General features: G+C 45.0%; 2 protein-coding genes across 10 annotated transcripts; both read left to right on the top strand.

Annotated features, from left to right (window-relative positions):
• The first annotated feature begins 25,909 nt into the window (after nt 1–25,909).
• Nucleotides 25,910–28,769, top strand: LOC117015091 (pollen-specific leucine-rich repeat extensin-like protein 1). The gene is made up of 2 exons (XM_033093463.1): nt 25,910–26,944; nt 27,191–28,769. Exons 1-2 carry the CDS (start codon nt 25,923–25,925, stop codon nt 28,767–28,769), a joined length of 2,601 nt encoding a protein of 866 aa, XP_032949354.1. The 5' UTR covers nt 25,910–25,922.
• A 12,675-nt stretch (nt 28,770–41,444) lies between these two features.
• LOC117015142 (hornerin-like) lies at nt 41,445–49,155 on the top strand. Of its 9 annotated transcripts, none has more exons than XM_033093563.1 (4): nt 41,445–41,494; nt 42,345–42,503; nt 44,187–45,612; nt 45,730–49,155. In XM_033093563.1, the coding sequence occupies exons 2-4, from the start codon at nt 42,366–42,368 to the stop codon at nt 48,315–48,317; spliced, it is 4,152 nt and encodes a 1,383-aa protein (XP_032949454.1). In that variant the 5' UTR covers nt 41,445–41,494; nt 42,345–42,365; the 3' UTR covers nt 48,318–49,155. The 9 variants fall into 9 exon arrangements, with proteins under 9 accessions (XP_032949454.1, XP_032949455.1, XP_032949456.1 ...); XM_033093564.1 differs by having other exon boundaries at nt 44,187–45,627; nt 45,745–49,155; XM_033093565.1 differs by having other exon boundaries at nt 44,187–45,666; nt 45,823–49,155.
• Nucleotides 49,156–72,089: the final 22,934 nt, after the last annotated feature.

The following is a 72,089-nucleotide window of genomic DNA, read 5'->3' as shown; positions in this document are numbered from 1 at the left end:
ACATTCGATAATTTGCTTTCATCAAATTGAAGGCAATAGTTCTTCAAGTTACACCAACAGTATTCTAAAATAATTCAAAGAGAGTTACACATCCCTTTCCAAGAAAAAAGGAAAGATAACAGTGAGACAGCAGGTGTGGTCTACAAGGATAAAGGTTAGCAACTGGGGTACCCCCATGTGGAACCCCTGTGAACAGTTGGATTTCTTAGGTGCTAGTCTGCTGGGAGGAAGAAAGAGTCACAGGGTATGACAGTTAGCGAGTTCCCCTGGAACACCCGCTGCGTGCCAGCATCCCATCGATAAAGCATCTCTGTGCCAAAGAACACCAAGTGATGTCAAAGCGGTCCTCACAGCATGGTTGTCCTGTCAGAGAGGGGCCCATGGCTCTGAGCAGGAACTCTGAGTGGCCCAATCGGGAGAAACAAAGATAAAATTCTTCTTTCTCTGTACTTTCAAGATAACGATGACCTTTCAATAAGGGAAATTAAAGGCTAGTGTGTACTCAGCACCCTGCATGGGCTGGTTGCTTTGTTGGAGTGGAAGTCGTAGTCCCCTGTGCCCTAGAGTTTCTGATCACAGAAAGGACCGTCTAAGTTAAGGCCACATCCTGCGTACACCGTGGCGAGCACTCAAATGCAGTCAAAGGTGAGTACGAGGTCTGACAATTAAGTTCACGAACTTGTTGGAATGATGTTGCTAAACTTTTATGATCTCAAAGGGATTATGCATCATGAATTTGTACCAACTGGACAAACAGTTAACCAAGTTTATTATTTGGAAATGCTGAAAAGGCTGCATCAAAAATTTAGATGAAAACAATCTGAACTTTTCACCAACAATTCATGTCTCTTGCATCACAACAATGCACCAACTCATACGGCACTGTCTGTGAGGGAGTTTTTAGCCAGTCAATAAATAACTGCATTGGAACACCCTCCCTATTCACCTGATCTGGCCCCCAGTGACTTCTTTCTTTACCCGAAGATAAAGGGAATATTGAAAGGAAGACATTTTGATGACATTCAGGACATCAAGGGTAATATGACGACAGCTCTGATGGCCATTCCAGAAAAAGAGTTCCAAAATTGCTTTGAAGGATGGACTAGGCGCTGGTGTTGGTGAATAGCCTCCCAAGGGGAGTACTTTGAAGGTGACCATGGTGATATTCAGCAATGAGGTAGGTAGCACTTTTTCTAGGATGAGTTCACAAACTTACTTGTCAGACCTCGTATGTAAGCTGTGAGAGCATTGAGCAAGGGAGAGCAGAAAGACAGAAAAGGATGATGATGGATGGATTTGACGGGAAATGAATTAGGCTGGCAAAGAGAGCACCTTCCTCTTTAATAGTAAACTTCAACGCTACTAAAAGAGTCTGAACCCTATGTTAAGAAACACCTTATCTGATCTTTGGGAGCATAAGTGAAAGTGAGTGAAGGTCTGCTTCTCACAAGTACATACCCGTAGAGTCACCAGTAGACGTTTACAAGTACTCTCATTGCATGATGAAGCCATCTAGCACCAAGAAGTATGAAATTTGCAAGGGAAATGTGTCCATTTTCTAAAGATTATTTAAATATATTGAATTATCTTTTATATTGCTGTTTTTTTTTATTTCTCCATGATGTACATTGACAAAACCATTGTGCCCTCCTACTGCCTACAAATGAAGTACAGTAATTAGGAAAAGGATAAAATGGAGACTCTCCCTCTGATTCCAAATCACTTAGATGTGTTTTGGGCTTTGCCGACATTCTCTAGGATTAAAGCTTTAAGGGCTGACTTGCTATCAGTCCTTCCTTAGAACACAGCCGTGAAGGGTAGGAAGGCAGCTTCCCGTAGCAAGGCTGTTGGAGAAGAGGGACCACGGAGTGATTCTGAACTCTACAGACGGGTTGGGCTGTTTGGGCTAGAAAACCAAGATCTAAGCAGTTCAAGAACTCACACATCATGTAGGCGGCTTGCCCCCAGCTTAAAGCCATTTTTACTTCAAGATTCCTCCAGGGCTGGGAATCAAAACACTGAGTTCCAGTCTATTTCTATTACTTGACTTCATATGAAACATTCACTGTTTGTGTTATTTATTCCACTGTGGATTAAAGGAAGAAAGCTAAAATGTACCAACTGCCTACTTACTATGTTTCAGACACTTTTCCTACAACAACCTTACAAAACTGAGGGTCAGAGAAATTTAAAAAAAAAAAAAAAAAAAAACTTCCTCAAATCTACATAGTTGGGAGGCAGCAAAGTGACAATTCCAAGTCAGACCCAGTTCACTCAAAAGCCTAGGTGTCTTCTACTCCATCAGGCTGCCCATCACGGAACTCTACACCCAAAAAGCAGGATCCGGTGTTGGTTTCTCTTACTCTCTTTCCTCTAAAAAGCATTTTATGTCTCTTCTTTGAGATAGTTAGTAGGTAGGTAGGTAGGTAGATAGATAGACGGATAGATAGATGATAGATTATAGATAGACAGACAGATCGATGATAGATGACAGATCGATGATAGATGATAGATAGATAGATAATAGACAGATTTAAAATGTTTTAATGTTAAGAACTTTAAATTTTTTAACTTAAATTTTTTAAATGCTAAAAAATTCTCCATACCTCACTCAGCAGTATCTTTCCCTTTTGTCAAGAGAACTTTCAAAAGACAGTAAATTCAATGCTTCTTCCTCAAATTTTCAAGATGAATTCTGCCAGCTCTGATTGTGTTGAATTGCTCGGCTGGCTGGGTGTCTTAAAAACCAACCAATAAACAAACAAAATCACATCTCATTCAAACTCATTTGTTCCAAGTAGCACTAAAACAATGCAGTAGAGTCTGCAATTGTTTCCAATTAGCGCCATTTCAGGGGCTGGGCAAGGGTTATGTTGCCTCCCAAAACACATCACGTAAGCTCTAGATTTGAATATCTGGGGGTGTAGGGGACTGATAGCCTTTATTTTCCAGCAACATTACTATTTAGTTCCTACTGCTCTTTTCTTCAAGTTCTTGCCTCACTCTTCCGAGTGCCTTTCCTGGTCAGTTTTGTCCGAGTCAGCTAGCCAAGCCTATAATAACAGTGAGCTCCACCTATGTGTGACAAAATACTCCCGTTTCTACAGCTCTCCTCCAAGAAGGAATCCAAGAATGTGGTTTAGGCTGATCAGCAATCCCTCTTGAGTGGTTTCATAACAGAATCCAGATGGTCCAGATAACGCAGGTGTTGTCAGTGGAACATCAGGGTCATTCATTCACTGGAGAGAAGCTAATAACCACTCAAATGACAGACACCATACTTGGTACGGGAAGTTGCAAATATGAGAAAGACGCCGTTTAATCATTTACATGTTCAGCAGGGAGATCAACGTGAGAAGAGAGTAGCGATAAATACTCTGACAAGTGCTCTAATAGATACGATCAAGGGACTGTGTTTGCAGTCAAGTGATCAGCTAACTGACTAAACTCGAAGAAAGAGGCCTTAAGGAAATCTTTAGAAAAGAGGAGAATTTTGTGATGGGTGTCCAGAAATGGTCAGGAGTTATCCAGGTTTTCCTGGGGAGACTGACTACTCCAGGCATACATGCTTTTAGGTAATGTCTGTATGAAGTCTTGGAGGAAGAAAGGCCGTGGTGAGCTCAGGGTACCTGAAAAGAATTCAGCATAGCTAACGTAGCACCCATGTAGCAGTATGGCAAGGAATGACGAAGTCAGAACGAGACCCAGAGGCTGGACCACAGCGAACCTTATAAACCTTGCTAAGGGTTTATCACTATCTGTAACCAATTAAGAATTATCAAAGGGTTTTTTAAGGTACATGACCATATATTCATTTCAGAAAGATTTTTGTGTGTATGTGGCAGAGGGGCCATATCAGACGTGCAGAGACCAATTTGGAGACTACTACAATAATCCAGGTAAAAGATGACAGAGGGTACATGGAGGATAGAAGAAGGGTTAGATACACAACATGTTTCTGAAAAGGTTTGTGGTCAGAAGGGATTTGGTGGGTGAATGAGATGGAAGTGTCTAAGATGACCTGTTAGATTTGCAGCTTCCATCATCAAGTAGACAAAGTTTGTAGGAAGGAAGAAAATGACACCTGGAGGAGAAAGTGAACTTTGTTGGCATCTTCTTTACATTTGGTCAGGCCACTGGTCACACGTGGAAACCCAGAAGTTCAAAAGGGACTCACAGGCCATAGCTAGTCTACTGATGCGTTTCATCCGGTCAGCACGTTATTGGTTGACAAACTGAACGTTTACAAACTGTTGAAAAACTGAATTAATTAAAATGTTTAGAAATTGGGAGATGACACACCAAAAAAGTCCCTGCAGTTGTGTTTTCTCATAAGCCAACTATCTAGCAACACCTGAGCCAACACCTCTCAACAATCAGTCAGATCTGAATAGTTGTGATCTCATGTTGGACTGGACACGTGTGAGCCAGCTCATCAGAGTCCCCATCAATTTTTAATGTCTCCCCCACACTGAAGCTGGTTTCATTCACTTAGATCAGTGGACAGACGCGGATAGTCTGAAGGGAATCACTTTCCCAAATCCTCAACTTCCACATGTATTCTTTCCTAAAATTTTTCTAAGAACACGTGCCTCACTTACAGTAAGCTATTCTCCCACATAAATCAAAGAAAAGCATGCCAATTACCCATCCCAAATGTGCTAAACATTCAAATGAAGGCATGGGAAGAGAGCAAGAAGGAATCGAAGAATAAAGGCAGAAACCAATGAAATAAGGAACAAAAACAATGAGGATTAATAAAAAACAAAAACTGATTCTTTGAAATGATTAAGAAGATGGACAGACCTCTGCCAAGATTGATCCAAGAATAAAAATAATGAGCTACAATATAGCACATACATAACAAGAAAGTTAACGTGACCACTGAACATTAGCTAACACATTGAAAAACTTAGATTAAAAGGGTATATATTACTAGAAAAAATATAAATTGCCAAAACTGATGTAAGAAAAAAATAGATAAACTCAATAGGCCAATAAGTATTGAAACAATTTAAATAATAAAAGGTCTTCTCACCTTGGGGGAAAAAAAAGCAACACCAAGATCATTGGTGAGTTCTACTGGATTTTTAAGGAACAGTTAGTTCTTATTTTATACAAATTCTTCCAGAAAAGAGAAAGAGTGATAGCTACCCAACTAATTTTATGAAATAGTATAATCTTAATTCAAAAACTAGAAAAGAGCAATACAATAAAAGAAAATTATACTCACATATAATCCAAAGTATATTTTTAAAATATTAAATAAAATATTACCTAACTATATTCAACAGTAGTTTTAAAAATAATAATATATCACGATCAACCCAGGTTTATACCAGGAATGCAAAAATGATTTAAAATCAGATAACCTACCTTTGTAATTTGCCACATTAATATACTAAAAGAGGAAAATAATATGTTTCTTAGTTGAAAAGAGTGTATGTCATAAATCTCAAGTTTTTATCAAAGATAAAAACTCAAACTAGAAACAGATGGGAAGTTTAGAAACTTGATAAAGGTTATATATCAAAAGCTTCCATTATAACTCATAATTAATGAAGAAACTTTAGAGGTATTTCCTTCAGAAACAAAATCAGGGACAATATCACTGTTAGTACTTAACTAAATATAAATTATATTGCTGTAAAGAAAGAGAGAAATGCTATAAAGAAAGAAAAACAAATTAGCATACTGATTGGGAGGGGAAAAAAAGCTGTTTTTATTTGCAGATGATATGATCCTCTAGCTAGAAAAAAATAACACAATCAGAAAATTATTACAATTAATAATATAATTCAGCAAGTTTATCAGTAAAGCTAACTTACAAAAATTAAAAGCATTTTTCCTTACCAACAATAACCAATTACAACGTGTATTTAAAAAAAAAAAAAAACCTATCATTCGCAGTAGCAAAAAACATATGAAGTAATTAGAAATTAATGATGATACATAATAACTTTATGGAGAAAATTTTTAAATCTAATAAAGAACCTAGAAGGACAGCTGAATCAATGTAGAGACATTCTGTCTCTTATTTGGAATGACTTAATGTTATCAATATATCAGTTCATCCCAAATTAATCTACAGATTCAACACAATCACAAACACCTCAAAATATTTTTGTTGAATTTTGTGAGAAAGGTGATGACCTTAATCTAAAATTTTTTTGGAAGAATAAAAATACGTGAATAGGTAAGTCAACATTTCTGAAGAAGAGCCAAAAGAGGAATTTGCACTACTATGTATGTATTAAGACATACAACACAGTTATAATAAAACAGTGTAAAATTATTGCAACAACAAATAGATCAGTGAAACATAACAAAGAGCTTAGAAATATAACCATGTTTACAAGAGAATTTAATATAACACAAAGGAGCACCACATATCACTGGGAAAAGTTGCAAACCTAGCTCACACTATAGATTAAAATAAAACTGGATCTTTATCTAGAACCACATCAAAGGTAGACTCTCAATGAATAAAGATCTAAATGCGATACTTAAAACAATAAGTAGAAGATAACATAGGAAAATATCTATAGTCTTGGGATGGGAAAGAAACTGTCGACAGAACTTTACATGCACACAACATAAAACAAAAACAGTGATTACTTTTATTACATTATAATTAAAGATTTGTATTTGGTGAAAGTTGCCATAAATGACGTTAACAGACAGATAACAGATTGGGAGGAATTATTTGCTATATCTAAAACCAACAACGGACTAATACCTAGAACGTAAGGTGTTCCTTGGAGTCAAAATTAATTTTAAAAATGGGAAAAGTATTTCAACAGGCAATTTATGGACTAGGTAATCAAAATGGCTTAGAAATATACATAGAGATATGCAAACTTATTAATCAGGGAAATATAAATTGAAATAACAGAGAACTAGACTGAATAATGCAGGTGTTAGCAAGGATGGATGTGGGTCTAGGAAACTCAGGCACTTCTGGTAGAAAGTAAAGTGGTGCAGCTGTTCCAAAGAGCGATCTCAGTATTTAGTCAAGTCAAACACACATACCCTACCACGCAGCAATTCCACTTCTGTGTTTACAGCCCCCCAAGAAACACTTCTCAGAGGCCCACAATAGACACATGCAAGAGGATTTCGTCATGGCATTATTTAGTGTTGGGGAACCAGAAGCAAGATAAGTGTCCATCCCTGTGGAGTACAGAGCTGCACTGAGTAGATGTACTAGGTGTAGTTTTACAAGCAATGGACTAGATCAGATGCATACCGAGCAGATGGGCGCTCTGCGAAGAACGGTGAGAAATGGAACGAGATCTACCACATAACAGCACTCACCTATGAGAAAACTATCCACACACAAAAGTAACGATGCATATTTTAAAGACCCCATACAAATTAAGAGATACACAGTAGACTCATTAGAACAACTGATGGTGGAGAAACGGAGGAATGGGAGTACAGAATGGGAATAAAAGTTAATCAATCGATCATCCATTCCAAAAAAAGAATCCTCACCGACCAATAGTGATAATATATCATGACGTGAGTGAGGAAGATGAGTAACTCACATCTCTACAACTGGAATTGAAACAATAGACCTTGCTATTCTCGATGTTGATAGTCTCAAGTCAGCAAAAAGTCTATCGATGGTTAATTTGATAAGATCCCAAAACCATCTGTGAGAAGGGGAGAACACCCTTGGGAAGGGCAAAGACATGGGAGACAACAGAAGACCTAAGAACAAATGGGTGCTGGATTTCTGCTTGAGATATTTAAAACAAACAAACAAACAAACAAACAAACAAAAACAGGGAGACAAGAAAAATTAAATCATTTTCTAAAGAAGCAACTATACTTCATTTCCAATGCTGAACAGGGCTGGGGCCTCAGACATATCATTCTCTTTCTGCACAAGTTCAAATACAGTGCAGGCCTCTAACATCCCCAGACAGCCCCTGCTCTTGCTCCCAAAAGAATTTATCCTTAAAATGAAAAAGGATAATGTGACTAATATTGGTTCAGCCCTTGATTTGGAGAGAAAAGGGAGCCTTGAAAGAATTGGGAGGAGGGCTCCCCTTTGTTTAGTACCACTTTTTCCTTAACATGCCCCTAGTTATCTTGCTATGCTTTTTTGTGTTTGTTATAAAAGCAGAACACAGTAAAAAGCAAATAACAAGTATATCAGTTCGTTTTATTTCTACTTGAAGCAACAGAAAAACTCCACTCAAACTTTATTAAATGAAAAGAGACATTTACTGGTTCATGGGATGGAAAGTCCTGGGTGGATTCTATAGGCAGCCTTCGACCCAGGGCTCAAAGGGTGTCATCGGGGTTGATGAGTCTCGCAACCCCTCAGCTCTGCTTTCCATTTTGTTGACTCCATTTTCAGGCAGACTTTTGACAGATGTTTTGGCATTTCAGGCCGGCAGTCACAAGATGGCTGCCACAGCCCAGCCTACCTGTTCCCACGTTCAAATCTCAAGGTGTAGGGGCGTGGGAGCATAGAAGGATGTCTCCATACTGGTGGTTCCCACTGAGTCCTGAGGTTTATTCCGCCTAGTCAGCCCAGGTGATTGACATGCCCACCCACCCCTTCCTATACTATCCAGGTAACATTCTTCACCCTCTCAGTCAAAGGCAGACCCTCCACCCAACCTGACAACGTGGAGTAAGAATGGATAATGGCTAAGTGGCCACATGAAAAGCCGGGACTGTTGGAGAAGGTGGAATGTATACGAGGGAGGCAAACCATGAATGCACCTAGAATAATTTTCACTAAGTATTTTAGTATTTGCATTCATCATTCATGAGCCCCATAAAGCTACTCTTTTCCTAGAAGAGATGAATCCCTCCTCCCTGATCTCCTAGAGTTAGGAAACGGGGCCAGCAGACCATACTACACCCTAAAGGGCCTGCAATAATTTCCATTATGTCAGGGAGAGGGGGGTCAACTCTTGAAGAAAAAGTCCTTGAAAAAGAAGATACATATTTCCTGCTCTTCTCTCTTGATGTAAACACATACACATGTAAAAATTAAATCAAAATAAGAGTGCCTCATATTGGGTTAAGAATTATGTAAGATTTCGTACTTACACAACATGAATAATTACCATATATTGAAAACCTGCTGTGACGACAGGAAATGTACCAAACCATTGACATGTAATTCATTCGAAGCACTTTATAACCATGCAAAGTATATATTATTACCCTTACTTTAGGGAAGAAACAGACTCGGGGAGATTATGAAATTTGTTCAAAGTCACAGAGCTGGTAATTAGAGGAGCCAGCAGTCAAAGGTGAGCCTGTGACATTTCTGTGCCCGAGCTCTCCACACTATACCACAATTTTGTGATCTTTGCACCAACTAAGGAACCACTATTGTGACCACTGCTATTTCAATCATTTCATGTAGCTCAACTAATAAGTCCATATAATAATACATTTCATGGAGAAAATGAAAAGATTTGTTGAGGATTACTGAATCCATTCTGTAAAAAGAACTGCAAATGATTTTCTATGAATTGATTTTATCATACATACATCTGAAATGCTGCCAGAGGACGCTTGGCAAGAGTAACTTAGGGCCTGGCTGAAAAAATTCCACAGTAAGTTAACGAGGTAGAATCAGGAAAACATGAGTTAAAATGAACAACAAATAGTGAACACATGACTACCTCAATTTCTCAAGGATGGCCGCAGAAGAGCAGAGAAGTTGAGCTAAAAAAAGCAAAGACAAAAGACGTGGGTGCCTGACGAACACACTGCTTTGGAAATCAGCCCTTTGGTTGCCATGATAAGTTGTCTGATCCAGTCCAGGAGCACTTTGCTCCCAACGTGCCTGGATATCCTAAAACAAGATAACTCTCTCCACATGAACGCCCTGAGAAATTAAGAAAATTGGGTCGTACTTCATGACTCATAAATGAGTCATAAAATGAGTAAGTGGGGTGGGCAGGAGTGGACTCTATCTCGACAAGGTCACCACTGGTGAGCACAGCTGTGAGGTCTACAAAACGAGCATCCTGAGACTCATGCTGTCACCACTTAGGGATGTTGGAGCCTTGGGTCACAGGGAATCTTCTGGGTCTATGGTGGGTTAGAGCCAGAAGGATGGTTTTGAACTTGTTCTATGAGCAGGAAGTGTCACTGATATGCTGCTTTAACTCCAGAGGGGTTCTGGGTTGACCTTCTGAACCCATCAGTTCCCGACTACTCGACTATGCAGCCCTTCTGGCCACACAGCAAAGCCCTATACGCTATGTTGGCCCTCCCCTGATTACACCTAGGTGTAGCCGAAGCCTGGAGCTGGGCTGCAGCAGTAATCATGGTGATTATCAATCAAACACGTGCTTGACCTACAGGGCGTAGGTGGTGAGTTACGATGGGTGAGTAACCAGAAGACCTGTGAGGGAGACTGAAGTCTAAGTCCATGAAAAGTGGGTGCAGAGCAGACAGAGGGGTCTTCGGGTGCAGGCGCTCCCCACCACCCAGAATGAGTCTTGACCATCAGAAGGAAGCATTTAATGGTGGAAGTTGCCTGAAGCTCAGGAATCAGCATCAGGTCACCTGTGCTGCTGTCCTGGCTGTCCCCTCAGTCAGGATAACAAGGTCTCTGCCTGCTTCCTCGTGTCTGCGTGTGGCATGTTAGGAACGCTTCTTGGGGTTTCAGCCTTTCCTACTTCCCAAGTTAAGATTCTGGCCTGAAAGATGACACGAAGGTCCTGCCACCCACTAACCAAGATTGCTGACAGCAGTTCCCCGCCCCTGTACATCTCATCTCCATTTCCGGCTTCTCCATCATTTTGGCCGTCCACCCGTCACACCCTACTGTATTGAGCTTGGCCCTCCCTAAGGCTCCTGCTGACACTCTTGTTCTTCACCCTCCCTCAGCCTCCACGTAAAGTATCATCAAGCTCTACTTTAGAAACATCTCCTCCCTTCATCACCACTGATGCCAGGGTTCCCTCTGAATCCTCGTGCTCGCCCCTCTTTTTCCCAAATCACCTGCTTCTTCGCCCATATCCAAATGCAATTCACCAACCATATCCTTAGTAGAGTTATTTAAATGAAATCAGATACTATTACTTTTCTATTAACAACTCTCCAAGCACCAACCAATGTAAGTAAGAAAATACCCACGTCACTTACCATGGCTTTCACGTGCTCTCCATCAGGCTTCAGGTCCGTCTCCTGGTCTTTCCACGCAGCCCAGTAAGTGTGTTCTTTAAGGCTCAGCTCAGCTGTCACCTCCTTTGACCTCTCTAAAAGAGAATGAATTACAATGAACAAGTGGGACTACACCAAATGGAACAGATTCTGCGCAACAAAGGAAACAATCAATAAACTGAAAAGGTAACTTATAGAATGGGAGAAAATATATGCAAATCATATACCTGATAAGGGGTTAATATCAAAAACACATAAAGAACTCAGACAACGCAATAACAACAAAAAAAGCAAATAATCCCACTGAAAATGGGCCAAGGATCGGAATAGACATTTTCCAAAGAAGACACACAAACATCCAAATGACCAACCAGTTCATGTAAAGACGCCCAGCATCACGGACCATCAGGTGAATGCACAGTGAAACCCCAAGGAGATACCACCTCACACCTGAATGTCATCATTCAGACGTGGTCTGGAACGAGCAGTAATGACAGGAGAGTGGGGAAGGTTGTGGGGGTTAGAACTTGGAATAGCTTCTACTCCTCTGTCTTACCTGCTGCCTTTGTGTAGAGGGACACTGTAGACAGAGAGATAGTGGAGAATATATTCTGGGGGGACATGTCAGACCATGTCTGAATGATGACATGTTAGGATGGCCATTGTCAAAAAGACAAGAGATAATATATGTTGGTGAGGATGTAGATCAAAGGGAACCTTTGTACACTGTTGGTAGGAATGTAAACTGGTGCAGCCACTATAGAAAACAGTATAGGGGTTCCTCAAATAGTTAAAAATGGAACGACCATATAATCCAGCAATCCCGCTCCCGGGCATACGCGGATATCTAAGAAAATGAAATCAGTATCTCAAGGAGATATCTCTATTCCTGTGTTCATGGCAGCATTATTCACAATAGGCAAGATACGGAACAACCGAGTGCCCTTTGATGGAAGAATCGATAAAGAAATCGCAAGATATATTTATAAAATGGAATATTATTCACTCCTAAAAAGAAGGGAATCCTGCCATTAGTGACAACACAGATGAACTTGGAGGCCAGTATTCTAAGTGAAATAAGTCAGCCAGGGAAGGGCAAATATTACATGGTATCACTTACATGTGGGATATAAAATAAAAATGTCGATTTCACAGAAACAGAAATAGAATGGTGGCTTCCAGGAGCTTGGGAGTGGAGGAATAGGGAGAGGGAGGTCAAACGGTACAGGTTTCAGTTCAAAAAAGAATACATTCGGAGGTCTAATGAGGCATGGTGACTATCGCTAATACTCCAGTATTGTCTACTTGAAAGTTGCTGGAGTACATTTTAAGTGTTCCCACCACAATGAAGACAGAAAAGAGTTAACTGTGAGGTGATTGATAATTTTAATATTGGCAATCGTTCCACAAAGTATATGTGTATCACGTCGTCACCCTGTGCTCTTTAAATATACGCAGTTATATTTGTGGATTATTCCTCAATGAAGCTGGGGGAACATTTTTTAAATACAAGGGAATGAGTGGCTTCCTCATCTGCTGTCCCAGAATAGATTATGAATACCTTTATTATAACACACATCACACTGTTTACATGTCTGCTTTCTTCATTAGATTATGAACTCCTGGAGGGCAGAGAGCCTGTCCTCTCCACTGACAGCCCCGTGACAAGCACGGTGACTGGTGAGCAGTCAGCAGGCAACTAATGTTTGTTGAATGAATGAATGATTCAGTCATCTTTTAATTCCCTGACCTACGTCTTAATCTGAACTTCGCTAAGATACCTGCAGAAAATGTTCCCCCCAGAATACATTCTCCACTATCTCTCTGTCTACAGTGTCCCTCACACAAAGGCAGCAGGTAAGAGAGAGGAGTAGAAGCTATTCCAAGTTCTAACCGCCCAACCTTCCACACTCTCGTCATTACTGCCCGTTCCAGACCACGTCTGAATGATGACATTGGTCGTCTGCTCAGTAGGCTACAGTCTCTTTGACCTGGCTTGCTCCTGGATTCTTTTCTTCCAGTCTCCTAAAGCTGCTCCACTCTGTCACCAAAACTCTCTGTTCCTACGGGACATGGAATGGTGACTGGTCCATTTCTAACTGCGGATACTATTCATTGCTAATATGTCCACTTGAAAGATCGCCAATCTCTCTGTTCATAACCATTCAAAAGTTAAGTCATGAAGGCTTTTTCCATACCTACATGGGGTGATCAGTTGCTTTTCTATTATTCCTTCTATTATTTTTTTCTGCTCTTGCTTTTGTCTCTAATTGTTAGAGAAAACTTTCATATAACAGTTACTACACAGACCGAACCCCCTTCACCCATTAGAATAAATCTGGCAGTATCTGCAATGTATTGAGGTGTTCAATAAACCACCAGGATTTTTAGGAAAATAGCATCTTATCAATACAAGGACTTCCTTGAAAATATGTCTTCACTATTCAAAAAACTTATCTTTGATGGTTGTTTACTCTGTTGTATCTCTCTTACACAAATTCTCAGTGTGTGTGTGTGTGTGTGTGTGTGTGTGTGTGTGTCCAGTCATGTCTGCATCTGCACAAACTGAAATGATGTGTTACACTCACACAGAGAGGGAGAGAGAAAAAGAGAGAGAGAGAGAGAGAGAGAAGAGGCTAAAGAAAACAGAATCTGAGGTCACTACAGGCAACTTGAAACTTTTTCTTAGGATCAACATTACTCTCCTTCACCACCGTCCTGACAAATACGAGCTCCCCGAGACGGTCTCTTGCCAGATCTGCTCCAGCAGTGTGTGACTAAGTAGAAACATCAGCTACAACTATGCGAAAGAATCCAAGAAAATATTCAACCTGGAAAATTTCAACCCCAAAGCAGCACCTCCCAGGAGATGACTACAACTCCTTTAGGAAATCGTTTAACCACAAATTCCAACTCCCCTTCACTCCTACAGCTTCAGTCACACATCTCAAAGGGCTGTTCCCTTAAACTGGGACAACGTGACCCAGCAGCTCAGAGGCCAAATGGCAACATAATGACTTTCCAGCCCATTGGAGAGGAAAACAGAGGAACAAATATTTGATGGTAATTGAAATCCTATAATTTGTGATTTGTCAATAACTAGTGACTTTGAAGGAGTTTCTTCACCCCTTGACAAATCCTGGTGGCCTCAATATGTAACTGCAGACACCTGAAACCATTTCATTGTCTGGTAACAATGAAATTAAAGATAGGTTCTCTGTGAGGTCAGAGAAGATGTTTCCCATCTCAGAGTTCACTATTCAATAAACACTCATTTTAAAGGCGTAAGTCAAAACATTCCTTGAGATTCTGAAGGTCCAAAGCTAAAGGGGGGGTCAGCTCTGATGGCAGGAAGTGGGGCATGAAAGCCCCAGGGCTGTACTCCTGTTCATGCCTAAAGTGGACGTGGTGGTCCTGTCACACCTCCAGTTACCAATCTGCATGGATCAAACAGCCAGCTGAGTGGAGCTCAGTGAAGCCAGGCAAGAAATTTACCTGCATTATAGAATCACAACTCTCAAGTTGAAACAGGGATTTATCAGACACCCACCCGATATTGCTCTACTTAACTCCCTTCCAAAATATTTCCCTTTCGTGCTCATCTCCCGATAAATGATGCAACCTGGTGCGAGGCAAAGAGCAAGTTGGAGTGAAAAGTCCTGAGTTGGAAGCCTGGGCCCCAACGCTGATTTAATCAGCGTGCAACATTAGACCTAGTCATCTTCAACGCCAACGGGAGGGGGCAAGACTAGTTCACTGCCGACTCCTCCTCCAGTTCAGGATTCTCTGCGCAGAGACAGAGAATGCACTAGCTCCAAAGATAATTCTCTTCATGTTCGGACAATTCTGATATGAAAAAGTTCTTCCTCGTACAAAGCCAAAATGTGCTTCCCTACAGTTTCTACCCATTTGTCTCAGTTTCTGACACAACCCTCCTCCACATAGTAGCCACATAGATAACTGAAGACAGACATTCATCCCCTCCATCTGTTTCTCACCGGTTCCCCTTACCACCCATCTACCTAATCATCCTGCTCAGAACACATAACAACTGTCCACATCCCGACTGAAAAGGGAGCACCACAAGTGAACAAACAGCTGCAGAAACCATGTGACAAATGCCGAGGGAAGGACACTGCCACTCATTTTGTCCAGCGAATGTACGTCTTTTGATGCAGCCTAAAATAGCGTTACCTTTTCAGCTACTACATCACACTGCGATTGAGACCATGCCCTTCTTTTACCCGTGACTTCTACCGGGTCTTCATGATGTTTAATTTAGCAAAGCCAGAACTTTACTTTTGTTTCTATGAGATTCCTTTGTTCAGACTTGAGCTACTGGTGTGACAAGCTGAAATCTTCTTGGATCCTCAGTCTATCCTAAAAATATCTGCCATTTGTCGACATTTGCATCCAAGTTATTGATAGGCTAGAATGATCGCAACGTGGCCAAGAAAAGAGTCTTGGAGCAGAATACTAGAGACTGCCCTCCATACTGACATGAATTGGTCTGGTCTTCTGGCCACCAGACTGGCCCCATCCTTGTCGCTCCCGGGACTCCACCTTTCTCAGACACTCACAGTCCAGGGTCTAGTCTCCTGCTGCCCCTGCAATGATACCCACAGAGAAGAATACCCAGGACTTGGGGCACTTTGAGAGAAACCACTGGTTTAAACAGTAAAAATAGAAATAAAGCTAACAAGAAAAAGGGAGAATCGTTCACATCCAGTGCGACGTGGAAATAATGTAGGAGTTGGAGTCAGAAGACCTGGGAAGGATCCGGGTTCTGTAACTTGCTCGCTGGGTAACCTTGGGCACCCTATTCCTTATCAGTTCCCACATCTCGAAAATAGGCATAATAATGATGACCTCATGCCATTGTTTTGAGCATTAGAAGCAATACGTACAAAATCTTAGGCCATTCTTGGCACATAGGGGCATGCAATATGCACAATTAGTATTATTGCAGCATGGCAAGAACGAGACAAAAACACAATAACCACTGGCACACAAAGAAAATTACACCCAAGCAGAAAAGACGAGAAAATGAAGAAATGTGTTTTGTGGATGTTACCTAATGCTCCACAAAAGACGGAATGCCTGGTCTAATAAGATCCGAAATGAGGGCATTAAACACAATGTTTAAAACTCAAGTATATTTTTATGTCATCGGCTCTAAACACGACTGGCTACCCCCCAACGCCGTTTCTTACTTGATCATGTCCCAGGAACTGTTATAGGGCCCAAAGATGCTTCAGACCCAGTCAAAACCAGGGTGAGAAGAAATACAACTGAGATGGGCGGAGGTGGGGACACATAAATAAATAATTAAAACCTCACCAGTGATAAAGACAGATAAACACAGAGGATGTGAGGAAACAGCGATCCACCTGCAGATATCATTATGAAGATGGCTTTCTGAAGAAGGTGATGATTCTTAAAAGGGTAAGGGTCTTAAAAGGTGAAGAGAAGCTAAGGTTACGGGACTCTCTCGGTAGTAAGGACAACAAGGAGACTGAACGATGGTGGATCCTTAAAGATTCATCCGAGGAATGGTGATCAGTCTAGAGTGACTTTCCCATAAAATAGAAGTGGTGTGACAGGTACCTGGAAAGGTATTGATTCATGCCTATTGGGAAGGGGCTTGTATGTCAAACAAGGAGTTTGGAATTCTACAGGCAAGGAGAAGCCAGTGGAGGGAATGACAGGATAATATTAGAAGATCATTCAAGCAGACTGCTATCATGTTTCCCCAAAAATAAGACCGGGTCTTATATTAAGTTTTGCTCCAAAAGACATATTAGGGCTTATGTGCAGGGGATGTCATTATGAAAAATCATGCTAGGGCTGATTTTCCAGTTAGGTCTTATTTTCGGGGAAACACGGTAGTAGAGGGGCTACTTATGACACTTTTTACAAATACCCAATTGGAAGATGGTGAGGTCCAGAACTAAAATTGCAGCACTGGAGGTAGAGAACAGGCCCACACAGAAGGACTCTAAGGCTAGGTGGCACTGATGTGGCATGAGCGTGAGCGGTAAAGGACAGGGAGAAGTGACAAATGGCTTTGAGTAGCTTGAGAAAGTCAGTGGTTGGGGATGGAATCGAACCAATATGTGGCCTGCGGGAAACAGTACATTTGGTTATTAGGGAACGACAATGAGCTCAGGTTTGAACAGTATGGACTGAGGTCCCTAAGACACATCCAAACAGAAATGTAGGGTTCCACATAACAGTCTGGAAACCAAGAGAGAGGGCAAGGATAGGAGTCCCCTGTACAGTTACAAGAACAAATGAGAAAATCCACGCTTTAACCCACAGGAATAGTACGGGCAACATGTCTCTGATACCCCAATGTCTTATCCTTGAAAACAAGGTAAAATTACACTAACGATTCGTACTGAGTGAACTCATGCTAGCGATCAACACTTCTAACTCAAGGGCTCATTTCTTGCTCTTTTGAAAAGGCAAAAGGAAATCTGCCCATCATCTCGCCATGCATCATAATTTCTAGATGAACATCTCACGACAAGTTCTCTCAGCATCCAGATGTGGAATTCACAGGTAAAAAGGGACATGCAGGTGGGTGCTTCGGATGTCTTCCCACCATTTAAGTGGATTTCAATTTCTCATAAACGTATATTCTACGCCTCTAGAGTCCCTTGACTCTAGATTTATCAGTAGATATTTTATCAGTAGATATTTATCAGTAGATATCTGTATTTATCAGTAGATATTTTCAAGTACCTCCAAAGTCAATATGGGGTTTACACACACACACACAAAAAGAAAAGTACAAAGTATGAACCTGCACACAAGAACCTATGATAATACCCAAAGGAGACCTTCCATGAAATCTCCACTCTATGGGGTTCATGTCTATCTAAACTTGGAACTTGGTCAAGCAAACACAGATGAGTACGTGAGGAAGTTGGAGGTAAACACTTGTCTGTAGAGAAATAGAGGTGGGGATGTGGGTGGATCTGGGTTTGGTTAGAAATGAATCAGAGCAGCCTACAAAGGATGGGCCCTCCCTGGATGAGCCTGCTATAAAAAGGCCATTATCTCGGGCTAGCAGCACCCAGCAAGCTGCTTCGGGCTACATCCTACTCGCTCTTCTGGTGAACAAAGTAAGTAAGAGGGAACACATCTAACTGCCTGCTTTGTGTTTAGCAAAGTGGAAATGGGCTGTATGCTTACTCCAGGGCAGAGAGTTCTGGAGGTTTGGGGGTTCTTCATTTTCAGTGGCACAGTTACACTGTTACTGGAAAATGAGGGCATACATGTTTGTATCCCAATAGGCTACTCAATCCTCTCTTTATATTGCCGGATTTTCCATTTATTCATTTATTCAACAAAGATACATTCACCACCTCATCCCCCTACTCTTGGGAAATTATCTTTTAGTGGAGGAGACATTCAAAGCTAAATGAATGCAATTAGCTAAATGAATACATGAATACAATTCAAAGCGTGATGAGAACAATGAAGAAAACAAGAGAGTGATGTAGCATAATGGGAGGAGAGAACCTCAGATGCGGGAAAACAATGGCCAGGAAAGACCTATTCGGCAAACAATCTTTTGAGCAGAGATTTTAATGACAAGGCAAAGGGCAAGATTCTTACGCAGAAGTAAACGTTTTCAAAGAACAAAAAGAAGCGAGTGTGCCTACAGCATACTTGCCCAGAGGAACGGTGGGTATGCGGTAGTGTCAGAGAGCTAGAGGGGGCAGGCCACGCACCGAGGGGCACAGAAGACTCTGCACATTATTTTAAGTACATGAGAAGTCACGGGAGAGTATGAAGCACGGGGTAAGGTAATCCAATGTGTGTCTCTAAAACACCATTCCGGGCTGCTACGTGGAAAAAGGGATCATAAGAAAGCCAGTCGGAACAAGGAGAAGGACTGCAGTTTTCGGCGAGAGTTGAAGGAGATAATACGAATACTGAGAAATAATCTTTGCGCAAGCCAAAATCTAGCCGTTATCTATGACTCTTATCTTTCACTTACACCACGCTGATTCGCCACCACGTTCAGTCAACTCTACCTACAAGGCCTGATAAATACAACTGTTTGCCTCTCCGTCACTATCATCCTATCCAGATTATCACACCTATTATATGAAAATACCTGAAATTTTTATCCATTTTTCTATTGCTCAATATGTGGGTTGTTTCCGTTTGGGAAAGTATCATAAATAGGGCTGTGAACATTTTGGGACATGATTTTTGGTTACTCGTGTGTATATGTTTCTGTTAGGAATATTCCTAGGAGTAAATCGCTGGGTCTTAGACTCTGCCAAACAATTTTCGAAAGGGCTTCTGTAGGTGTATGCTCGTTCCAGCACTGTATGAGAGATCCCGTTTTTCCATACCCTCGCCAATATTGGGTATTGTCAAGTTTCTTTTTTCCTTTTTGTCTTTCAGTCATTTTGGTGGGTGTAATGTGGTCTCTCGATGTAATGATTAATAAGGGTCAGGACTTTGGGTATGTTTCTTAGCCATTTGAACATCCTTTTTTTATTGTAAAGTTTCTGTAGTCCCCATTCATTTTCCTATTGGGTTGTCTGTATGTTTCCTGTTGCTTTTAAAAGGCATTTTTATATTCAAGAGCAAGCCCTCTGTTGGTTTTATGTGTGGCACGTACCCTCCCACTCTCCTTTAATAGGGTCTTTCAATGAACAGACGTGCCTACTTTTAATGCAGGTCGATTTATCAGTCTTTCTCTTCATAAATAATACTGCTTCAGTTCTATTTAAGAAGTGTTGCCCTAACTTAAGATCTTGAACATATTCTCATAAGTTATCGTCCTTTACTGAGGAGGGAATCTCAGGGCACATCAACATTAGAGGCTAAAGAGGAGACAAAGAGAACATGCGTGGTGAGGCTGGAGAACAAACAGGAGAGCTTGGGGTCTCTGAGGGAGAATGTAACCTGCTGCATCGAATCCCATAATACGTCAAGCAATAAGTGAAATGAAAATGTATAGTTGGATTTGGCAAGATGGACATTTCTTATCTGCATGAGCGTCTTAGTGGATTTTCCAGAGAGAGAGATAATTTAAGCAAAACAAAACAGAAGTAAGGACAGAATGTATAGGCATATCTTTTAAAGGGGTTTTGCTATTAATGAGAAAAGACAAATCAGATGGTACTTAAAGGGACATGTCGGGTGGGGGAGAGGGACTGTTAGATCTGAGACATTTCAGCATATCTGCTGAAGGGAACAATACAATCCAATTAAAATACGGTAGCCACCAAGAACTGTTGGGGAAAAAAGAAAACACGTGAGTGAACGTTCATTGAGAGTCCTGGTCATTTCGCAAAGTGGTTTTCAGAAAATTGTCCCTCAACAAACTGATCATTCAGCAAATTAGCTCTTATAGAATTGATTTTGGATGAGTACATCTTCCTGCTTCTGACCAGTGGGCCTTCCTAAAACCCCTGCAACGGGCCATGGCCAGATCAATAAGAGGGATCAGCTTCTCTACAGCACAGGGAGGTCTATAGGCCTAACCTGCTATGAATGAGTTCCAGGCCAAGAAATTGACAGTTTGGGTAATCCAGTCCAACTCTAGAGATTTCACTGTGCAGATGGGAATCAGAACTCTTGCATGGCCACCTTCCATTTTTAGAGCTGAACCACTTCAGAGAAGATGGAGGTTTAAAAAGAACTTAATATTCTTAATACAGTAAGAATGGATATGGCCTAGGGAACAAAATCCACGAAAAGGACATTTTTATTTCTTCCTTCTAGGTTTACCTAGATTTCCAAAAGATGTCTACTCTTATGGAAAACATCACTGCCATCATCAACCTGTTCCACCAGTATGCAAGAACAGATAAGGAGACTGACACAGTAAGCAAAGAAGAGCTGAAGCAACTTCTGGAAATGGAGTTTCGCCCAATCCTGAGGGTAAGAGATATTTGCCAGGATTAAAGGGTGTAGCATGTCGGTTCTGCATTAATAATCTCACAAAGGATTATTGTTAATTTTTGTGGACTGTATCTTTTAGAATAAAACCCGACTTAACCCTTGTGCAAAACAGATAGAAATGTTTTCCTCTCTTTAAATCTTTATATCTATTATACACTCACAAGTGTCTGCTCACGCACTCATATACCTACACAAACACACAAGTTCTGTGAAGGAAAAATAATACAAATATTTAATGACAAAGACATAAATACCACTTAGTTAGGGCTTCATAATAATTTTACCACATGAAGATTGTTAAGATGGTATGTTTAACAGATAGCTCAATTATAAATTTTATAATATATTGATATTTAAAGTAGGAACAACAGGAACGTGGCCATCAAATCTTTTTCCTGTTACCATATGTATTTAACATTTCTTTTTTTATTACAGTACCTATAGTTTCCTACTGACTCAGGATAAGCTAAACAATATTTTAAAAAATAACACCACATTTGGTTCCAATTTTAAGTACCAAAAATACACATTCCCTAAATTGATTATGGATTATTCCATTAACTAAGGGAGTCTGTCTAATATGTTCTTCCTCGCTGTCTACTCTGTGCAGAATCCCGATAACCCAGACACTGTTGATATCTTCATGGATTACCTAGACAGAGACCACAACAACAAAATAGACTTTGAAGAGTTTTTCCTGATGATATTCAAATTGGCAAAAGCGGTCTATAAGTCAACCAGAAGACAAAATTTCCAAGCATCAGGACCACAGCACAAAAGAAAGGGACATCCTAAATCACATGCTCAACATGACATAGAAGAAGAAACACAAAAGGAAGAAGACAGAAAGAGAAAATCCAGTCATTCCAAAAGTGATGGAAAGAGGAACAAAAAAAGATCCAAGAGCCCAAAGGGAAGTGACAGAAAAAGACATAGATCTAGATCCGAATCACAAGAAGGAAAAGGTGAAACATCCAGACATACAGACAGATATGGCAAACAACATCATCGGTCAAGTGAAAAAAAGGAAAGTAGGTCAAGTTATAACGAAGAAGAAGAAAGAAGGTATATGTCAACTGTTAGCACAATCAGAGGAAAAAGAGGCAGAGATGATGAATTTCATAATGAAAATACAAGACAACAGTATATAAATTGGGAAGAAACAAGAGAGGATGACTCATACTACGCACATGAAGGAAATACATATGGTAAAAATGATAATGAAATAGAAGAAATCAAACCACCATATTTCAGATCCAGCACTGGAGGGAGACAAGAATCTGACCACAAACAAGCTAGGGACAGCTCAAGACACCAAAGGACTCATGAGCATCAGGGCTCCATCGGTGGACGCTCTGAGTCCTCCCATGGACGGCCCGGATCCAGCACTGGAGGGAGACAGGGATCCCGCCACGAGCAGGCAAGAGATAGCTCCAGAAACACCAGCATTGGGCATGGACAAATCTCATCTGGATCCGGTAACACCAGACACCAGGGATACAGCAGTCGTCATGCCAGTGACACTGAAGGACAATCAGAAGACTCAGAGGCTCAATCAGGGTTAGCCCATGGACAGTCAGGGTCCAGACGAAGACGTCAACAGTCCGATTCTGCCCAAGGATACCCCCAGTCCGGTACCAGCGAAAGACAGGGATCCCGCCACGAGCAGGCAAGAGATAGCTCCAGACACACCGGCACTGGGCATGGAACAACCTCATCTGGATCCGGTACCAGACACCAGGGATCCAGCAGTCGTCATGCCAGTGACACTGAAGGACAATCAGAAGACTCAGAGGCTCGATCAGGGTCAGCCCGTGGACAATCAGGGTCCAGACGAAGACGTCAACAGTCCGATTCTGCCCAAGGATACCCCCGGTCCGGTACCAGCGAAAGACAGGGATCCCGCCACGAGCAGGCAAGAGATAGCTCCAGACACACCGGCACTGGGCATGGAACAACCTCATCTGGATCCGGTACCAGACACCAGGGATCCAGCAGTCGTCATGCCAGTGACACTGAAGGACAATCAGAAGACTCAGAGGCTCGATCAGGGTCAGCCCGTGGACAATCAGGGTCCAGACGAAGACGTCAACAGTCCGATTCTGCCCAAGGATACCCCCGGTCCGGTACCAGCGAAAGACAGGGATCCCGCCACGAGCAGGCAAGAGATAGCTCCAGACACACCGGCACTGGGCATGGAACAACCTCATCTGGATCCGGTACCAGACACCAGGGATCCAGCAGTCGTCATGCCAGTGACACTGAAGGACAATCAGAAGCCTCAGAGGCTCGATCAGGGTCAGCCCGTGGACAATCAGGGTCCAGACGAAGACGTCAACAGTCCGATTCTGACCAAGGATACCCCCGGTCCGGTACCAGCGAAAGACAGGGATCCCGCCACGAGCAGGCAAGAGATAGCTCCAGACACACCGCCACTGGGCATGGAACAACCTCATCTGGATCCGGTACCAGACACCAGGGATCCAGCAGTCGTCATGCCAGTGACACTGAAGGACAATCAGAAGACTCAGAGGCTCGATCAGGGTCAGCCCGTGGACAATCAGGGTCCAGACGAAGACGTCAACAGTCCGATTCTGCCCAAGGATACCCCCGGTCCGGTACCAGCGAAAGACAGGGATCCCGCCACGAGCAGGCAAGAGATAGCTCCAGACACACAGGCACTGGGCATGGAACAACCTCATCTGGATCCGGTACCAGACACCAGGGATCCAGCAGTCGTCATGCCAGTGACACTGAAGGACAATCAGAAGACTCAGAGGCTCGATCAGGGTCAGCCCGTGGACAATCAGGGTCCAGACGAAGACGTCAACAGTCCGATTCTGCCCAAGGATACCCCCGGTCCAGTACCAGCGAAAGACAGGGATCCCGCCACGAGCAGGCAAGAGATAGCTCCAGACACACCGGCACTGGGCATGGAACAACCTCATCTGGATCCGGTACCAGACACCAGGGATCCAGCAGTCGTCATGCCAGTGACACTGAAGGACAATCAGAAGACTCAGAGGCTCGATCAGGGTCAGCCCGTGGACAATCAGGGTCCAGACGAAGACGTCAACAGTCCGATTCTGCCCAAGGATACCCCCGGTCCGGTACCAGCGAAAGACAGGGATCCCGCCACGAGCAGGCAAGAGATAGCTCCAGACACACCGGCACTGGGCATGGAACAACCTCATCTGGATCCGGTACCAGACACCAGGGATCCAGCAGTCGTCATGCCAGTGACACTGAAGGACAATCAGAAGCCTCAGAGGCTCGATATGGGTCAGCCCGTGGACAATCAGGGTCCAGACGAAGACGTCAACAGTCCGATTCTGCCCAAGGATACCCCCGGTCCGGTACCAGCGAAAGACAGGGATCCCGCCACGAGCAGGCAAGAGATAGCTCCAGACACACCGCCACTGGGCATGGAACAACCTCATCTGGATCCAGTACCAGACACCAGGGATCCAGCAGTCGTCATGCCAGTGACACTGAAGGACAATCAGAAGACTCAGAGGCTCGATCAGGGTCAGCCCGTGGACAATCAGGGTCCAGACGAAGACGTCAACAGTCCGATTCTGACCAAGGATACCCCCGGTCCGGTACCAGCGAAAGACAGGGATCCCGCCACGAGCAGGCAAGAGATAGCTCCAGACACACAGGATCGCAGGAGCGTCAGGGCTCCAGCGGTGGACGCTCTGAGTCCTCCCATGGACAGCCCGGATCCAGCACTGGAGGGAGACAGGGATCCCGCCACGAGCAGGCAAGAGATAGCTCCAGACACACCGGCACTGGGCATGGAACAACCTCATCTGGATCCGGTACCAGACACCAGGGATCCAGCAGTCGTCATGCCAGTGACACTGAAGGACAATCAGAAGACTCAGAGGCTCGATCAGGGTCAGCCCGTGGACAATCAGGGTCCAGACGAAGACGTCAACAGTCCGATTCTGCCCAAGGATACCCCCGGTCCGGTACCAGCGAAAGACAGGGATCCCGCCACGAGCAGGCAAGAGATAGCTCCAGACACACCGGCACTGGGCATGGAACAACCTCATCTGGATCCGGTACCAGACACCAGGGATCCAGCAGTCGTCATGCCAGTGACACTGAAGGACAATCAGAAGCCTCAGAGGCTCGATCAGGGTCAGCCCGTGGACAATCAGGGTCCAGACGAAGACGTCAACAGTCCGATTCTGCCCAAGGATACCCCCGGTCCGGTACCAGCGAAAGACAGGGATCCCGCCACGAGCAGGCAAGAGATAGCTCCAGACACACCGGCACTGGGCATGGAACAACCTCATCTGGATCTGGTACCAGACACCAGGGATCCAGCAGTCGTCATGCCAGTGACACTGAAGGACAATCAGAAGCCTCAGAGGCTCGATCAGGGTCAGCCCGTGGACAATCAGGGTCCAGACGAAGACGTCAACAGTCCGATTCTGCCCAAGGATACCCCCGGTCCGGTACCAGCGAAAGACAGGGATCCCGCCACGAGCAGGCAAGAGATAGCTCCAGACACACCGCCACTGGGCATGGAACAACCTCATCTGGATCCGGTACCAGACACCAGGGATCCAGCAGTCGTCATGCCAGTGACACTGAAGGACAATCAGAAGCCTCAGAGGCTCGATATGGGTCAGCCCGTGGACAATCAGGGTCCAGACGAAGACGTCAACAGTCCGATTCTGCCCAAGGATACCCCCGGTCCGGTACCAGCGAAAGACAGGGATCCCGCCACGAGCAGGCAAGAGATAGCTCCAGACACACCGCCACTGGGCATGGAACAACCTCATCTGGATCCAGTACCAGACACCAGGGATCCAGCAGTCGTCATGCCAGTGACACTGAAGGACAATCAGAAGACTCAGAGGCTCGATCAGGGTCAGCCCGTGGACAATCAGGGTCCAGACGAAGACGTCAACAGTCCGATTCTGACCAAGGATACCCCCGGTCCGGTACCAGCGAAAGACAGGGATCCCGCCACGAGCAGGCAAGAGATAGCTCCAGACACACAGGATCGCAGGAGCGTCAGGGCTCCAGCGGTGGACGCTCTGAGTCCTCCCATGGACAGCCCGGATCCAGCACTGGAGGGAGACAGGGATCCCGCCACGAGCAGGCAAGAGATAGCTCCAGACACACCGGCACTGGGCATGGAACAACCTCATCTGGATCCGGTACCAGACACCAGGGATCCAGCAGTCGTCATGCCAGTGACACTGAAGGACAATCAGAAGACTCAGAGGCTCGATCAGGGTCAGCCCGTGGACAATCAGGGTCCAGACGAAGACGTCAACAGTCCGATTCTGCCCAAGGATACCCCCGGTCCGGTACCAGCGAAAGACAGGGATCCCGCCACGAGCAGGCAAGAGATAGCTCCAGACACACCGGCACTGGGCATGGAACAACCTCATCTGGATCCGGTACCAGACACCAGGGATCCAGCAGTCGTCATGCCAGTGACACTGAAGGACAATCAGAAGCCTCAGAGGCTCGATCAGGGTCAGCCCGTGGACAATCAGGGTCCAGACGAAGACGTCAACAGTCCGATTCTGCCCAAGGATACCCCCGGTCCGGTACCAGCGAAAGACAGGGATCCCGCCACGAGCAGGCAAGAGATAGCTCCAGACACACCGGCACTGGGCATGGAACAACCTCATCTGGATCTGGTACCAGACACCAGGGATCCAGCAGTCGTCATGCCAGTGACACTGAAGGACAATCAGAAGCCTCAGAGGCTCGATCAGGGTCAGCCCGTGGACAATCAGGGTCCAGACGAAGACGTCAACAGTCCGATTCTGCCCAAGGATACCCCCGGTCCGGTACCAGCGAAAGACAGGGATCCCGCCACGAGCAGGCAAGAGATAGCTCCAGACACACCGCCACTGGGCATGGAACAACCTCATCTGGATCCAGTACCAGACACCAGGGATCCAGCAGTCGTCATGCCAGTGACACTGAAGGACAATCAGAAGACTCAGAGGCTCGATCAGGGTCAGCCCGTGGACAATCAGGGTCCAGACGAAGACGTCAACAGTCCGATTCTGACCAAGGATACCCCCGGTCCGGTACCAGCGAAAGACAGGGATCCCGCCACGAGCAGGCAAGAGATAGCTCCAGACACACAGGATCGCAGGAGCGTCAGGGCTCCAGCGGTGGACGCTCTGAGTCCTCCCATGGACAGCCCGGATCCAGCACTGGAGGGAGACAGGGATCCCGCCACGAGCAGGCAAGAGATAGCTCCAGACACACCGGCACTGGGCATGGAACAACCTCATCTGGATCCGGTACCAGACACCAGGGATCCAGCAGTCGTCATGCCAGTGACACTGAAGGACAATCAGAAGACTCAGAGGCTCGATCAGGGTCAGCCCGTGGACAATCAGGGTCCAGACGAAGACGTCAACAGTCCGATTCTGCCCAAGGATACCCCCGGTCCGGTACCAGCGAAAGACAGGGATCCCGCCACGAGCAGGCAAGAGATAGCTCCAGACACACCGGCACTGGGCATGGAACAACCTCATCTGGATCCGGTACCAGACACCAGGGATCCAGCAGTCGTCATGCCAGTGACACTGAAGGACAATCAGAAGACTCAGAGGCTCGATCAGGGTCAGCCCGTGGACATTCAGGGTCCAGACGAAGACGTCAACAGTCCGATTCTGCCCAAGGATACCCCCGGTCCGGTACCAGCGAAAGACAGGGATCCCGCCACGAGCAGGCAAGAGATAGCTCCAGACACACAGGCACTGGGCATGGAACAACCTCATCTGGATCCGGTACCAGACACCAGGGATCCAGCAGTCGTCATGCCAGTGACACTGAAGGACAATCAGAAGACTCAGAGGCTCGATCAGGGTCAGCCCGTGGACAATCAGGGTCCAGACGAAGACGTCAACAGTCCGATTCTGCCCAAGGATACCCCCGGTCCGGTACCAGCGAAAGACAGGGATCCCGCCACGAGCAGGCAAGAGATAGCTCCAGACACACCGGCACTGGGCATGGAACAACCTCATCTGGATCCGGTACCAGACACCAGGGATCCAGCAGTCGTCATGCCAGTGACACTGAAGGACAATCAGAAGACTCAGAGGCTCGGTCAGGGTCAGCCCGTGGACAATCAGGGTCCAGACGAAGACGTCAACAGTCCGATTCTGCCCAAGGATACCCCCGGTCCGGTACCAGCGAAAGACAGGGATCCCGCCACGAGCAGGCAAGAGATAGCTCCAGACACACCGGCACTGGGCATGGAACAACCTCATCTGGATCCGGTACCAGACACCAGGGATCCAGCAGTCGTCATGCCAGTGACACTGAAGGACAATCAGAAGACTCAGAGGCTCGATCAGGGTCAGCCCGTGGACAATCAGGGTCCAGACGAAGACGTCAACAGTCCGATTCTGCCCAAGGATACCCCCGGTCCGGTACCAGCGAAAGACAGGGATCCCGCCACGAGCAGGCAAGAGATAGCTCCAGACACACCGGCACTGGGCATGGAACAACCTCATCTGGATCCGGTACCAGACACCAGGGATCCAGCAGTCGTCATGCCAGTGACACTGAAGGACAATCAGAAGACTCAGAGGCTCGATCAGGGTCAGCCCGTGGACAATCAGGGTCCAGACGAAGACGTCAACAGTCCGATTCTGCCCAAGGATACCCCCGGTCCGGTACCAGCGTAAGACAGGGATCCCGCCACGAGCAGGCAAGAGATAGCTCCAGACACACAGGATCGCAGGAGCGTCAGGGCTCCAGCGGTGGACGCTCTGAGTCCTCCCATGGACAGCCCGGATCCAGCACTGGAGGGAGACAGGGATCCCGCCACGAGCAGGCAAGAGATAGCCTCAGACACACCGGCACTGGGCATGGAACAACCTCATCTGGATCCGGTACCAGACACCAGGGATCCAGCAGTCGTCATGCCAGTGACACTGAAGGACAATCAGAAGACTCAGAGGCTCGATCAGGGTCAGCCCGTGGACAATCAGGGTCCAGACGAAGACGTCAACAGTCCGATTCTGCCCAAGGATACCCCCGGTCCGGTACCAGCGAAAGACAGGGATCCCGCCACGAGCAGGCAAGAGATAGCTCCAGACACACCGGCACTGGGCATGGAACAACCTCATCTGGATCCGGTACCAGACACCAGGGATCCAGCAGTCGTCATGCCAGTGACACTGAAGGACAATCAGAAGACTCAGAGGCTCGATCAGGGTCAGCCCGTGGACAATCAGGGTCCAGAGGAAGACGTCAACAGTCCGATTCTGCCCAAGGATACCCCCGGTCCGGTACCAGCGAAAGACAGGGATCCCGCCACGAGCAGGCAAGAGATAGCTCCAGACACTCAGGCACTGAACATGGGCAAACCTCATCTGGATCCAGTACCACCAGATACAGGGGTTCCGGTCTTAGTCTGGCCAGTGGTTGGCAGGCTGGAAGTGCCAGACCTAATTCTAGCCATGTGGGATTCTGTGACAGACTTGTATACGTCGGTGATTTTACAACATCCAATGTATCAGACAGTTATACAGAGGGTGTGTCAAGCGATATTTCTGAACAGGATGGATACAGTCAGTCTCCTCGATACTATTACGATGAGTGAGAAACCACCAGAACAGTAATTAAGCCAAGATTATTAAAATCACCCAAGAAATCAACTTTGAATCAAGAAAGTTTATGGTTTCACTAAGGTTTTCTTTTCTTATCTTGTTTTTAAACTTGTTAGATTTGTTTTTTCTGGTGATAGTTTCCCTGTATTCTCTATGAAGTTTTGAACTTTAGAGTTAGGAAATGGTGAACAGAAGAAATCAACATCATGGGGAGTTGAATTTAGAAAACTATGAGTATTTTGGGAGATTGGGGTTCAAGTAAAGTGGGTTTGGGGGTGTTTTTTTGTTTGTTTGTTTTTTGAGAGAGGTAAAAATTTAGCACTTTTCCAGATTGGTACATTAATCTTCACCAAAAATATCAAAGGAGTCAAAAACACAAAATCACTGCTCTGGAGGCCATAGCTGCTACATAATATCAGGGCTCGCTACACATGCCTCTATCAGGCTTCTATCAAACTATGTATTAATCTGCATTCATTAAAATCACCTTGGTCATATAGAATTCATAAATGTAAACTGTATGAAAATTAAAAATAAACAATTGATCATATATCATAGTTTTTGCCTTCTGTGCTTATTTCTCCTAAACCCCAAAGAATCACTTCCCCATGGGTAGAATCACATCTTTTTCCTTTACCACTGGAAAAGTATATGACCAAATGCTAGTTGTACACCATAAAATAATAAAGAGTGCACAGAAGGAAGTATTTAATCAAATCCTGTATTTTTCTCCAACATAATCATTGTTCCACATCGTCACCTGCTGGATGGACAAAGGATTAATTAGCTCAGAGGTGAATAGCCCCGTACGTATCGTAAGTATCGTCAGACATCAACCCAGGTGGCTATTAGCCAAGTGAAACCAAGATCAGGAAGCAGGAATTAATTACTAAATTATAGGTCCTTCTTTTTTATATATATTAATTTTATTGGGGAACAGTGTGTTTCTCCAGGGCCCATCAGCGCCAGGTCGCTGCCCTTCAATCTAGTTGTGGAGGGCGCAGCTCAGCTCCAAGTCCACTTGCTGTTTTCAATCTTTAGTTGCACGGGGCGCAGCCCACCATCCCATGCGGGAATTGAACTGGCAACCTTGTTGAAAGCTCGCGCTCTAACCAACTGAGCCATCCAGCTGCCCCCTAGGTCCTTCTTCCAAAGACACTAGAAGATGTTTTCCAATGGAAACTAGTGAGAACAGAGAAATCTTGAAAAAGGAAAGCAATTAAGGAAATGCTCTCTTGCCTAGGAAGAAAACACATATACCTCATGACTTAGCCCATGGATGATGAGATTAAAGAAAGAGTAGTAGACATGTGAACAAATTTCTACCATTAAAAGGAATATCCCTCTGTGTGTCCGTACCCAAGTCTTCCTTCTCCGTAACAGGCGACTGGAAGGGGTATTAAAGGTTATCCAGGCCAGTGTTCACATTTGGCAGATGAGTCTGTCACACAAACAGTCTATAACCAAAGTCACAACGAGAGCTCATGTCCTAACTCTGTGCTGAGTGCTTGTGTAAGCGCACTTACAAAAGCTCTCTTTTTTCACTTTTACTTGAATAAATCAAGCTAAAGTGAAATTAACTGTCAAAGTTTAAATGATCCCCAGTGTGGACCGGGGCTGAATGAAAAGCCACAAACAAGCTCATTTTCCTCAGGAGCCCCAAACGATGTCATGTCTGCGTGTACTCTCCACGAGCCTCTCAAAAGGGACAGGAGCCCCATGCTGGTTTCCCGCTTCCCTGTTAAAATGCTATCACTAAGTTCCCCCATAAGCTGCAACTCCAGGAAGTGCCCAACCTGCAGGTCTCGTTGAGTTGCCACAGACACAGGTATAGAGAGAATGCCTCTCTCCTTTCTGGGACACAATTTGCCACCTTGCCTCCAGTGTCACAACCAGCTAATTCAGCTTCCACCGGAGGCCTTTCTCTAGAGGATCAGGCCTACCTGACAGGCTGAAGAATTCAAAGTTAGAATGAGGCAGATAGTGCAGACCTAGCCCAACGAAGGTGGAGGTGCTAACGGAAGGACATTGACAGACCTTACCACAGACATAGCCAGAGGTGGACACTCCACCAAGAAACTTGCAACGTTTTGTGAAGAATCCATCAACAAACAACTGCAATTGTTTTCGTTCATAACCCTGTCCACTCAGGATAGAATTACCAGACACTCCTTTCTGCTAGCTGATAGAAAATCATTTGTCCAAAAAGGTGCAAACTTGACTCCATGGGAACATTCCAGACCATAGTTTTTCTCTGTCCTCCTAGGTATTTCCCATCCCTAAGTGCCCTGAGGTGTAGGAATTCTAGGGTGAGGGCTGGGAAAACAGTCTGCAGGAGATAATTTTTGAGAATTAAGCAGGGACCAGATCATGGAAGCCACAGTAAGGACATTAGATTTTTAAAATTATGGTTAATTAATTAATTAAAATATATCAGCTTATCCATTTTTATAAACTTATCCATTTTTAAATGCACAGCTCAGAAATGTTAAGTATATTCCCACTGTTGTGCAACCAATCTCCAGAATATTTTCATCTTGCAAAACTACACTGTTTGCCCAAAAATAAGACCTAGTCAGAAAATCAGCTCTAATGTGTCTTTTGGAGCAAAAATTAATATAGACCTGATATTATATTATATTATGTTATGTTATGTTACATTACATTACATTATATTATATTATGTTATATTATATTATACCTGGTCCTATATTATAGTAAAATAAGACCGGGTCTTATATTAATTTTTGCTCCAAAAGACACATTACAGCTGATTGTCTGGGTGCGTCTTATTTTCAGGGAAACATGGTAAATCCTGTTATACCCATTGAACAAGTCCCTATTTCTCCCTCCCCCATTCCCTGACAATCACCATTCTACTTTCTGATTCTATTAATTTGGTTACTTTAGAGTCTTCATAGAAATGGAATAATAAAGTATTTGTATTTTTGTGACTGGTTTATTTCAGTCAGCGTATTGTCAAGCTATAACACCCATTTAAAATAAAAACACTCAATGAAATGGGTATAGGAGGAAAATAGCAACATCATAAAGGCCATATATGACAAACTCTCAGCTAAAAGTGTCCGTGGTGAAACACTGAAAGCTTTTCCTCTAAGATCAAAAACAAGACAGGATGCCCACTCTTGCCACTGTGATTCCATACAGTACTCTAAGCCCTCGCCAGAGCAATTAGAATGGCTATTATCAAGAAGACAAGAAACAAGTGTTGGAGAGAACGTGGGGAAAAGGGAACCCTCATACACTGCTGGTAGGAATGTAAACTGGTGCCAGCACTCTGAAAAACAGTATGGAGTGTCCTCAAAAAATTAAAACTACAGCTACCAGATGACTCAGCAATCCCTCTTCTGGGTATCCACCTGAAAACTTTGCAAACATTTATTCGTAAAGATATACGCACCTGTGTGTTCATTGCAGCATGATTTACAATAGCCAAGTTATGGAAACAACCTACGTGTCCTTCAGTGATGACTGGGTAAAGAAGATGTGGTACATATATATAATGGAATATTACTCAGCCATAAAAAAGATGAACTAGTGCCATTTGTAACAGCATGGATGGATCTTGAGAGTATTATGCTAAGTGAAATAAGTCAGACAGAAAAGGATAAGAACCATATGATTTCACTCATATGTGGGGTATTAAACAAATGAACAAACAAAACAAACTTATAGATCCAAACAGAACGATGGTTACTAGAGGGGACGGGGTGTGAGGGGAAGCCAAAGAATATAATGGGGTCAGATATATAGTGATGGAAGGAGACTAGACTTTGGGTGGTGAGCACACAATAGAGTGTACAGATGTCATAGTATAAAGTTGTACCTCTGAAATTTTTATAATGTTATGAATCAACGTTATCCCAATAAATTTAATTTAAAAAAAAAAAGACAGATTCAGCAGAAGTCAGTCAGGAGAGAGCTGTGGACATTTCTCACAGACAATCATCACCTGTGCAGTCTAGATCCGGTACTACCAGACAGCAAAAATCTAATTTTATTCCGTCCAGAACTAACGAAGGACAATCAAGAGATTGGGATAGATAGTCACTGTATCCCACGGTCTAGCTGAACGTGAGCATGGGCAGTCTGTATCTAACACAAGAAAAAGAGATGGTTCTAAGCATGAAAAGTCAGAACACAGGCCAGGAACTCATCAAGGAAGAGCAGCTACTCATAGGCGATCTGGGTCTTCCAAGGAACACAAGGGGAAGAAATGCTTCCACTTACGGACAATCAAAAGGCAGCACTGGACCTTTGGGGTCCACTCACAGACAAGCAATGATGCAGCTATGCTCAGGCCAGTGAGGATGAGATACAATCTGAAGACACAGGGGACAGTCTGAGTTGTGGACAAAGACAGGTGGGCTCTAGTCCAAGAGGAAAACAAAGATACAGTCATAGAAACTCAATGATGGCTCTATAAACCCTATAAATGCTGCATCTCGTCAGAGTCAGACATCCGCTAACGGTCAGTCTGACTCTACTAATGGATGGTCAGGATCCAACAGTAGGAACAGACAAACAGCCAACCATGAACAGAGAGGAGACAGCTCTGGGCAATCAGTGTCTCATCATGGCCAGACGTAAATTCATGGACGGTTTGGATCTAGTCAGGGAGAAGGTGAGTCCAGTAAAAATAGGAAGACACAGAAGCACCATAAACACTTGGAATAGAGTGCCAGCTGCTTAGAGTCTGATCATCGACAATCATCACCAACACAATCTGGAATGAGGAGAAACAGACAATAATCTGGTTCTACCAGGCCGGCGATGGTGAGGGACAACCAGGACACTGAGATGGAGAATCAGCATTAACCCATGAAAAGTCTGGATTCAGCAGAAGAAAGAGTCAGGGATTGAGTCCTAGACAGTAAGGAGAGAGCAGTGGACCTCCAGGGCCTTCAGTCACACAGACTTCTACCACTGCAAGCAGAAAACAGGCATCCAGTTAAGAGTCAATCTAGTGACAGGGAAGGACAACCAGGAGATTGGGTTAGACAGTCAGCTTCCACCTATGGTCAGGCTGAATGTGTTCAAAAGCAATCTTAGTCCAGCACAAGAGGAAAACAATGTTCTAGCCATGGAGAGTGAAGATAGGTCTAGACATTCCGAATGTCTACATGGCCAGAAAGCAATTCATAGACATTCTGGGTCTACCCGAGGAGACTCTGAGTCCAGCACAACAGGCAGACATATATATCTGGTTATGACAATCGGGAGATAGCTCTAGAGACCCCAGCTCTAAATTGTGCTGACACACAGGAAAAGATAGCCTTTCTCTTCCTATGATACGTCTGCGTACGGCCATAGAGGGTCTGGATCTAGCATAATCTACATAGACAAGGTCTGTATCAAGTATAAGCTGACATAAAGGGTACGGTGAGAGTAGTGATAACACAGAACCAGGAGACTCATCTAGAGTCAACATCAGTCCATAGATTGTCTGAGTATGAATATGGACAGTTAAGACACAAGCAGGCAGAAGACAGGTCTAGATACTAAGTCTCATCAGCAACAGACACACTGGAAGGGAGCCTGGACCAACCCATAAGCAGCCAAGACCCAGCATGAAAAGCATAAAATCTGGCCACAGACAAACAAGAGACAGCTGTGGACACTCAGATCTACTCACACTCTGTCATGATTCACTCATTCTGGGTCCAGCATCAGTAGACAAGAAGGATCCACGAGTCAGTCCAGTGATACTGAAGGACAATCAGAAGACAGGAAAAGATAGCCTTTCTCTTCCTATGATACGTCTGCGTACGGCCATAGTGGGTCTGGATCTAGCATAAGAAGAAGGGATTCCTCTAGCCACAGGGAATCTAGAGCTAGGCCAGGGTTCTATCAAGGGTGGACATTTATTTATAGGCGAGCGAGCTCTACCCATGGAGAGTTAGGGTCCAATACAAGAGACAGATGTGGGTCTATTTCTGGACGATCTGGGTCATCTCACATCAAACGTCATCTATCCAGACTGGATCCAGAACAAGCACACATTGGGGATCCAGTATTAGTCAGGCTAGGGATAGGGTAGCACAATCAGAAGACTCAGAGATACAGTCAGAATACACCTAGGGATGGCCTAAGTCCAGGGCAAGAAACCAATACGAATCCACTCACAGCCAGTCACTGGGCGGGCCCAGACATTCGGGGTCTCGTCAAGGCCAGATGGCTCCATGGAAGGTACCGATGGGAACCTGGTCACTCAGCTTAGGGACAGCGGAAGGTACAGAGTGCACGAGGATGGTCATTAAAATGGCAGCTCTGAGACAATAAGAAACAATGGAAGTAAGAAAAACCAAGTTTTCACTATTTTTTGTGCCAACATCCCACTCTGTAAAGATAGCCACAGCAAAGGGACCATTATCATAAGTGAGATACTAGGAGGAGAGGAACTAACGCAAAGACAAAGTAGAGACATGAGAAGAAAAACAAAGCACAGGAATTTATTGTGAAAACTACTTTTTGAGGACAGTTATCTTTCTCTATCCTTTTCTTTAATCATGTAATTCTACTTTAATCCTTCCACTTCATGTTAATCTTCTCTTAAAGGATGGTGTACAATTGTCCTCGTCAGTTAGCATATGTGAGTGGTGTGAGTTTAAATTTTAATACTATTATAGAAAAAATTCGTTGTGTGGGGTTCAATTGGAATTCAACATGAGTGCTCGAGTTTTGGAGATTCTGCCAAATCTGATGTTATACATGACTCTTAAAGGAGAAGTATTAGGTCTTAAAATATCGTCAGATCCCTGTGACTACAATACCCTTGAGTTTACAGACAGAGCTTCCAAGTCTCTGGTTTCAGGCTATCTAACTGCATAAATTGACAATAAACATTTATGAACAATATGCCTTGCTTCTGTCCTGCTCCATGAACCCACTTTACTGATGGTAAGAACTGGTCCCAACAGGCAGAGAGCTAAGGCCGGAGCTTTGGAGAACAAAAACACTTAAGAACAGGCCATGGAAGAGGAGCCCCCCAAAAAGCTGGAAAGGGCGTGAAAATCAGATAGCAAAGGGCTGAAGGGTAAATGGAAGATAAGGGGGTCAGACACAGGGAGCGTTCACTGCTCTTTTAAAGAATTAGGTTAAGAAGAGATGGAAAGAGTTAGATAATGGGGATAAATAGGATGACAATAATTTGTCATCAATGCTTCCGCTCAAGCCTTCTCCTTCTCATTTGTGGCTTTTCCTAGTGGATGACACCGCCATATACACAGTCGTCCCAGCCAGAAGCCTTGGTTACTTCCATTCCCTCCTCTCTCACCTGACTGATCCTTATTACACTTCATCTCCCTACAGTCTAGTATTGACGTAGCAGTGAGTCAGATAATGTCACTCCTCTGCTCAACCCCCATGTAATAGATAAGCCAACTAAATAGTAAGTTAGACGTGTGTCAAACAGAGTGGTCAGGATAGGCCTGACTGAAACGGTAACGTTTGAACAAAGACTGGAAGAAGATACAAGATAAAGCCAAATGGATATCTGGAGGAAGAGGATTCCTGAGAAAGCCCATTCCTAAGGAAGGAGGGTACCTGGAGAATGTGGAGAACAGCAAGGAAGAAGCATAGCTTACTCAGAGTCTATGAGGAGAGGCAGAGTAGGAGGAGAGAGATTCCGAGAGGAAACAGAGGCCCAATCAGCTTGATACTCGTTACACTGACACTCAAGCCCCGCCCCCATCACACACACAGACTGAGACAAATACAGACAAAGCTTCTGCATCTGACTCCCAACAACCAACGTCTCTATGTCTTGGCCATCCTCCCTCCCCCTCCCCCCATACGTGAAGCTCTGGAGCCCCCTGTGGTACCTGCCATGCCAGCAGGTTTTTGTACCACGTCTATGCCACGTGACGGGTCCCTGGGAAGCACTTCCAATCACTCTCCTCCTTCTTCCTGCTCTGGTGGACCAGGCCTTCACGCAGAAGCCTCAAGACGACGGTAGGAACTAAGGGATACAGGCTACGAACGGCCGTGCTGATAAGAGCATGAGGTAGCAAGATAAGGAGAAGGACAGAGAAAGATGCTGACAGAATACATAAGAGGATACAAGTAAGAATGAGCTCTGTATTCCAAGCATCTGGGCATTTGTGAGGTCTCAGAGGAGAAAGACAAACAGCTGAACAGGAGACAGATACTCAAGCACAGAATATTCCAGGGCCTGGGCCTAGAGCTAAAAGATGTGTCCCCGTGCCAGTCGCATCCCCCAAAAAACACATGCAAAGCTGTAAGATTATATCAGATCCATTTCTCATTTATTGAGATAAGAGGGGAAAATGACCCTTGTACCTGGGAAGAAGGATATGGAGTAAAGTGCTTGGTGACCCCCTTATACAATATAGCTAACTTCTTTTGACTCCACTTACCCCAAAATCGTGACCATCAATATCCCATGCTTGTTATGTCCCTATTTTTACGTAGGTTCCTCATTCATGGAGACTGAGCTACAGAGAACCAGCAGAAATTGGTTTGCGGGTAAGGGTGAGGGAAAAGAAGAGAAAGGACAGGAGAAAGACTTTCTGCAGAATTTCCCAACCACCCAGCAGATGGCGCTACAGGAACATCACCCTGCCTTCCAGCCCAGGGCACGTGAGGAGAACCTCCCAGTTTCTTCATCCTTACCAGTTTCATTGGTTGGTTGGTTGCTTGCTTGCTTGCTTGGTTTTTTTAGGTCAAACCCTCCATTCCTCAACAACTGTCCTCCAACCCTCCCTCTTGCAAGACATGACTCATCCCCACTCCCCATCTATTCCTAGGCAGAAGCAGTCTTCCCCGTTTAATAGCTAAGTGACTTGAAACAAGTTACATATTTTCTCTGAGCCTCAGTGTTCTCATCTGAAAAGTGGGGGTAACAATACCTACAGCATACAGTTGTTGTGAGGGTTAATCAAATGACACACACAAGCACACAGCACTGTGCTTGGCAAAAAGGAGAACGGCATGTCCTTTCTTCTGCCAACACAGGGAGGCAGTGAACAGCCTAGAACAACCTAGAACATGACACATATCATAAGAAATCTCTTCTCCTGAACCTTGTCATCTCCAATGGGAAAACCATTAATCAAACTCACGAGAGGGGCTCTTCAAGCCCCACCGTATGACTATGGAACACGTACTCTGGTAAAATCATGATTCTCGGTTTTGGAAAGGACGTTTGTGATCATCTAATCCAACGCTTCCATTAGGAATTCTCAAAAGGGCACATTCAATATGCCTCTTGTTTTCATGACACAAACCGAGAAATAAAGGTCAACAAAACTCAGGTGGGTGATATTAGAGGATATTCAGAAACTAAAGCACTGAAAGGATTAAAACTGCTTACGTGACACCTGGAAGTTTCCAAAATACCCTTGACAATAAATACAGTGACTTCACAAACAGCTCGTTGCATTTTCAGCCAAGGCAAATGTTAAAAATTCCTCCCTTAAATGAAGTCAAGATTTACTACCCTCCCCTGAGCACCCAGAGGTTCCTCGTTCTGTTCCTTTCCCTGCCACCTCGCAGGCCAACATTCCCAGACAGACATGCACACTTTTCTCTCTCACAAGAATTAGTGGTTCTGATGTGCCCTCCTTGTCAGCACTTCTCTTCCATCGGTCGCCCCTCTCCTGGCGGCAATCCCTGACAAGCTAACACAGAAGGCCAGGGGTGGCAAACTACAGCCCACAGGCCGAATCTAGCTCATCACCAATTTTTGGGTGGCCCACAAGCTAAGAATGGTTGAAAAACATGAAGACACGTGAAGTTATATGAGATTTAAAGGTCAGTGTCGATAACCATAGCCGTGCTCATTTGTGTACCTGTCATTTATGGCCGCTTTAGGGCTGCAAGAGCAGAGTCGGGCAGTTGCAACAAAAACTACCTGGCCCGCAAACCTATAATATTGACCCTCTTGCCCTTTCTGGACAAAGCGTGCTGGCCCCTCGTTCAGGGAACAGGGAACGTTCACCTGAGTCGTCTGCCCTGTGTGGCAATAGCCGGCTCCTGCAGGAAATTGTCCTTCACTTAGCAAATTCCACCTCCCCTGCACTCCCACAGCCTCAGTCACACCTTTAGAAAGCTCGTTCCTCTGATGAACAACGACAAGCCAGCCCAACTCAGGTGTCCACAGCACGGCTGGAGCCAGACTCTGCAGCCCTCTGGGGAGTGCTCAAAGGAAAACGCATCGCCTGAGAGTGGGTGGGTTTTGAATCGTGTGATTTACCATTTGCCAACAGTTGCTACCGCTCCTGCCCCACTCCCGAAGGTTGGTCGTGTTGCACAAGTGTTAGTCTGTGTAACTTCAGCCATTTCGGTGACATTTGTGGTGTTTGGACACAATGGAGGGAGTACAGAGTGAGGACCTCAGAGATAAGCAGAACGGTGCCCGTGGGTTCCCAATGCTGAGATTCAGTCTATATTCACATGAAAGCATGTCCTCTGAGGAGACGATGGCAAGAGGGAGGGCAGACCCTAGTCCTGCTGTGAAAAAGTAGGAGTTGGTCAATAAACAGTACTCCTCTTTCAATTCAATTCAATTTGGCAAATGTTTATTGGGGACCTTTATGTGACAAGCAGTGTGCTGAGTCTCTAAGTGACATACATAGGAGTTAACAATGCCCATCCCCTATTCTCAAGAAGCTCACGGTCTAGAAGTCATATAGGCACGTGGATGTGTGTGTGTGTGTGTGTGTGTGTGTGGATATAAACCAAAGAAAGAACAGTAGTTCTTTCTGGGGAGTAGGAATACAGGTATTTTCACTTTCTTTGCTTATCTATGTTTTGCAATTTTTTTTATCTTAAACATTAATTACATAGTAAGACATTTTAAAAGAGTATAATATAGTGTGATTGGTATTACAATAGAATTATGAATAAGGCACACAATTATAACTCGCTCTCGAGTAATTCAAGACAGATTCCCTACAGGGTGTCTAATGCGGGTTTTGGAGAATGAATAGGAGTTTGCTAGGCAGCTGGTGAGGAAAGATACTCCAGGGAAAATATAAAATAACATGGCATCCTTTCTCAGGAAGTTTAAGTAGCTGATTACTGGTGGACCATAAAGAGAAATAGGAAGGGAGAAGATGGGGCTGGAGAGAAGCCACAGCCCAGGTCATGAGGAACTTTGGGGACCACGCTAAAGAGCCTGGATTTCTCCCCGAGGTTATACAGTGTTTGAAAAGAAAGCTACATTGACAAATGGCCACTACAGTCTGGTAAACAGAGTTAGGTAAAGAGACAACAGGGCCTCCACAGCCATTGTCCATTTCAAGAGGGAGTAATATCACGGTGACACCTTGGCTGGGATCCCACGTGAGAAAATTTAGCTTTAAAAGGAAGAGTTTGACTAGGTGATCTTTAAGGTTCCTTGCACTAGTCAGATTCCATGATTCGTTGACGTTTGTCTCCAAAATCCCTGCGCACCCCCTTCAGTCAAAGGCCACCTAATGGTCAGTGTGTTAGGCTGGACACCTCATCGAACCTGCAAAGAGGTCTTTCTGCTGTGTCCAGAGATTCTGGTAGGTGGGGCTGACACGCGCCCAGATTAGGGAACTGCTAATGCAATCTTAGGGGAACATGTAAGGAAGTGACCAGGTAAACACCTGGGAGGTGGAGATGAAGGTGGAGCCGGCTCGTTAGGGAGTGAATTAGGACACCTCGAAGAGAACAGCTCCTCCCTAAGATGGACCAGTACTTGCTTCTATATAAAGGGCACTGCCTCCAACGAGCAGCACCCTGTAAGCTGCCTCAGCTCCATCCGACTTGCTCCTCTGGTGAACTAGGTAAGTGAGCGCATGTACTTGGGGCTCCTGACAATGAGAATCGGTTTGCGCTCAAAGGCAGAGGCACTGGAGACCAGGCTTCTTTTGAATATACTCTGGGGCACGTCGGTATAAGTTTAACTTTATTGAGAAGCAAAATGAACAGATAACTGGGACTGATCGTACCTCCTTTCTTTGGGGTCATTTCCTTTAAGATCAGGGGCTCAAATTATCCGCTAAGCAGGTTGCCTCCATCACTGCTGAGCCTTTTCTCTCTGTGGTGTAATCAAGAATGCCTGAGACTCCGTCCCCGCTTGGAGAAGGAAAACCGAAGCTGAGCCTGAAGGCAGCTGCCCCCACCTCCATATCACCTAGGCCTGTTGTTGGCTTTGCCCCCTTTGTCTGAAGTCTTGAGGGTCTGGCTGAGACACTGGCAGCCCTTAACTGGAGTCGGGCATGCCAGTGGAGATGATGTCCCGGGTGTGATGGTTGAGACCTAGAGAGGAACTGGGGAAGTGGATGGATTGGCATACCCAGGATTTCTACAGCTTCAGAACAAAGCTCATTAAATCACCCTCGGTAGACGCAGGGAGACAAAAACAAACAAACAAAATGTCATTGCTCCTGCATTCATTCAGGAATGGAAATATGAGGCAGAGATTCTTTTCCTAATTTCATCACTTTCTTGCTACGTGGCTTAAACAAGTCATTCAACTCTGGATTGGTTCTTGATTACAACAGAATGAAATCAATCATGCCTGATTAATTCTGAACAATTATTACAAAAGATTGAAACTACTTATGTATGGAAGCCAAAAAAAAAAAAAGGAACAAATAAGAGGCAGGTCTCTCTTCTTCTTTCCCCCTTTAGGCTAATTAAATTGACACAAAGATGTCTAAACTCCTACAAAGCATCGTCACTGTCCTCGAAGTTTACTACCAATATGCCTCCCAGGATGAGGAATGTGACATGTTGAGCAAGACAGAACTGAAACAACTTTTGCAAAAAGAATTTCGTCAAGTTTTGAAGGTAAGAACTCCATATTCCCTTCTTCACCCCTTTCTACCTTGGTCACGTATGTCAAACTCCCAGAGAACTTGCCCTCCTTGGTAGTAGAGAGCTGGGTTTGGTAAAGGCTTGAAATAAGGGCAAAAGTTGACCCATGATGGTTTCCATCATATGACCAAGGAAAACGATCCGACCACACAACAGACAAAAATCCATCGATTAAATAATGTCCTGTGTGAGTATTTCTTCCAGAACAGTAAGTGAGATGGTCCTAGAAAACTGAAAAGTAGGTACAATGCATCTCCTTTCCTTTCTTGGTCTTCCTTCAGTGCAGAAAATCCTGACCACTGCCCACCTCTGGGATTCTGGTACTACAGAGCCTCTGAGTTCAGGAAACGAGCACCTTACTCCTATGTCATTAGAGAGGGTGACCTTAAAATGTCAGCTCTGGAAGGAAATATTTGGGAGCTTCGCTCTAGCTCTTGATTTGCAATTCATTAAATCCAGCTGCCTACTAAATATTTTTATTTGGATTCCTATCAATGCCTTAAATTCAGTGTATCAGATACGGAACTCGTCATCTTCCCCTCTAAACCCTCCTATTTGCCCAAGGCAGAAATCTGGTGCCGTTCTTCACTTCCTCTCTTGGCAGACTCCTCCACCTTCCAACCTCCATCACATGCATCAATCACCACTCAAAACAGCCCATTCCTCCCCATCACTATTTCTAGTCCTCTGGTTCAAGCCACTTCTTATTCTTACTTCCAATCTCAGCATTAAATGCCAATCTAATCATTTCACGCTCAGTTCAAAATTGTTCAAGGGTTCCCAACTCTTAAAATAAAGTCCAAAGTTCCTTCACATGACTTAAAAGGCATGATTTGGCCCATATTTATCTCTCTAGCCACACCTCTTGACGGCTGAGATTCTAAACTTAGCAATCCTGAATTTCTCTGAGTTCCTTGTATGAGCTATGCCTTCTTTCATCTCCAGTTCTTTGTTCATCATTCCCTCTACCCAGGATAATCTTTTTCCCCTCTTGTTCCCTTCCTACCCCTTCATTTGGCTAATTCCAAATTCCAACACATCCTTCAAAAGACATCACTTTCTGTCATTCATCTTCCTTGAATTCCCAGGTGTCCCCCTCTGGTGTTACTCTAATAGAAACATTATCACAACAAATATAATTTTAAGTTTGTGTATCTGGACCACTAAACGTTAAGCTCCATTTTGTCAGGAAGCAGACTTATTCACTGCTTTATCCCTGCGCCTAACGCAATGCTAGGCAGACAGAAGGTGCACAATAAACCTTTGCTGAATGAGTAAATGAATTAATGAGTTAATTCAAAGCCAGACAAGCAAAGAGAAGGCATGCATAATTAATTAGCTCAGGTATCCAAAGTAATTATTTATAAATTAGCTAATCCTTCCTATTTGATCCATTCCTTACAAAAAGCAATCGATTCCCTTGTTCCCTGCCACCTTCTAATGGCATCCCCCGCTGGCTGCTTCTCATTGCGTTGCTCGTGTGTACTCCCTGCTCTCCTCGTGCTCAGGTTAGGGCAGTCCAGCCTAGGAGGCTTTGTGATTGAGCTCCAGCTAAATAATCCAAGTACTCACACTTCCACAGCCTTCCTTCGATTGCTTAGCTGGGTACGTGGTCCATACTCACAGAGCTGCCCTTTGTCCCTTGTTCCTGTACAGAACCCCGATGACCCAGACACTGTAGAGATCATCATGCAGACTCTGGACCGGGACCATAACAAGAAAGTGGATTTTACTGAGTTTCTGCTGATGATGTTCAAGCTGGCTCAGGCTTGTAACAAAATCATCGGCAAAGATTACTGTCAAGCTTCAGGGTCAAAGCAAAGACACCACAGCCACCGGGACCAAGAGGAACAGAGTAAAACAGAAGAGGAGGATGAAGGACAAAAGTCATCTTCCAGTCATTCAAGCTGCAGTTCAGGAGAGAATGACTCCTATTCCAAGGGCTCCAGAGGAAGCATTAAACGCAGGCGTGGATCCAGCTCTAAAAGAAAGGGGCATGGAGGAGCTTTGTCTAGTTCAGGGAAAACCTCTGGGGAAAAAGGGAAAGAGTCAAGTTCAGGCCACTCCAAGGATAGTAAGAAAAATAAGTATGGCTCTCATCAGCAAGAAGGGTCTGGGAGTGAAGAAGTGGGGGATAGTCATTCAAGTCATCAGGGAAGAAGATCACACTCAGCAAATCAGTCAGGCGGTGGTGGAGAACGAGGACAGGTGGGTCACTCAGAGGATCAGTCTTTGAGTTCTGACCAGGAGAAGTCCAGGTCAAATGAATCCTTAGGGAACAGACAACATAAGAATAAGTCAAGCCAGCATCATGGATTCAGCTCAGGGAGTTATGGAAGACAAAAGCATGGCTCCGGATCAGGCCAATCCTCAAATTACGGAAAGTCTGGATCTGACACTAATCAGTCTTCTAGTCAGAGATACCATGAGTCTAGCTCAGGATCCAGTTTCGGTGAGTCATCAAACTATGGACAACATGGATCTGGGTTTGGTCAGTCTTCTAGCTATGAAAAACATGGTCCTACTTCAGGTCAGTCCTCTGGTGTTGGACAACAAAGGTCTGGATCAGGTCAGTCATCTAGATATGGCCAGCATAGCTCTAGCTCAGGTCAGCATTCTAGCTATAGCCAACATGGGTCTGGCTATGGGCATCACAGATCTGGCTCAGGTCAGTCTTCCAGCTATGGTCAACACAGGTCCAGCTCAAGTCAGTCTTCTAGCCACAGCCAACATGGGTCTGGCGCAGGCCAGTCTTCTAGCTATGAAAAACATGGGTCTGGATCAGGTCGGTCCTCTGGCTATGGCAGACATAGATCTGGTTCAGGTCAGTCCTCTGGCTCTGGGCAACATGGGTCTGGATCAGGTCAGTCCTCTGGCTTTGGTCAGCATGGGTCTGGATCAGGTCAGTCCTCTGGCTTTGGTCAGCATGGGTCTGGATCAGGTCAGTCATCAGGCTCTGGACAGCATGTATCGGGACATGGTCAATCCTCTAGCTATGGAAAACATGGCTGTGCTTCAGGACAGCCATCAAGCTGCACCCAGTATGGACCTATCTCAAATGAGTCTTCCACCAGTGGTCAACATGGGTCTGGATCAGGTCAGTCTTCTGGCTTTGGCCGTCATGAGTCTGGATCAGGTCAGTCTTCTGGCTTTGGGCAACATGGATCTGGATCAGGTCAGTCTTCTGGCTTTGGGCAACATGGGTCTGGATCAGGTCAGTCTTCTGGCTTTGGCCGTCATGAGTCTGGATCAGGTCAGTCTTCTGGCTTTGGGCAACATGGATCTGGATCAGGTCAGTCTTCTGGCTTTGGGCAACATGGATCTGGATCAGGTCAGTCTTCTGGCTTTGGGCAACATGGGTCTGGATCAGGTCAGTCTTCTGGCTTTGGGCAACATGGGTCTGGATCAGGTCAGTCTTCTGGCTTTGGCCGTCATGAGTCTGGATCAGGTCAGTCTTCTAGCTTTGGGCAACATGGATCTGGATCAGGTCAGTCTTCTGGCTTTGGGCAACATGGATCTGGATCAGGTCAGTCTTCTAGCTTTGGGCAACATGGGTCTGGATCAGGTCAGTCTTCTGGCTTTGGCCGTCATGAGTCTGGATCAGGTCAGTCTTCTGGCTTTGGGCAACATGGATCTGGATCAGGTCAGTCTTCTGGCTTTGGGCAACATGGGTCTGGATCAGGTCAGTCTTCTGGCTTTGGCCGTCATGAGTCTGGATCAGGTCAGTCTTCTGGCTTTGGGCAACATGGATCTGGATCAGGTCAGTCTTCTGGCTTTGGGCAACATGGATCTGGATCAGGTCAGTCTTCTGGCTTTGGGCAACATGGGTCTGGATCAGGTCAGTCTTCTGGCTTTGGGCAACATGGGTCTGGATCAGGTCAGTCTTCTGGCTTTGGCCGTCATGAGTCTGGATCAGGTCAGTCTTCTAGCTTTGGGCAACATGGATCTGGATCAGGTCAGTCTTCTGGCTTTGGGCAACATGGATCTGGATCAGGTCAGTCTTCTAGCTTTGGGCAACATGGGTCTGGATCAGGTCAGTCTTCTGGCTTTGGCCGTCATGAGTCTGGATCAGGTCAGTCTTCTAGCTTTGGGCAACATGGATCTGGATCAGGTCAGTCTTCTGGCTTTGGCCGTCAGGAGTCTGGGTCAGGTCAGTCTTCTAGCTTTGGGCAACACGGATCGAGATCAGGTCAGTCTTCTGGCTTTGGGCAACATGGATCTGGATCAGGTCAGTCTTCTGGCTTTGGGCAACATGGATCTGGATCAGGGCAGTCTTCTGGCTTTGGGCAACATGGATCTAGATCAGGTCAGTCTTCGAGCTTTGGGCAACATGGATCCGGATCAGGTCAGTCTTCTGGCATTGGCCATCAGGAGTCTGGATCAGGTCAGTCTTCTGGCTTTGGCCGTCATGAGTCTGGATCAGGTCAGTCTTCTAGCTTTGGGCAACATGGATCCGGATCAGGTCAGTCTTCTGGCTTTGGGCAACATGGGTCTGGATCAGGTCAGTCTTCTGGCTTTGGCCGTCAGGAGTCTGGGTCAGGTCAGTCTTCTAGCTTTGGGCAACATGGATCGAGATCAGGTCAGTCTTCTGGCTTTGGGCAACATGGATCTGGATCAGGTCAGTCTTCTGGCTTTGGGCAACATGGATCTGGATCAGGTCAGTCTTCTGGCTTTGGGCAACATGGATCTGGATCAGGTCAGTCTTCTGGCTTTGGGCAACATGGATCTGGATCAGGTCAGTCCTCTGGCTTTGGCCGTCAGGAGTCTGGATCAGGTCAATCTTCTGGCTTTGGGCAACATGGATCTAGATCAGGTCAGTCTTCCGGCTTTGGGCAACATGGGTCTGGATCAGGTCAGTCATCTCACTCTGGACAATGTGGTTCTGGATCTGGGCAGTATTCTGGCACTGAACAGTGCGGATCTGGCTCAAGTCAGTCCTCTAGCTCTGAGCAATGTGATTCTGGATCTGAACAATATGGGTCTAGCTCATGTCAGTCCTCTAGCTCTGGACAATATGATTTTGGATCTGGCCAGTGTTCTGGCACTGAACAGTACGGATCTGGCTCATGTCAGTCACCCAGCTATGGACAATGTGGTTCTGGATCTAGGCAATATTGTAGCTCTGAACAATATGGGTCTGGCTCATGTCACGCACCTAGCTCTGGACAATGTGGTTTTGGATCTGGGCAATATTCTGGCACTGGACAATATGGATCTAGCTCATGTCACTCACCCAGCTCTGGACAATGTGGTTCTGGATCTGGGCAGTATTGTAGCTCTGAACAGTATGGATCTAGCTCATGTCACTCACCCAGCTCTGGACAATGTGGTTCTGGATCTGGCTGGTATTCGAACTATGGGCAACATAAATTACAAGGGAGATATAGGTCAATTTCAAGTGGAACTCATCATGGGTACAGTAAACCCCAAATAGGCTCAACCCCCAATCAATCAAGAAGAAATAGCCAGGAATGGTCAGGGTACAACCAGGAAGAAAGAAGTAGGAGTTCCAGCCTATCAGGTAGTGAGTCTGATGGATATGAAAGTATTCACAGACAAAGACAAAGGTTCTCGAGTTCTGGCTCTGGACAATTTGCACCCTCCTGTGGACAGTCTAGATCCAACACTACCCACACATTGTTAATTTGCAAGGAGGATAATAGACAAGATGGCCGTTGTTATCAGACAGGAGGCGGTAACTGTAGAAGTGGAAGCATGGGCTCAGGTTCCCACAATGTCTGTAGCAGCAACCCATTCTATGAATATATCCTGGAGCAGAGGCATTAATTCTACGATGAATAATTAACAGACATAAAATTAACTCAAGTAGCAATTTAGAAAGTAAAAAACTGTAACAGATGAGTAATTCATTACAGTCTTTTTTCTAAAAGTGGATGTATCGGTCTCTATCTTTTTCTTGTAAACATGTGATTGTACTCTATGCCTTGTTATCGGGTTCCTTCCAAAGAATGTAGGGTATGTGGGCTACTTTGTTAGGAAACCCTGAGTGGAACAAATACTGTGTGGGACTAAATTTGGAAGAACAATGCAAAGCAGATTTGGAGCTTGGTGTCAAGTTGAGGTGTCTTTTTGAGAGCTCATTATTCATTACTTATGCCAAAGCTAAGCCTGCATCTCTAAAAAGCAAACAATTATAAATGCATTACCAGTTCTGGAGCCAAAGCTTCTCTTACAGCAATGTGGACCATAATTTTCAGTCTGCCCTATATTGGATGGTGGCAGAAAGAAGACCCTAAAAGCAAAGATGGCGTGTTGGTAGTTTTTTTTTTGCGTATCAAAACCACCAAGCCCTTATTCTTGGGTACATCTTTAATCGGTAAGCTAACAAGAAGCATTGAGAAGTGGCACCAAGTGCTTCTTTCTCCCTCGCCAGTGAGTGAAAGCATTATTTTAATCATCAGGGATGGATCAGTTCAGGATTCAAAGATCCAAACGAGGGCTCTGACTTGATTATAGCAAGAAAGATGTTGCCCCTACTCTGAAGAATTCGCTCCACGTTAAAAAAAAATTTTTTTTTGAAGAGCAATAGCATGGAAATACAATGGCTCTAACATGTTTCTGTAGTTCATTGGCCTTTCCTCATAGGAATACCCTTTATACCCAGAAGGAACAACCTGCCACTGCTGTATAGTTCCTTGGTTTGACTATAACATGTTTGTTTCAAGTCTTTGGATTCAAATAACTGGATTGCATTAAAATTGACAATAAATAATTGTGATCGAACATGAAGGTTGTCTCATCTCTGCTTCATTTCACTCTCACACACAGGTGGTCAGACTAGAAACTAATTCAAATAGCTATTTTCCAAAGTCCTATCCTTCACAAACAACCCAGAATTTATAAGGAATATTTGAAACTCAATTTAAAAATAAGCAAAAGATATGAATGGACACTTCACCAAAACAGATGTACAAATGGCCAGTAAGTACATGAAAAGATGCTCAATGTCATTAGTCATCAGAGAAATGCATATTAAAACCTAATGAGATACTGTTACACAGCCATTAGAATGGCCAAAATTAAAAACACTGGCAACACCAAGGGTTGGTATTGCTGGTAAGAGAGCAAAATGATACAATTGCTTGGAAAATAGTGTGGCAATTTCTTATAAAGTTAAATATACTTGACTATACGACCCAGCAATTCTACTCCTAGGCGAAATGAAAGCATATGTCCACATGAAGGTTTTTACATGAATATTCCTAGCAGCTTTAATAATAACCCAAACCTTGAAACAACCCAAATGTCCACCAACCGATGAATGGATAAACATGACATTGTGGTAGGCCCATACAGTGGAATACTATTTAGCAAGGAAAAAAGAACGGACTACTGATACGTGTGACGTGGTGAGCCTCAAAAACATTATATTGATCAAAAGAACCAGACCCAAAAGAATACATACTGTATGATTCCATTTACATGGAACTTACTAAAGACAAATATAAAAATGTAAAAATGAAAAGTAGATCAGTGGATGACTAGGGCTGGGAGAACTTATAAATTGGCTGGAAAGAGAAACACAAGGGAACAATCTAGGGTGATGGAATTATTCTAAATGGAGATATGTTTTTGTCAAAATTAATATAATTGTATACTTAAAATTGGTGTACTTTATCACATATAAATTATACCTCAATAAAGTTGATTTTATTTAAAGTCTCCATAAGGATTTTTGTGAAACTTGACACATTAATTCAAAATGTATATAGAACAGCAAAGAATCAAAAATGGCCAGGACAATTTTTAAGATAAATAAGGAGGAGGAAACTTACCAGACATCAAAATATATTACAAAGTTACATTATTTAAAGCAGTGTGAAACTGTTTTAAAGACAGACCTATAAAGCAATGGAACATCCAGAAACAGACCCAAGCATACTTGCAATATAACAGTAACGGCTTTGTATATCAGTAAGGAAAGCAACCCTTTCAATACATTGTGCCAATATAATCAGTTTTCCATATGAAAAAAATTATATCTACATTTCATACCATATACAATACCACGTAAATTAAATATCTAAGTGTGATAAGCCAATTTTTTTAAATTTAAAGAAAATAAAGGAGAATATCTGTATCACTTCGAAGTAAGAATGGATTTCTTAGACAAGAAATATAAAAACGACAAAGAAAAAATTCATGAATTTTACTACAATTAAATCTAAATGCCTGTAAATCAAAAGACACTCAAAAAGTTAAAAGGACAAGCCACAGACAAGGATGAAACTTCTGCAATGGTTCTAAACAATAAGCAATTAATAGCCAGACTGTACAAAGAACTTACAAATATCAAATTAGGAAAAAAAATAGCAAAACTTATAAAAAGAAAATTTACCAAAATAGAAATATGAATGGCCAAGTGATATTTTTAAAACAATGCTCAGGAAAACAGAAAATCAAGAAGTCAAACTGTCACTTTTTGCAGATGACATGATTCTTTATGTAGAAAATCCTAACGACTCCACCAAAAAACCTACGAGAAACAATAAACAAATACAGTAAAGTTGCAGGATATAAAATCAATGTACAAAAATCCATTATGTTCCTATATCCTAACAATGAAATTTCAGAAAAAAAGAAGTGAAAAAATTCGTATTGCAATGGTAACAAAAAGAATAAAATACCCAGGAATAAACTTAACAAAGGATGTGAAGGATGTATACACTGAAAACTGTAAGGCATTATTAAAAGAAACTGAAGAAGACACAGAGAAATGGAAAGATATTCCATGTTCATGGATTTGAAGAATCAACACAGTTAAAATGTCCATCTCACCTAAAGCAATATACAGATTTAATGCAATCCCCATCAAAATCCCAATGGCATTTTTTCAAAAAATAGAACAAAAAAATAATCAGATTTGCATGGAATCACAAAAGACCCCTAACAGCCAAAGCAATACTAAGAAAAAAGAATGAGGCTGGAGGTATCACACTCCCTGAATTCAATTTATACTACAAAGTGACAATAATCAAAACAGCATGGTATTGGCAGAAAAACACACAAACAGACTAGTGGAACAGAATTGAGAACCCAGAAATAAACCCACATGTATATGCGTGGGGTTTTTTCTGCGTTCTCAATTCTGTTTTCGACAAAGGAGCCAAAAACATACAATGGAGAAAAAAAAGCCTCTTTAATAAATGGTGCTGGGAAAATAGGAAAGCCACTTGCAAAAGAATGAAACTGGACTGCTATCTGTCACCATGTACCAAAATTAACTCAAAATGGATCAAAGATCTAAATATAAGACCCAAAACAATAAATTGCATAGAAGAAAGCATAGGTACTAAATGAATGGACCTTGTGTTCAGAGAGGACTTTATGAATTTGACCTCAAAGGCAAGGGAAGTAAAAGCAAAAATAAATGAATGGGACAACATCAAACTGAAAAGCTTCTGCACAGCAAAAAAAAAAAAAAAAAATCAACAAAACAGAGGCAACCAAATAGGAGAAGATATTTGCAAACAACACCTCTGATAAGGAGCTAATATCAAAAATATATAAGGAAGTCACACAACTCAACAACAAAAAAAACAAACAATCCAATTAAAAAATGAGCAGAGGACCTGAATAGACATTTCTCCAAAGATGACATACAAATGGACAATAGACATATGAAAAAACGCTCAACATCACTAATCATCAGAGAAATGCAGATAAAAACCACAATGAGATGTCACTGCACAGCAGTTAGAAAGGCTGTCATCAACAAGACAAATAGTAACAAGTGTTGGAGAGGCTGTGGAGAAAAAGGAACACTCATACACTGTTGGTGGGAATGCAGACTGGTGCAGCCGCTATGGAAGGCAGTGTGGTGGATCCTCAAAAAATTAAGAATAGAATTACCATATGACCCAGCAATCCCTCTCCTGGGTATCTACCCAAAAGATCTGAAAACATTTATACATAAAGACACGTGTGCTCCAACGTTCATTGCAGCTTTCTTTATGGTGGCCAAGACGTGGAAACAACTAAAATGTCCTTTGATAGATGATTGAATAAAGATGTGGTACATATATACAATGAAATATTACTTGGCCATAAGAAAAGATGAAATAGTGTCATTTGTGACAACATGAATGGGTCTTGAGATTATCATGCTAAGCGAAATAAGTCAGATGGAAAAAGTCGAGAACTATATGATTTCACTCATATGTAGGATATAAAACTGAAAACAGTAAATGAACAAGACAAACAAACAAAAACTCATAGACACAGACCACAGTTTAGTGGTTACCAGAGGGTAAGAGTGGAGGGAGAGAAGGGAGAAGGATAAAGGGGGTCACATATATGGTGATGGAAGGAGAACTAACTCTGGGTGGTGAACACAAAATGCGATATATAGATGATGTAATACAGAATCATACACTTGAAACCTACATAATTTTACTAACCAATGTCACCCCAATCACTTTAATAAAAATTTTTTAAAATTTTGAGGGGTGGCTGGTTAGCTCAGTTGGTTGGAGCGCGGTGCTGCTAACACCAGTGTTGCCGGTTCAATCCCCACGTGGGCCACTGTGAGCTGTGCCCTCCTTAAAATAAGTAAATAAATAAATTTAATTAAATTTTTTTTAAAAATTTGACATTGACCAAAAATAAATAAATCATAGTACCTACCTAAAAAAATAAATAAGTAAACAATGAAATGCTATTTCATACTTATCACATTGGGAAAAAAACTAAATTCTGGCAATATCCAACATTGGAGAGGATAAATGGAGGTCTAAATTGGTAACCACTTAGGAAACAATTTGCCAACCACACAAGAGTCAGCAAAATGCTGCAAACAACTTAGAAGTTCAACAGAAGAATGGATAAAAGATTATTAATTCTAACTGCTGCATAGCATTCTAGTATATGGGTGTATCACAATTCTTTTATTTATTTTACATTATATATATATATATATATATCCCTCAGCGTGGACAAAACCTCAAAATATAATACTGAGTGAAACAGATATCCTACCCTTTCTCTTCTCTTCCTTTAGCTGCAACACTAGAGTTCTTACATTCTGGAATCATAACAAGGAGAAGAGAAACACTATGAAAAACTTGGCTTAGCTAAGTCTCAACATGGACAAGACCCCAAAATGTAACATTGAATGAAATAGTTGTAAAGCATGTATATATGGTGTGATGTAATTTTTGTAGTCTTATAACATACGTAATAATACCATATGTTATTTGTCGCTAATTCATACTTGATCAATACAAAAATTTTTATGGGATTGTTAAACACCAAATCCAGGATAGTGGTTACCTCTGTAAAGAGGGGGGGAATTGGTACTGAAAGAATAAGCAAGGCCAAACATTTGCTTAAGCAGGATGCTGTTTATTAAATCATCCCCTATACTTGTTTGCGAACCTCAAACTATTAATATTTCGCAAGAAAAAGGAGGACACCAAGATCAATGTTAGAATGACATCAAAGATTGCACAAGGGAGAAAGTGCTCTGACGAGCTCGTCCGCCAGCATAGCTGGTCCAGCACATCCCAGGTGTCAAAACAAACACATCAACACATCAGTGCCCCGTGACACTCATTGCCTGAATTGCATAACCAACTCTCTGGCTCAGACTTGAAATTTACCAGCGGGCCTTCCAAAAATTCTGGCTTCCTATAACATTCCCAAAAGGAGAACGCATTGACTAGTCAGGTTAATACAGACACCGAGAGTTTCTGACAGTGTTCTTCTGGCTGTAAGTTAATAAGCTGGCATTCTGGTTTTTCATACTTCAGTCCCTGGTGATTTCGTTACAATCAAACAGCTTTCCTGAGTCTCATCAACTCCGGGACACGGACACCAGTACGTATCTGAGTCTAGAAGGAGGACCAAACCCTGACCTTTCTCCAGGCAACAGCTCAACCTTGTTCTTTGCCTCTCCCAAATTCCAAGAGTTCCGCAGTGAGAAAATTATCTAATAAGAGATAGCACAGACATTTCAAATAAATGCCTAGTTATACAGCTAAGCCAAGTTTTTCAGTGTTTCTGTTCTCCTTACAACTCCAGAATCTAAGAACCATAGTGTTGCAGAAGAGAAGAGAAGAGAAGAGAAGAGAAGAGAAGAGAAGAGAAGAGAAGAGAAGAGAAGAGAAAAAGGGGAGGATCTTTCAGGGTCTCAAACTCTAGTCCAGAGTCTGGATCTCACTTCTGAAGATCAAGAAAGTTTTTTTTTCCTGTACACTCAGATGTGATCAAGCTCTGGGAGACAGACTCATACTAAGCAAGGGTCCAATTTATTAACTGCAAGATATTTATGCATTGAGAATGGAACCAGCTGTCAATCACGGGATATTCACTCCCACTGGATAGATTCACTGGAAAGATGTAGAAGTGGTCAGATGAACTACAGAGCAAAGGAGTTTTGTTCTCAAAGGGTTTTCTATCGTGCTCTGGTAACGTGATGATTTTAACAATTTGTCCTAAAAGGGAAAGAGTACAAAACTAACATTTTTACTGAGTACCTTGTGAGTTGGGAATATTAAATTATGTGCTTTACATAGATTATTTAGTATATTATCGGTTGCTTAATTTCGTTCTCACAACAACCCTGTGAGAAGTGTTATACTCATTTTATTGAAGAGGAAACTGAGACTCTGAAAGGTCAAGTGACTTGCTTCCAGGAGTGGAGCCAGGATTCAGACCCAAATCCATCTGACTCCAAAACACGGTTGCCACCATACCAGTCTCCCACTCTGGTAATATTTCTCTTGGAACAACTACAAACATCTAGGACCCAAGCAGCCCCCTCACTTGGACACTGTTGGAGACACAACAACGAAAACTCAACCTCTGACTCACCTTTTCCTACCTCAATGCCCCACAATGACCTTGAAGGACATACGACAAACACCCTTGCTCATTAACACACACACTTACGGGCAATTTCCAAGGGCGGATCCCTGCTCTGCGGCAGATAAGTCATCTCCTCACATTTAATTTATCTCATCGCATTTAATGATTCTCATTAGCTTCCATTCCAGAGGGCAGCATTTCTGACCTAGTCTTCCTCAGTAAGTGCCTTATTTGACGTTCATTACGGGCTAATTATAAACCACCCACAGTCCTGCACTCTTTAAAGACAAAGGTCCTGTATCTAATTCCCCCAATAGCCAGAACCCCATGTTCCTGCCCTGTCCCCCCAGCTACTCCCTCGCCCTGTGTGCTCTACCCCAAATATGAAAGGTCCTGAGCCGTCCTGGCGGAGGCTCGGCCCTTACCTACAAGTCCTAGTTGGAGCATTCCGGATGTTCACGACCTCACATCAGCGGGTACTCTGCGGCTCATGGCCGTGACAAATCTGCCAGGCTCCACAGACAGAGTAAGGAACTTCACGCTCAGAGACATCGAGGAAAGAGTGTGATCAGGGACCAAAGAGTACATGTCTTTCACTGAAGCACGTGGAGCAGAGGGAATCAGGAACTGCGGCTGGTGAAGCAAGTTGGAGGCAGGCTGTGACGGGCTTTACGTGGAGTGTGAGGCAGGCAGAGAAGAAAAGTCAGAGAAGTCAAATTTCATTCTTTTTTACCATTTGTGACAACATGGATGGACCTGGAAGATACTATGCTTAGTGAAGTAAGTCGGGGACTGAGAAAGACAAATACCATATGATCTCACTTATATGTGGAACCTAGGGAATAAATGAACAAACAAAATAGAAACAGACTCATAGATACAGAGAATAAACTGATGATTGCCAAAGGTGGGGGTTGGGAGGCTGCGTGAAAAGGTGAAGGGATTTAAAAAAAAGGAACTAGTAGTTATTGCTATAGGGGTGCTATGGCCTAGGCAAGAAGCTACGTGCTTTGCATACAATATCAGAGAGAAAAGCATCAATAATTCTAAACCCCTACTCTGATAAGTAAATGGACTCATGGATCATAATCTCAGAGCAATTTATAATTAATCTCACCCCCTCCCTAATCTTATTCTTACATACTAATCTCTGAAAGCCACACTCAAGCCTGTAAAGTTGAAGACAAAAATAAAACCATGTCAAGAGCATACAAATAAAACGTTTTTAGGATAAAGAAAAAAGAAAGAAAGTCCAGTGAAGGACACTGATAAAGATAAATCAAAGTAGGAGAAGAAGCAGTAAAAAGCGGTGTTCCAGAAGCCAAAAGGAGAAAATTCTAGTAAGTAATGGGAATAATAACAAAATGTATTTTATAAAGTTGCAATAAATAAAACTGTGGAGTACTGGCAGAAGAATAGATAATAAAAATCAATATAACCAAACAAATAGTCCAGAAACAGATGCTGATACATATTTTTTAATTGATATGTGGAGTGTCTACTACATACACAATATATGAAAAGCACTGAAAACCGTGTCCTGTCTACAGTAGTCACCCAATAAATGTTAGTGGTTGCCCTCATTACTATTTATTTTGTTGTAATTATCATTACAAATCAGTATGAAAAGGAAAGAGTCTTTCAAGAAGTTTGGTGGTAAAGAGAAACAGGACTGTGGGCAAGGAAGAGAGAAAAAAAAAACTTTACAAGGTAGCAAATTAACATATATGCTGGAAATATAGGAGGCACCCAATAAAAATAGAGTAAATGAGTGAATAATATTTGAAAGCCAAGGGGAAGGAGGTTGTGAAAAGAAAGCGACTGTGGACGCCAGAGAAAGGGGTTCCTGCTGGCTCAAGGACCTAGAAGAAATGACGTAAATGGAATCAGAAACACAGAGAGAGAAATCGCCCTTGGAAAGAAACAGGATACCTCATGTCGTTCAGGGAAAAAAGGAGTGAAGATATAATTACCCCGGTGTTTCTAAAAAGGGTTCCTTGGCTGAGCTGCCTCAGAATCCCCTGAGGGTATTATGTAAAAGGCAGATTTGTGGACTTCCCTATCCCAGACCCAGGGAATCAGCATTTCTGGGAGATGGGGCCCAGCAACCTGCACTGTAATGGTCTGTGGCCCCGGGGTTTTCTCTAAGAATGGAATGGAGGGGGATTCCCATCTGTTGGCCCCTGTGGAGAAAGCGAAACTGACCTGTCGCCCAGCCACCATTACGACAAAGCACATCGGGGCCCACAGTTGCAGAGGGGAAACAAAATCTTTACGTCCTGAGATAACCTAAAAAGGAAGAGGATTCCACTTAGAATTAGTCTCCCTGAATCAGTGAAGCCTTCAGGCCTTCCCTGTGCATTGCTGGCGTCTGAGTGTAAAACACTCTTTCCCGGACACCTGCAAATCTACGTCTACAAATATGACACTCAGTCATGCGGGGAAATGGCTGTTTGACCTTCCCTGAACAGAGTAACTATAAACTTGGTTTGGTGACCATGCAATTATTTTTTCCTTTAAATGTCTGCTGTGTCATTTATTCAAGGGAACACTCTGCTCAAGACTGGACTCGTGATGCCTTTTAAATCACTCCACCATCGTAACAAAGAAGGAGGTGAAGGGATCAACTAAAAGGAAGATGGGAAAGGAAGAAAGTAGGAGGCTTGAAAAGTGTCGGAAAGGTTTGAGGAACCTGTTGAGGGGGTCTCTAAAATGGCATCAATTAGGACTGAGAAACGAGAGGGCCAGGCAGTATTCAGAACTTAGATAAGGTTAAAAGTCATCAATATGTAGAGAGAAGCTGACGAATCGTGGTATGTGATATTCACCAACACCCAACAGTCTGGCAAAAGAAGCAAAGAAAACGAACTTAGGTTAATTGCAGTTTTGGGATTTTCAGGGCAGATGCAAGGAAAAGTTAAGGGTCCAAGGACACTCAGTGATCCCTCCGGAGGGTTAGAAAGGAAAGAATCCCTTCTGGGAACTCTTGTGGGCCCAAACTGTGCAAAGGGAGGGATCCTTTTACAGCCGAATTCCCTCTCTATTCCATTTCTGTCGTAAATATGGGCGCCTTGTTAGTAGCAGCAGCTTTTCAGGTAAAAGAAAATGACGATACGGAATATATTGTCAGGAGTACACTATGGAATATACCATGTCAGGCCACATATCCCTTTTTTAGCTCACAATAATTCTTTGGGGCAGAGATCCTTAAGCTTTTCGGTGTACAAACTGAGGATTTTAAAAGTTCAGTCATGAGTCCAGAGGCACACAGGCCTGCCCATGAGGTCGTTCAAACTTGAACTTAAGTGTGATGGACGGCAAACCAGTCTCCATTCACGAGCCCACGCTGACCTCACCAGGAACGGTTAGGCCCCACTTCACAGAGTAAAAGGAAAGAGCATCATCAAAGGAAAACCAAATTTCTGGTAGAATGAGGGGTGGCAGGAAGTATTCTAAGAAAGAATTAAGAACAGGGACATTTCTTGGTGACACAACTAAAGAAAATGACAGAAACATAACGTAGGAGAATTAGCAGTGGGGAGTATTAAAAAGAAACAACAGGCCCAAAATGAGGTCCTTTCGTTAAGCCCCACCGACTTAATCCGTAACGTAACTGCTGTTTCAGCCTCTTCTAGGAGTGGAGTTTTAAACCAACCAGTCTGGAATTGCCTGACAACACTACCGTGTTTCCCGAAAATAAGACCTAGCTGGACAATCAACTCTAATGTGTCTTTTGGAACAAAAATTAATCTAAGACCCGGTATTATATTATATTATACCCAGTCTCATATTATAGTAAAATAAGACCGGGTCTTAGATTAATTTTTGCTCTAAAAGACACATTAGAGCTGATTGTCCAGCTAGGTCTTATTTTCAGGGAAACACGGTATGAGATCATCTGCCTGTAAGACCCCTGCCACCCTATCCCCCAAAGAAAAGCGACCCAGTCTAAAGCAATCCTTTCCTTTTTTTTTTTTTTTGCTAATAACTTCCTTGTCCCACCCAGTTTCTTCCTGTAAAAACCTTCCGTTTTGTACAACTTCTCAGAGCCCCTCTCTATTTGCTAGATACGCTGCTCCCCAATCAATGCATCATTCGATTAGACCTTCACATTGACTCGGTTACATTTTTGTTCTTTAACGAGGAAAGCAAATGAGCAGGTAAGGAATAGCTGCAAGGAATCAGATTGCTGGTTGAAGGAGCGCCTGCACGGGGGAGGTGGGGGCGGGAGAAGTGAGAGGATGTGTTTAGCTCACTCCCCGTCCTTATCTGACATCTCTCAAAGGAGGTGGAGGCCCTGTACCTCCGGAGTCATCTTGCCTGGTGGGAGGAGGCGACTTATTGCACCCCAAACCCCTCCTCCCCTTCTGCCCACTTTGGGGAGCAATCAGGGCGGCTGGGTTTGCTCCCCTTTGAGATGCGTACCCACTGCTGACAATCATCACAATGCATTGTGACATCCCTGAGGCCCAGGGTTTCAAAAGCGTGGTTCCGAAATCCAGGACAGATATGAAAGAAGGCCAAAGGAGGGCTGACCGACCGAAAACATAGAGACGGGATAAAGATGCGGTTTATTTTAAAAGTGCATCCCCCACCAACCCAAAGTTGGACTCCGAGTCTTGTACCTTCAAGGAATTTGCACATGGATGACAATATCTAACGTTTACATAGAACTCACTGTATGTCAAACACTACATATAGCCCTCGCGATGACCCCCTAAGAGAGAGAAGTCCATATTCCCATCTTACTGATGATTTAGGCCCAGAGGTCCATTTGCTGTGGCCACAGTGGGCTAGCACCTGAACCCAAGCAGTGGGACTCTAAAGTTTTCGTTCTGAGCCCAAAGCACCACATGTGGTTGTGCAATCTGTCCGCGGTCCCGAGGAGCCCACAAGGAGCATGCCCGGAAATCCAATCCACAATGCAGGCATCCCAAGCACAAAGCTATATCCCCTGGAGGACTCTGACCTTTGCCCAGGCACCTTTCATTTGCCAAGCTGTGTGTTCATAGGACCAGGTCCACGGCAAGAGGAGGCGTTTCGGATTCCCACAATGACACCAGGGAGTCCGGCTGTGGTCCTGCCTTGGCCACCGCACTACGCTATTTTGTGTGGAAGATATTTACAAGGGTGCTTTAGCACAACGCTGTTTGTCATGGTGAATGTGGGGAACGAATAAATAAACGGCATTACAGTCCTAGAGTGAAATAAGTAAATGGCGTTATATTCTTAGATTGGAATGCTAAAGAATGAACCATGACATATGTAGATTTTTGAAACACAACACTGAGTGAAAACCAAGTTGCAAGTTAAAAAGTTAAGTTATATATAGGACACTATGTAAATTTTAAAACAACAATATTACATTTGATACACAATGCACACACTCACCAAATTCATGATGGTGGTTGTTTCTGTGGAGGAGGGGAGGAGATTAGAACTTGGGGGAAGAGCAGAGGAGACTTAAATGTATCCGTAATGTTTTACTCGTTTTAATAATACTTGAAGCAAGTATAACATAATGTTTATTACTATCAGTTCTGGGTGGCGGGCACGCGATTACTCAAAATAAAAATAAAGATGAGATCGGGCACATTCGGGGTGGTATGGCATAAAATAAGTCAGACAGGAAAAGTTGAGAACCATTTGACTTCACTCATATGTGGGATATAAAACCGAAAGCAACAAACAAACAAACAAAAACATAGACCCCGACAACAGTTTAGTGGTTACCAGAGGGGAAGGAGAGAAGCAGAAGAGGGTAAAGGGGGTCAAATACATGGTGACGGAAAGAGAACTGACTCTGGGTGGTGAGCACAGAATGTGATATATAGATGATGTATTGTAGAATTGTATACTTGCAACCTACGTAATTTTATTAACCAATGTCAGCCCAATAAATTTAATTAAAAATAAATAAATACATTTATTGAGAGCAGGCTTAGTAGAAATCTGGAGTAGGAGAGTTAGAAACTAGGCTGTGTGATCAATAAGTGGAATTTCAGGGCTCCTGGCCTCAGAACAGGAGCAATTACGGGTGATGGCAAAGGCCAGGGTGCGGGTGGCGGAAGGAGAGTGGACATGGCAATTAGTGGCGTATAAGAAATGAAGGCTCCAGATGCATCACCAGTGTGGTGGTTGAAGCTTTCTAGGATGACGACAAAAGCCAGGGTGGAAAGAGACAGGTGGCCAAGTCCTCATTGAACATGGTTATAGGACAAGGAGATTAGTCAAGCTAAACCTGAAGATGGAAGGAGGCTGGGGTGACCGTGCATCCGTGGAGGAGTGGCTGCTGAAAGAAGCCACACTTGTGAGCGCACAGTACGCCCAGCCCCTGTCAGGCCACACACAGTGGAGGGAGCCTCCGTACCCTGCCCTGGAAGTGCCGAAAAGTAGTGTCATCCAGGAAACGCCTGCTTTCGGTGAGGTGAGGGGAACATTACCTCAAAACCCTACTGAAACCCTTACTTTATCATCCAATGACCCTAAACTATGTGTTCAACGAGAGGGGAGTGGTGGGTTTTACCAACCAACAAACAAACGAGAGAGAACGGGGGCCTCTCAGAATGGAAACGAAGCTGCCAATGCCATCAAGGTGGAAGGAGTGCCAAAGATTCTCTGTGTCAAAGCCAAAGGACCAACAACCTGGAAAACATTCAGTCTCGGGACATCAAGCTGGCGCTGAATGAGCGAAATGACCTGACAGCAGACGGAGAAATGTCAGAATATTGTAAACGAAAATGGTTTGGCTCTGGAAACAGGTCTGGGGAAGCATCCAGGAACGAATGGAGGGAGCGGCCCACATATGAGGGGACTTGAGGTTTAGAGTCCAAAATGGACCCACGTGACAGGAAAACCAACATATTCTTAAAGGTAGGACTAGACAAGTGACTAGATCAGCATGGCGGTGAGGAAGACAGGCAAGTACCCAGGAAAAGGGCAGGCATCATTGTACTTTCAGATGTCCTCTCCTGCCAATCAGCTTTTCCAACACTCATTCCAAGACATGCCAAACCATACTTTCTACTCCATAGCACAGAAAGCCCCTCTACAAGGCCTGTAGTCGCCTTGGTGACACTCAGAGAGGGAGGCCTGTGTCCTCTCAGCTCTGGAATGCTCACACTTGAAGAGAGTAGACTATTCATTGCTACTGAAAATGTTCGTTTAAAGAGACTCCTTTATTTGTAGAATGTGCTACAAAGAGGACGGATTGCCGCCTGAAGGCCTTATTCAGAAAATACATCAATTCCTTTCAGAAGAGAGAGAAAGAGAGAGAGAAATAAGGAATCCGCCACCCCCCACAAACAGTCTGGGGCAAGAGCAGAGCACAGGCCCGGGCACTGCATCCTACTCTTTATTTTTTTCTCCCAACTCCCCTACTCCCCTGCTTAGGTGGTCTTTTTCCTACTCTGCATAGAGGTGGAGTAGAAAACCATCAGTAACCTTTCTGTCCAATAGCATCTTCCTCCCAACTTTAAGGTGCACACCTGCACTCTGCCTCCTGCCATTTTCATCCTTAGGCCCCCAGGTTGGGCTGGGGGACCCTCAGAGTACCCCGCTGGGAAGCCCCAGAGAGGGGCTGTGAAAGACGTCATCAACACTGCGTACCGCTGGCCACAGTTGTTTGTGGAGCTCTGAACCGCGTCACCTCCAACTACCTCAAAATTCAGCAAAAATAAAATCACTCGGAAGTATAAAATAGGTGAGGTCAACTTTTGGCTCTGTTTGTCAGTGAGAATACTAAGTGCCTGAAATGATGAGGCACAGGGACGGGGCGGGGGGGGGGGGAGTAACTCCTGTGGTTTATGAGTTTGGTCAAATCACCAAGCCTTCCTGGCCCACCTCACCATCACCCCCAGTCCTGGAATGAAACGTCCAGCTGGGTTCACTGTGGGAGCAGGGGAGTCCGAGTCCGAAAGGAGAGGATGGGAAAGCAGAGGGGACATCGGTGGAGCGCCAACAACCATGGCCCCAGTTTGCCTGGCTTCAGCCTGGGCTGTCTTCTCCTCCTTCAAAGCAAAACACGAGGAGGAGCAGAGTTCTTCTGGTTTTCCAGGCAGCCTTTCCTACAGATAGCTAAGTGGCAACACTTCCTGCATGGTGTCGGAATTCACACGCACCAGCCACCTGGAATAACCCCATCTGGATCTGGCACCGCCCTCTGAAGCCACTGACGCCTCCCACAGGAACGTGGTTGTCACTCAACAAATTCCAGCTTCCCTTCCTTCATGACCACACCCTCGGTCACGTCTTGCCAAGGTCATTCCTGGATGAGGCCTCGCTGCTTGTCTCCGATCAGCAGCCCCAAACGACGACAGCGTTGTCTCAATGCCCACTGAAGAGTTACAGGTACTGATGGTGAACACTTGTCAGGCATGTACTGTGCCCGAAGAGGTTCAATCACAGGAACTGTGAGGCAGTCTGCTTCCCCGGGTGTTACAGATGAGGAAACTGAGTCCCAGAGAGGGGAAGCGGCTTTCCCAAAGACACATAACTAGTAGGTGGCCGAGCCCAGCCAAGGTGACCCCAGAGCCCACACTCTTAGCCGCTGTGCCACTCTGCCCCTTGGAAGAGATCAGAACAGCCAGTATGATGGTGACACTGAGAACTACGTCACTGACAGTTTGCGGGGGGGCCCTGCCTCCTAACCCATTCTCACTCCTTTCCCTTTATTTTTCACAATCATTGTTTTCAACCTTCACGTCTAATACGCAGCAGGGTACACGGTGCAACCTTGTTATAATGGAGTGTAAGACAAGGTCTCCCATGTGAAGTTCAGGGGCAGCGGGTCCCCTGCTCATGGCTTCGTCAAGGCTGACTCCATGTTTTCCACGTGGCAGACCAGACAGAGGGTATCAGCATGGACAGAAGTCGAGCATTCGGAAGGCACAGCAGGTCTGGAGAAACAGATACTTAGTTTAGAGTATTCATTTAGTCGACAAATATTGTAGAGCGTTAAGTATCGATACTGTGCCGGATTCTGGGGGTACAACGAGGACTCAGAGTCCTGTCCCCCAGGCGGCACTCAGCTAAAAGCCATCAGAGGAGACTGAGAACATGTAAGCAAACAATACGTAAGAAGCAGGATGCCGAGACAAAATAACCCTGGGAACTCTTTCCTGTGGGGCATTCGGGAACGCAGTCAATTTGAGATGCTCATAGACAGGGAGGTGGCTATTCGGGTCCTAATGACAAGTGACTATGCCTTTATGCCAGCTCCTTACGTGTGTCTTAAATACTTCCGTATTTGAGAATAGTTTGCGATGCTGTCATGCGAGCCTGCTGACACGGGCTCCAGGCCCCACCCAGCTCACCCTGCCCGCCTACTCTCTTCCCACCACCATTCCCGCACACACCCACTCGGGTCCATTTAGGCTAATTTCTCATTGCCCCACCCCTCAAGCTCCCCCCACCTGGTTCTCTCCCCTACACCTATTAATTCTACCCATCCCTCAGGACCAGGTTCTAGCACCACCGTCCTGTCTTTGCCACATCCTGTCCACTCCAGGCTCACCAAACTACTAGTTCTCAGGCAATTCATGACCTAAAAATACCACCTTCTGACCTTCACTGCTGTTTCACAAGTGCCATAACCCAGGACTGGACCACTGGGCACCACACTCTCAGCCCAGTGGGCACAGGAAGGCAGGGGACTCGGCGCTGCCCAGAGTTCTCAGGGCCAGAGGCTGGGGGAACTGACTAGGCTCAGAGACGCAGCTTGTGGGGACCAAGCAGTGTCCAAGGGGCACAAGCTCCACATAGGAGGACAGAGAATCTCCAGTCAAGTGGACAGATCTCAACTGCGACTGCAGGTGGCAAGGAGATAGTTCCAGAGGGGAACTAAGGACCCAGGTGGGGTACCTAATAGAAGCCTCGGTGTAGAGGGCACAGCACAGGCCTGCTGTCATACATGGGGCCACCATCGGGGACAGGGAGCGGACACCCGTGACCTGGAGACAGCCAGGGGTACCGTGTATTGCCTGGCAGCCAAAAGGATCTGGCTGAGAATTCAGGAACCTAGAAACCAAGCATAGGTGACCGAGTTTGAGAACTTCACTTAATTCTACGCTGTAGGTAGAGAACGTCAGTGAACTTGTGTGTGGGGGCAGGTAGGGAATACAGATGAAAGAGAGTAAATGAGGCCAAAACCTTCCAGGGAGGTTATCAGTCCCGTGGGTGCAGGGGTCATGCCTCATATCTATCTCCCACAGCACTTAACAAATGTTGATTGATTACATACAAAAGAAAGATCTCACAGAGAATTCTGGTATTACCCAATGGGAAAACAGGCCAGATAACGTGAGTCACCACTTATCAGGCTACGTGTCAGGCAGGCTCAGAAGGAGGCTCCATCCCCTTGGCAGCCAGAGAGATAACGTGACCGGGTGAATGCAGATAAAGCTAGAAGTGAGGGGGTGAAACCACACCGACTCTGCCAGGCACCTCCCTCCCAGGTGACCTTAAACAACTCGTTGCACTTCTGAGTCTCAATGACCTCACCTGTAAAAGGGTAAATGTGACTGCTCCGAAGTTTTCCTAGTGTCTACAACACACTTCCCCAGATCTCTGCTTGGCTAACGTCTTTTTCTTTTGAATCTCTGTTCGAATTCTGCCTTTCTCACGAGGCCTCTCCTGGCCACCTCATTCAATGCTGCAAGCGGCCCGTCCCCACAACCACGTCCCCACACGCTCTGGTGTGGACGTTTTCTGTGTCCTAACACCTCCAACATACTATATAATTTATTTATCCTCTGTATGGCTACCTGCCAGAATGTAAGCTCTGTGAGGGCCAGAATCTTTGTCCTACTTCACTGACATGTATCAAGTCTCGGAATAGCACCTGGAAAAGAGGAGGCATCCAATAAATATTTGTTGAATGAATATGTGAGTGAATCCAATAAAGGCCAAAATCTTGCAGAAGAAAAAGGCGAGAATGCTGAATCGTTAACGTCCTCCCTGAAGCCAGGGTCTCCTGTGGACACCCTCCAGCATCCCTACATCCCCCGATAACCTTGTACCACAGTGTGAGAAGGGTGTTCAATAAACCCGCCAGCAAGGACGGGCCACGGAAGGGCAAACACATCCACGGTGCTCTGGGGCCACCTGCTGGCAACTCCACTTCGTCGCTACCTACGCAATTTCCGGGTTGGAGGGTGAATGAAGGTGCGGGGACCGGCTCCCTTCAGCCAGTGCGGACCATCAGGCTACACATGGAAACGGGAGGAAAGAGGCTAGACTGGGAATCAGAAGTTTCCAAAAGCGCCTAGGAGAGAGGGTGAAAGCCTCCGAGGGACCATATGTCCCAGTGGCCCAGTGTTTCCCAGAACTCACTTTCCACTAAAATGGTAACAGTGAGTAGTACCCTGTATGTACTGAGCTCTTACGTGTCAGGCACTGTGTTAAGCACTTTCATGTTATTTCATTTAATCGCCACATCAATCCGTTGATGCAAGAGTGACCCTTTTGTAGATTAAAAACCGCCTTCTAAAATAAATGTTTTCGTTGAAGTAAAGCGCTGAAACCATTTAAATTAAAATGTTAGCAAGACAAATCAGAGCATGGCATGCGCGTGCTGCGTGGGGAGAACAGTGCACGTGAACCTGCCACGTGTGACACAGCTAAAGGGAACCAGCCACGCTGCAGGGTCACGACCAACCAGCCCTCCCTCAAGCCAGGCGCCACCTCAGCCCTGATCTCTGGACCCCCAAGGCCGCTCCGGTCCATTCCGATCACCTCAGAACAGGGAGGATGCTCCCCCAGAAGGCCGCCCTCGATCTCTGGGCCCCTGACACTCCCAACCGCCCCTCTTGGCTGAGTCAGTCTGCCCCCCAGCGGTTCTTCCCGGAAGTGCATCCCCCTTCCCGGAAAGCTTTCCCCGCCTTCCTCAGCGCCAGGTGGCGCTGCGCACCTGCCCCTCAGCGGGCCGGGCGCCGTGCCCGAGGCGGTGCCTCCAGCTGTTTCCAAACGCGCTGTCCTGGTGGCGCGGGGGCTACGAAGGGGCTAGTCGTTTCTCTGGGGAACCCTGACTAATAAAGTGGATGGTCTCAAGTCCTTCCAGCTCTGACACTGGGTGGAGCTGTGAAGACGACAGGAGGGAAACGAGCGAGGGCTTCACTCCAATACCTGGTGCCCGGAAGTGCCAAGGGGTCAGCCTATGCCCTACTCACTAGGCACACTTCCCCTGGCTCTCCCGCTTCTGTCCTCCTCCCCCTTCCCACCAGATCCTGCAGCGCTCCCTTTGCTCACTCTCCCTGGAGGAGAACAGTGGTGTAGCTTGTGGATGGAGCTCCGGACTTGTCACGGGGTCTGTGTCCCGGTCATGTCCCCCCCGCAGCTTGCAACACTCGCTTACCTCCATCCTTTCCCCTCCCTGGAATTCTGTCGCATCTGTACGAGGAGGCTCCGCGGGATGATGGTTTATGGTCTACTGGGTGGGAGCACCTTTTCCCCACTCCTGGCCTCTTTCTACCCTTTTGTCTTTGCCCTGGGATGGTGGAACTTCACGGACAAATTTTGTACAAAATAATTGGCTCAGTTCTGCTTTCTACTTGGGAACTGCAGAGATCCTTCACGCTTGTCACAGGGCTCTGCGCAGGGAGGCCGGCCTCAGCCCAAGGCTGCCGCTGGGGTGGGTAGTCTGCCTAATTCTTGGGTCTAGTACAAGTCACCGTGGCAAACAGACCTCGAGCCACTGCCTACCCTTCCACCACTGTCCGTGGAAATGTGGCATTCTGGCTACCATATTTTCTTTCTGTTTAATTTTTCAACCCTGTTCAGAACAAGAGTAGGAGGGAAAATGCTCCTTGTTGAGATTCTTTTGAAGAACCCAACAAGTCCTTCTAGCCCCTTCTAGCATTTCCATTCAATAAAACAATGAAAACACTTAATAAACAAACTAATCTAAAAAAAAGAAATTCATACTGATGGGTTAATCTAACCTTGCACAGGCTGTCTACACCTTAAAAAGCACTATACAAAACTCTGAGAAAGAGCAATCAATGCTTGATAATAAATATTATACAACTACACCCCCTCAATGGAAAGTATATTTTGGAGTAAGACCTTTTTCAGGGTTCCTCAAGTAACAAACACGTTGATCAGTCAACAGCTGTTTATTCGAAATTAAAAGTAGAGACTATGGAGTTAGACTGTCTGGAGTCAAGTCCTGTCTACGTCCCCTGACTAACCTGATGTAGGTCATTTAACCTCTCTGTGCCTCAGTTTTTTCATCTATAAAATGGGAGTCATAGTAAGAACTTGAAAGATAATTGGTAAGCACCATAAAACTACTATGTTTCAGATGCTGGAGTAGTCCAAGATCCTGAAACATTTTAACTCTAGAAGGAAATCAATAGAACGAAGAAAAGAAATGATTGCCAAGGTTGTGGGAATAGTAAAATTAAACAAAATGTGAACATTTAGGTCAGCAACAAGGACAAATTTCTAGACAACCTGACTTAGAAAACAGGACCATCTTCCCAGGATGAACCCCTCAGACTGATAGCGGACTGACTGACTCAGCTTCCAAACCCAGGCAATGCTCTGGGACCCTGAGACACACCTGAGCCACGGACCCAGGCAGTGCTCCGGGATAACCTGACCTGGATTCCCCTAAACTGCCACCAGGTGTCCACAGACACTCACACTTCCCCTCTGGCTCGGAGTCAGGAACAGAGGGAAGGAGCCTGAGGGCACACGGTGGGTCCGTGGCGAACGCTACACAGAACCCAGGTTCCGGGGGCTAGTCAGTGCTCGGCTCCAGTTCCAAAGTGCTCTGGGGCAGAAGGAGAAACCGATTTCCGAGAAAGACTCTTGTCAGGCCCGGCCGGAGACTGAGACTCCACCTCATCACCCATCCTCCATCTTCACAGAAGAACACTGACGCCCCCCCAGCCAGAGGAGAACCCTCCAGGCCACCGGAGAAGGGATTGAAACCGCCCCTCCATCTCTCGGAGCCTGCAGCACAGGGTACGACACTGCTCACAGCGGAGAGGCTGTTCTTGGCCCTGCCTTGGATGTCAGCCCTAAAACGTCCAGCTTGACCAGCAGGCTCATACATTTTCCTCCTGTGCCTTTAAGGCATGTCTGCCATGAGCGCAGGTCCCCAGCTTCGGCCTCTTCCCCCTCTTAGTCTAGCTGTTGACAAACCTAGAGGTAGACAGACACACCTCTTTTCTCTGAAAACACCTGGTACTTGTAGCAGCTCCGGGACCATCACCAGCCACCGAGCACGTTCAGGCTTGCACGGCGGCGTCCTCCCCGCAGCGCCACACACTGTGACTGGAGGCTCAGTACGTGTAACAGAGGCTCAGTGAATGCTTGCTGAGTCGGCCCCAGTGGTGACAAACTTAAGAGGCTTGTGTGCATTCTAGGTGTGGGATTTGATGCCCGTGTTGGACGTTGCCTCTCTACCCTAAGGAAGTGCTGCCCTGGAAAACGGCAGGGGTCCCTCCAATGGCAACACAGTCACTGTTTAAAGACCCCTATGGGTGGTATGGTGCATGGCACAGGACCTTAGGACGTTGGGTGAGGCTCGAGCTGAACAAATCTGAGAAGGCCAGAGACACAGGTACATGGGGCTCCATAGCCCGGACTCCCCTGTCTCTACAGCCGCCTCGGGAGTCACCAGCGGCCCTGATCGCCTTTCTCATCTCTTCTTATCTTTCCCCTCCCACCTTTCCTTCTCTCCTCATCTCTCTGGTCTCCCCTTCTTTACTCCTCATACTCTCTCCTCTTGCTTCCCCTTTCCCTCTTCTGCCATCCTTTCCCTTATGTTTCCCCTTCTTCCCCTTTCCGTCCCCCAGCATGACGTGAACAAAACCAGAGCCCCAGTCCTCAGACTCGGGGTCCTGGCTAAAGGGGCTCCACTGACCAGCCCAAGGGCAGCTCAAACACCGTGGCCTTGGGAGTCACCTGTCCTAAAGGACCCTGCACCTGTGAGGACTCCTGCAGAAAATCCCTTGCTTCCTATGCCTCTGTCTGGCCTTCCTCACATACCAGCACGTTGTTCCGTCAGTCGCTTGCCCCCCAGACGCTGGCTGCCACTGTCCTTTCACCAAGCCCCCTAGAATAGGGCCAATCCCACCCTGTCCCATAGCAGTCCACTTTCAGGCCAGTCCATCTGGGTCCCCAGTTCCTGTAGAGGCGTCAGAGCACAGTCAGACCCCAGGCCCACCTGAGGAGCCAACGCTTCATTGCCCACTCCATACACAGGGCATCGTGGCAGTACAGCAGGTTCACCATGGCTCAGAGAGAAGCCAGCCTCAGGCCTGGGGTCGGCTCACGCCCAGGGACACACAGTCTGCTCTCCCTGATGCCAGCTGCACACACTTGCACTGAGCGTCTGCTCTGAGCAAGGCACCCGACTGCACTGTGGGCTCCGTCAGGATGGAAATCAACTAAACACACATCCCGTCCCATCTGGGGGTACAATTAATCTGCTGGTAGCTGCTGCCACTAGCTGGGGGCTCTTCCCTCTTCACCCCTTCATAGCTCAGGGCCTGGTCTGAGAAACACACTCATCTCCTGAATCTGAGCGTTCCCCAAAAGAGGAAGAGAAAAGGGGGTGAGTCCGTGAGAACGGAGGTGAGAGAAGGACTCGGCTGCCTACCACCAGATCTGAAGGCACCTGCAGCACCTCGCTCTTTGGAAGTGAGTAGTCACAAGTGCCTTAGGTCCTGTGTGAAGGCCCTGGACTTGCCATCTCGACTCTCCCAGGGGGCCTCTGCAGCTCTGGGTTCCGTCCCCGTAGGCCAGACCACCAGGGGCACCCTTCACGCTGGGTTCAGCAGCTATGACCCTCCCAAAGGCGCTTCTTCACAGTATGTGTCACAGCGTGTCATGGGATTACGGGTTATTAAATTAAGCAAGTACCACAAAGTCGGAAACTGAACCCGTCTCGTATTCCCCACAGGGTTTGGCGGAGAGCGAGCTCACATAATTCTTTGCTGAGTAAATAAGCATGAAGGAATGGATACCAATCACCTCTGAGTGCCATGTTTCATTGAGAGGAGCTGGCAAACGATAACATATACAGAGATGGCAGCCAGGATTGGGAATGTTCTGGAGACCTCGTCATGTGGGAAAAGGTTAAAAGAACAGAGGCAGCAGAGACAGAGAAGAGGAGATGTAAAGGGAGCCTAGCCAACAGTTTCTGATGTCACATGGGGGACAATTCAATGAGCGTTGATTTAACATTGTTCCCGAAGGTAGAATGGGAGCCAAGGAGCAGAGGTCCCTGGCAGATCGTCGCTCCAAGCAGGTGGATGTCCCCATGGCTAGAACGACCCAGCAGTGGGCCTTCTTTATCAGAGGGAATGGCCAAACAGGGGCTGGGTGCCACCAAGGGGAGGTGCTTAGGGATGGACCCTTACTTTGTGAAAGGCTCAGGCCACAGGTCAACCCCTGAGGTTACCTGGGAGATTTCAAATTCATTTCTCCCACATCCCAGAAGGACACGTTTTCATGGAACATGAGTCCTGTGAGGCCTGAGCAAAACTATGAAGGAGGAAACTCTGAGTTCAGCATCCCTCACTTGCCTTTTCAAAACATTTTTTCTCTACTCGCCAAACTCCTAACGCTAAGACGGTCGTCTTGGATGTAAGTAAATGCAGAGAAGAACTCACTTAAGAGTATTAACGCCTTACTGGGTCGATCCACATTTGGGAAGCGAGTGCCCCAAGAAGGAGCGAGCAAATCTAGTGACAGGTTTGCAGTGTGACGGCCTTTGAA

This window comes from Rhinolophus ferrumequinum, chromosome 22 (assembly GCF_004115265.2).
Source record: "Rhinolophus ferrumequinum isolate MPI-CBG mRhiFer1 chromosome 22, mRhiFer1_v1.p, whole genome shotgun sequence".
NCBI lineage: Eukaryota > Metazoa > Chordata > Mammalia > Chiroptera > Rhinolophidae > Rhinolophus > Rhinolophus ferrumequinum.
The sequence above is the reverse complement of the archived record's forward strand: the minus strand, read 5'-3'. Positions and strand labels throughout refer to the sequence as shown.

Bases quoted from the DNA above. Each gene is read 5' to 3' on its own strand.
- LOC117015142 (XM_033093561.1), top strand. From the start codon at position 42,366: ATGTCTAAACTCCTACAAAGCATCGTCACTGTCCTCGAAGTTTACTAC. The intron at 42,504-44,186 runs GTAAGAACTCCA...GTTCCTGTACAG, and splicing joins AATTTCGTCAAGTTTTGAAG to AACCCCGATGACCCAGACAC.
- LOC117015091 (XM_033093463.1), top strand. From the start codon at position 25,923: ATGCCAGTGACACTGAAGGACAATCAGAAGACTCAGAGGCTCGATCAG. The intron at 26,945-27,190 runs GCAAGAGATAGC...CGCCACGAGCAG, and splicing joins AGGGATCCCGCCACGAGCAG to GCAAGAGATAGCTCCAGACA.